The sequence below is a fragment of the Podarcis erhardii genome (genome assembly GCF_964252035.2).
Source record: "Podarcis erhardii genome assembly, chromosome: 7".
NCBI lineage: Eukaryota > Metazoa > Chordata > Lepidosauria > Squamata > Lacertidae > Podarcis > Podarcis erhardii.
In genome coordinates this window covers 21,618,359-21,670,360 of record NC_138511.1, presented here as the reverse complement: position 1 = coordinate 21,670,360, position 52,002 = coordinate 21,618,359, and the positions used below count along the sequence as shown (strand labels likewise).

Genomic DNA, 52,002 nt, shown 5'->3' with positions numbered 1-52,002 from the left:
TTTACCTTACCAAAATGCGCAGACCAAAACGCAGGCATCCTTCAGAATTTGCACTTCTCTGAATTTTGCCATGCAGTTCTCCAACCAAGCAATGTTTACAAAAACACAGACATTACGGGAGAGTATGCATTTTTTTAAAAAAAATGAATAAAATGTTTTAGCGAAGTCAGCATACACAGATGTGTAAGGGGAAATTTAGCAAAACTGTGTTTATTGGGAGAAATTAGCATGAAAATGCTATCGGATTTCCACGAGGATTTTTAAAATAAGTAGCAAAATATGTAACAAATAAGTAGCAAATTGCTGCATGAATGTGGAAGACTGAATTTAAGGTTGGGGAGATGGGAAATGGTGGGTGGAAATGGACAGATTGGTTATATATGAACGATGTTTGATAACTCAGTCAGTACAGCACTGTAGTTTACTCCTCCGTCCATTTTTGAGCTAATTGGATAATGTCGGGTTTCTGGCGAAACAGTGACCCCCGTGGGTTAGGGTGCTGAGGGCTCATTTTATGGCCTACCGTGAAATGTGGGGTTAGCACCACCAAACGGTGCAGAGGCCAAATTGCAGGTGTTTGGCACGTTTTCGAGTGAATCAGAGATTTTGTCACTGTCAGAATTTTGGCGAAAACATGACTGCCACAGGTGCCTATGTCCTTCCGCTTCTAAAAACATAAGCTTTTCATGGAAGGTAAGAAGATGAGTGGCTACTAGCCATGATGGCTACCATAATCTGAGGAAAAATGGGTGTGTAAGTGGCAAAATCCCCAACAAGACACACTTCGGACTACATTACGCCAGACAGTCCTTTCAGTGGAGCTGCTCTGACAAACGCTGGCTTGCAACCCTTGCGGTGCATTCCTATGTCTACTCAGAAGTAAGCCTTGTGAGACTTGCTCCCAGGTAAGTGGGGCTAGGGCTATGCCCCAAATTAATCCTGCCCAGAGTAGACATTAATTGAAATTAATGTCAGGACCATTGATTTAAATGGGTACAGATAATAATTTTATTAGTTTTCTTTTTAGATATTATTATTTTTATTTCAATGGGTCTACTGTTTTCCGAGTGGGACTGGAGCTGCATACAATCTTTGCCTCAATGACCTGGAAGCAGTCCTTAGTCTTTAAGATGCCTCAACAACTTCATTTCATGTATTTAAAGCACATCTTGGGAACTGTAGTTTCTATGGGTGCTGGGAACTATAGCTCTGGGGGGTAAACTACAGTTCCCAGGACTGAGGTAGGGCAACGCATAGCATTACGAGACGCTTGACTCCCTAAATACAGTGGTGCCTCGGGTTAAGTACTTAATTCTTTCCGGAGGTCTGTTCTTAACCTGAAACTGTTCTTAACCTGAAGCACCACTTTAGCTAATGGGGCCTCCTGCTGCCACCGGAGCACGATTTCTGTTCTCATCCTGAAGCAAAGTTCTTAACCCGAGGTAATATTTCTGGGTTAGCGGAGTCTGGGAATCGCAAGTGGGGAGAGCACAGGAGCACTCAGGCCCCACTTTTGGTCTTCTCAGAGGACCATCCAGTTGACCACTATGAGAAAGAGATGCTAGACTAGATGCCTTGCATGGTGAAAGTGGACAGAGGGAATATTTTCCCCCTCTCTCATAACACTAGAATTTGTGAATATACAAAGAAGCTGAATGTTGGTAAATTCAGGATGGGCACTATACACACACAGAGACAGTGGTGCCTCGGGTTAAGTACTTAATTTAGTCTGGAGGTCCGTTCTTAACCTGAAACTGTTCTTAACCTGAAGCACCACTTTAGCTAATGGGGCCTCCTGCTGCCGCCGGAGCACGATTTCTGTTCTCATCCTGAAGCAAAGTTCTTAACCCGAGGTAATATTTCTGGGTTAGCGGAATCTGTAACCTGAAGCATATGTAACCCAAGGCACCACTGTACCATACATTTAGCACACAGTACTTCCCCCACCCGAAGAATCCTAGAAATTGTAGGGTGCTGGGAACCGTAGCTCTGGGAGGGGTAAACTACAGTTCCCAGGACTGAGGTGGGAGAAAGCATAGTATTACAAGACTCTTGGCAGCCTAAAACACAATACATTTAGAACACGTTCCTTTCCCTGACAACAAAACCCGCAGAGAACAGCAGCTTCAGCGAGCTACAGTTCCCAGCACCGTTAACAAAACTACCGTTCCTATATTTGGGGGGCGCTCTTTGGTGCTCCAAAGGTAGGGTGCGCCTTGTTTTTTGTTCTTCTGATTTCGATGGAGACCCGCGCGATACCCCTCATCCCATAATAGGGAGTCCCAAAGAGAAGCGGAAGGCAGAGAATCCGAGACCGGGGAGAAGAATTGGTGGAAGAGGACTGGAAGAAATTTAAAGAATATCTTCAAAAACATTGTAAAATGTTTGAATGTTAAAATGATGTGAGATATAAAAATAATAGGGCACTAGGGGTTTGGTAAAGAGAAATATGCAAAAATGATGTGGAAAAGAAGGGGTAAGACCAGAGCACTATTATGTTGTGTTTAAACAAATGATATAAAGGACTAAGTTAAATTACAAAGAACATGTGATAAAATTTTCTTTTCGTTTTTCTAAAAAAAGAAGGAAAATAAATGCATAATAGGTTGAAATGTACAATATTGAATAAGATTGGAAAGAGGGTAAGAAATTGCTAAAATTGATCTGTGTAAAGGGGAACGCAGAAAAAGGAGATGTGAGGAAGTCAGGAAAGAGGGTTAAAAAATTAGTAAGTAAGCAATAATCTTTTATTTTTTGTTTCTGTTGTTTTGTTCTGTTGTGTTGTTTTTGATTGTTAATTTTGATGTATTGTTTTGATTTGGATTTGTTCTGAAAAACCTTAATAAATATTTCTTTAAAAAAAGAGAGAAGCGGAAGGCAGGGGGCGCGCGCTTGCCTTCAGCCTCTTCGACTCTCCCTTTGCACAGCGTTGCAAATCGCCGCTGTTTGCAAGCCCGGAAGGGAAGCCTTGTAGTTTGCACCGCGTGGCTTCCGCCCTTGCTTCTCCTCCTTTGCAAATCCGAGGAGGAGGAGACGGTGGGGGAAAACGGGCTGGGATGGTTTTCCTAACGGCCAGCCTTTGGGTCCGGGCCCGTTTGACCGATCGCTTTTGGCGGAAGCAGGAGGTGCTGAAGCATGCACGGGTAAGAACTGGGGATCGGTGCCCTGCTCCCCCCTCCCCATAACGCCCACCCTATTGCCCTCCCCAGCTCCTTTGCCCCTTTGCAGCCTGTTTCCTCGCTGCCCACGTGAATCCATTCATTTACTAGCTTGTGCGATGGGTAAGGCCTGCTTCCTGGTCTGTGTTCCGAGTAAGCCCTGCTCCGAGTAGACCCGTCGAAATTAACGGGAGTGTCGGAAGATCCCTGGGGGGTGACCTTGGGCTGGTGACTGTCTCTCAGCTGAGCCGTCCTCGCAGGACTGTTTTAGGGGCTGAAATAATTATTATTATTATTATTATTATTATTATTATTATTATTATTAGCATTGGAGGCAGTCCTCTCTTTTATCTGCTTAGTTCACTTTGCAAGAAGCACCAGATAATATAGGACATTGTACAGTATTTTTTTTTTTTAATTCTTCAGTGTTTTTGCCTATTTATTTCACTCATTGCATAGTGTTGTCATTCTTCTTGAGTCCTCAATATTTCTTCCACCAGTCCCTTCTCTATTGAAAAGATCTGAGATGCTCAAAAAAAAGGATGTAGGAGATTAGCAACACACGCTAAAACTTCCTTTTCCAAGGTGGCTTTTGGGTGGAGGTAATCTATTTTAATCCAGTTTGCGTTGACCTTGAATTTGACCTTGTTTTTTCTTTAAAATAATAGTAACACATGGGCGGGCGGTATCCAATTCTAGTCCTTACTCACAGAAGACCCACTGTAGTTAATATTATTATGCTTTATATTTATTAGTCAACTTGCTCAAAAAAAAGTCACCTAGAGCAACGTAGAAGCACAATGTAAATACAGTGGTACCTCGGGTTAAGTACTTAATTCGTTCTGGAGGTCCGTACTTAACCTGAAGCTGTTCTTAACCTGAAGCACCACTTTAGCTAATGGGGCCTCCTGCTGCCGCTGCACCGCCGGAACACGATTTCTGTTCTCATCCTGAAGCAAAGTTCTTAACACGAGGTACTATTTATGGGTTAGTCTGTAACCTGAAGCGTTTGTAACCCGAGGTACCACTGTACTAAAACCTATCAGTGGGTCTACTCTGAGTACGACTAGCATTGGCTATAACCCTTTGGTTATCTTTCCCCAAAAGGAAGTTGAAAAATGCCCCCCTCCACAATATTCTGCAGGCGAATCCTAAAAGGGCAACCAGAATCGCCTCTCCTATTAGGATACGTCAAAACATTTGGCGTCCTGCAACGGCCATGACACCCAGAGCTCCTTATTTCTCCCAAAGAATCCTGGGGATATAATTTGTTAAGCTGGGAATTGTAGCTCTGGGAACTGCAGAATATTCAGGGTTCTGCGACGAGGAAGTGCAAGGTGAGAGGAGATAATCTTCTTCCCTTAACGGAAGACCATTTGGGTATTTTGTTTTTAGTGTGTTGTGTGTGTTGCCTTTCCAGCATTTCCGTGGGCGGAAGAACCGTTGCTACAGCTTGGCCGTCCGTGCCGTCCAGAGGGCTTTCATGTACGCCACGAAGGCCAGACAGCGGAAAAAGAAAGACATGAGAATGGTAAAGATGGCGGCTTGAAACGCCGCTCCGTTTGTGAGGTTTGCGCGTTCCCGTAACACTGCGAAATTTGCGCAGGCCCGATTAAGGGGTGGTTTGCTTGCTGTGTTCACTCTCTCTCTGTGGGTGAGAAACTATAGCACAGTCCTTCCTTGGAGGCTGGTCCATTAGAGCGGCTTGTGGCGCTGCCCCACCAGTCTCAGTTTGCCTTCCGGCCGCCTCTGCTTACCTGCCTCCTTACTCACGACCCACCTACAGGATAATAATAATAATAATAATAATAATTTATTATTTATACCCCACCCATCTGCCTGCGTTTCCCCAGCCACTCTGGGCGGCTTCCAACAAAACACTAAAATACAATAACCTATTAAGCATTAAAAGCTTCCCTAAACAGGGCTGCCTTTAGATGTCTCCTAAAAGTTTGGTAGTTATTTTTCTCTTTGACATCTGGTGGGAGGGCGTTCCACAGGGCGGGTGCCACTACCGACAAGGCCCTCTGCCTGGTTCCCTGTAACTTGGCTTCTCGCAGCGAGGGAACCACCAGAAGGCCCTTGGCGCTGGACCTCAGTGTCCGGGCAGAACGATGGATAATAATAATAATAATAATAATAATAATAATAATAATTTATTTATACCCCACCCTCCCCCGCCAAAGCTGGGCTCAGAGCGGCTAACAACAATAAAAGTAGCACAGTTTACATAAAATCACAAACAATTAATTAAAATACATTCTAAAATCAATTCAGAATAAAATTAATGGCAACCGCTGGGCTAGATGGGCCTGTGTCTCATCCACCTCCGTCTCAGTGTTCCCTTTGTAGATTTCAGCAGGGCGGCTGGAGATGAAACCAGAAAGAGTTGGCTCCCCATATTCTCATCTCTGTCTGTGCCTGCCCTTGGTTCTTGCGCCACCTGCTGTCGGCCTCCTGGCCTTCTCACCTACCAGTCCAAATCAGTAGCAGCCTCCTTGAGAGGTGTGGAGGGGGGCAACACAAAAACAGGCCTTCTCTGCAGTGGAATGCTCTCCCCAGGGAAGTTTGCCTGGCGCCTTCATTATACACTTTTAGGCGCCAGGCAAAGACGTTCCTTTTTAACCAGACCTTTGGTTGATCTGATTGACATCCTTTTAAAATGTGGCTCCTTTTTTGGGGGGGTGTTATTGGGTTGTTGTTTTTATTTTGATTATGTATTGTGGTTATTATGTTGATCTTTTCTGTGACCTGCCCTGAGACCTCTGGGTATAGGGCGGTGTAGAAATTGAGTGAATAATAATTGCATTTATTGAAAGAAATGCAAAATGTATACTTTGATGGAACAGATTTCTTTTTTACTTAATTAAAGGTGTTTTTAAAAGACTGGACAGCCCTGGGTGCCAAATGTGGCCCTCTGTACCTCTATCTGGCCCTCGGAATGCTTCCCAAGCCACACCCCCTTTCCCCAGGCCACGCCCCTCACTGGTCCTACTTTTTACCCTTCTTCAGTGCTTTGGCCAACTGGGATGTGTCCTTAAACCCTGATAATGTTTCTTGTTTGATTGGATGGATGGAGGGGTATATGTAGCCTGCCACATGGAGGTAAAAATTACATTTGATGCCCCACCCCCTTTTGGCTCTGGCCCCTCCCACCACTGGCATGTGGTCCCTGGATGGTTTTCCAGAAGGGTATGCAGCTCATCAGGCTGGAAAAAGTCCCCCCACATCCGCATTAGATCAGCTCAGAGAAAGATGGCTGCCTTAGTAAACGTATCTCTGAACGCTCCCGTTTCTGCTTTCAGCTTTGGCAAACCAGGATCGAAGCAGCATCACTTGAGCATGGTCTGAAGTACCACGTTTTCCGTGGCGGTCTCTCCCAGGTAAGTGGCTTTCCCTCACCCCTTCCTTAGCATACGGCCTGCTTCTGGAATAGCCCTTTTGGACCACCACCACCTCCCTTGATGAGCCCACCAGACACGAATGACAGTTGAGCAAAGGGCTGGATTTGGCCCAATCGCCTTCTAAATCCGGCCCGCAAACTTTCCAGGAATCAGCGTGTTTTTACATGAGTAGAATGTGTGCTTTTAGTTAAAATTCATCTCTGGGATATTTGTGGGGCATAGGAATTCGTTCATTTTTTCCTCCAAAATATAGTCCGGCCCCCCACAAAGGCCTGAGGGACAGTGAACCGGCCCCTTGCTGAAAAAGTTTGCTGACCCCTGGGCTTGATAAACAGCAAGCCAGAGCTGCAAAAATGAAAATGGTGATGTGCCTAAATGCATGAGTTGCTAGGCATCTATTGGGCCGTAACAGGCTGCGTTTAATTTGCTAGCTGCAAGTTCTGTGTGTTTCCCTCTCCTCTTTCCCCGCAACCTTTTTGTAAAAAATAAAATCTGCTTTTTAGTTTTCCACACTTTGGGAAACAGGAAGCTGCCTTATATTGAGTCAGATCATAGGCCCATCTAAGTCAGTAATGTCTACACAGACTGGCAGCACCTCTCCAGGGTTTCAGACTAGGAGCCTCTTGCTTCCTTACCTGGAGATGCCTGGGATTGAACCCAGGACCTTGTGCCTACAAAGTAGATGTTGTACCATTGCCTCAGTCTCTTTCTGCTGCTCACACCGGGTTCCTGCTAGGCTGAGTGCTGGATAATGGCTGGAGTGTTGGCCTAGGACCCAGGAGAGCAGGGTTCAAACCTCCACATGGCCATACTGCTATCTGAGCAACCTTGAGCCAGTCACCGTTCACAGTCTACCTCCCTGGGGTGTTGTTGAGGGTAAGAGGGAAAGAACCATGTTGTCAGAAAGGAGTGTGGATTCTTGCGAAGATAACAGCCAGGACTCCAGCCTGTTTTTTCAGGTTTTATTGAGTGCAAAACTTATGTACAGTGCAGAAGTTTCAAAACCATGTCTGCCTCAATCGCTAGCAGAATCCGGAAGTGCCTTCTTCCTATTTCCCCTCCAGCATAGAAAACAGGGGAAAACCTCTCTCTGCCTTTTTTCCTTTTGTGGAAGATTTTACGGTTCTGAGAGATCTGCATTGGCTCCCAGTACGTTTCCGAGCACAATTCATTTTATATATATATATATTTTTATTAAATTTTATTTGACAATAAATACATATAAAAACATATCAATTTCAGATATCATCATTTCATAAACATCCTTGGACTTCCTCACGCCTCTTGTTCCTACTCTCTAGACTCATAAGTTTTACCAGCAAATTATTAACTTAATTTAGTTTATCTAATTAAAATTTCCCAATATTCAAATCTCAAATTTAATCTTTTAGATTTCTTTTGTCAAAGGTTAATTATAGGATACCATTTATCCACAATTTATCTTATTTTTCAATTACATATAAAGGTTATTAGTTTGTTAGAGCCTTGATGTTACAGATCTTACATTTTTCTTAACATTCATACAGTTTACAATGCTTTTGCAGATAGTCTTTAAACTTCTTCCAGTTCTCCTCCTCCAATTCTTCTCCCTGGTCTCGGATTCTGCCAGTCATCTCATCTAGTTCCATATAGTCCATCAGTTGCATCTGCCATTCTTCCAGTGTGGGCAAGTCTTGAGTTTTCCAGCCTTTAGCAATAAGTATCCTTGCTGCTGTTGTAGCATACATAAAAAAGGTTCGGTCCTTCTTTTGCACACTCTGGCCGACAATGCCGAGGAGGAAGGCCTCTGGTTTCTTAAGAAAGGTATACTTAAATACCTTTTTCAGCTCGTTATATATCATTTCCCAGAAAGCCTTCACTCTAGGGCACGTCCACCAGAGGTGAAAGAATGTTCCTTCAGCCTCTTTACACTTCCAACATTTATTATCAGGCAAATGATATATCTTTGCAAGCTTGACTGGGGTCATGTACCACCTGTATATCATTTTCATAATGTTTTCTTTCAAAGTATTACATGCCGTAAATTTCATACCGGTGGTCCATAACTTTTCCCAGTCAGCAAACATGATGTTGTACCCTATGTCCTGTGCCCATTTTATCATAGCTGATTTGACCGTTTCATCCTGTGTATTCCATTTTAGCAGCAAGTTATACATTCTTGAAAGTATCTTAGAGCTGGGTTCTAACAGTTCTGTTTCTAACTTTGATTTTTCCACCTGAAATCCTATCTTTTTGTCCAACTTAAAGACTTCTTTAATCTGAGCATAATGTAACCAATCTCGCACTTTATCTTTTATTTTCTCCATACTCTGCAACCTCCAGTTATCTCCATCTTTTTCTATTATTTCCCAATATTTCGGCCCGTTTCCGAGCACAATTCAAAGTGTTGGTGCTGACCTTTAAAGCCCTAAACAGCCTCGGTCCTGTATACCTGAAGGAGCATCTCCACCCCCATCGTTCAGCCCAGACACTGAGATCCAGCGCCGAGGGCCTTCTGGCGGTTCCCTCATTGCGAGAAGTAAGGTTACAGGGAACCAGACAGAGGGCCTTCTCAGTAGTGGCGCCCACCCTGTGGAACACCCTCCATTCAGATGTGAAGGAAATAAGCAGCTATCCTATCTTTAAAAGACATCTGAAGGCAGCCCTGTTCAGGGAAGTTTTTAATATTTAACACTGTACTGTTTTTAACACTTGATTGGGAGCCGCCCAGAGTGTCTGGGGAAACTCAGCCAGATGGGCGGGGTATAAATAATAAATTATTATTATTATTATTATTATTATTATTATTATTATTATTATTATGCGACGGAAGCTGCACATTCCCTTTCCTGGTAGCAAATTTTTGGCTCCCCTTTTTCTCGTCTTCCGTGTCTCCTGCAAACTTCCCCTCCCCAGACCCTGACAAAGTGCAGCTGCTCAACAGAGGAGGAGGCTCTCTGTAGGTTCCTGTCTCTCCCCCCTCCCCTGCAAACAGATCCTTGACACATGTATTGTCAACTTGAGCTCCTTGGAGGAACTGTGGTATAAACCCGTATCAACAGCTTCCTGCCCTACTTTATCCACTTCCAGAAAGGTTGAGTTGCCTCTTAAGTTTTCCTCCTCTTCTTTTTTTCCATATTTCAGTGTCAAGTGGAACTGAACCGGAAAACGCTGGCCGACCTGGCGATCTACGAGCCAAAGACGTTCAAGTCCTTAGCCTCTTTAGCCAAGAGGAGAGGACAAGAAGGCCTTCTTGCCGCCCGGGGAGGTGGAAAGGAACCCGAAGGGATATTTTCACGCATTGTGAGATGTACTTGAAGCAGGGGGCTGCTGCTGGCTTGTGGAGTTGTGCTAGTATTAAAAGAGGAATATTTATACTAAAAAAAAATTCTGTCTCAATCTGTGATCCAAAATTAGTTCTTTCCAAACCCTCATAATCAACCCAGTTGGATTTGTGATTTGTTGAGGCGATACAGAGATTCTCTTTGTTGTGTTTTAAGGTGCATGGATTATAACCCAGTCTGCAGAAGTCATTTGTGTGCTTTTGTATAAAGAACTTGTGCCTGGCAATTAATTTTTTAATTGTTGCCTAGGTTTTCAACTGAGCAAAAGGCTAGTGGAGTGTGAGGCTCTGCCCACTGACAGTTCAGTAAGTAGGAAGCTGCCTTGTACTGAATCAGATGATTGGTCAGTGTAGTTCAGTGTTGTCTGCACTGACTGGCAGCAGCTGTCCAGGGTTTCGGACAGGAGTTTCTCCCCACCTTGTCTGGCAATTCTAGGAATTGAACCTGGAACCTTGTGCCTGGAAGGCAGATGCTCTACCTGCTCCTTGATCTCGGGAGCCATGGTGCAAAATTCATTACCGTATCTTAAGAGGTGTCTAACAACTTTCCAAAATATCTATAGCAGATAGATCACCTCAACTTATTTCTAAGCATATGCAGAATGTATACAGGTGTGAATATGCAACTGTGGTGTTTTTAAACAGATACACTGGGCCTTGGTGATTTATGAGCACAGCACCTTTCCTTTTTAAAAATCTTTTAAATAAAGGGTTTAAAATAAACCCATCTAAAGACATGTTGCTTCTTTGCATTAAAAATAAATAAATCTAGTATTTTATGAGAAACATTAAACAATGAGCAGATTCTGCTATGACCTGACCTGCTTTTTTATTCAGAAGTAGGTCCTTCTGAGTTCAGTGGGACTTATTCCCAACAAAGTTTGTATAACTTTGTCGTCCCCTGGTATTGAAGGGGCTATGAGACTGTGTCGTAAATGTGCATAATGCCTTGCTCTGGAGGGTCACAATCTTCATAAGCAACACATTATACAAACAAAACCTCTAACAATTTCTGTGCAGTGAAAACAAGAAACTTGTGGCCCCTTAAAAACTGGTTTTATGGTGTAAGCTTCCGTGGTCCACGGTCCTCTGATTTCCCTGCCTCACATGAAAAGAATGACATAAATGAATCAAACTTCTTAATTTTCTTTGGTAGCTAGACTGGGGCCTGAGTTTCTACCTGGGGCAGTCAAATTCTTGCCAGTGTGGGGGATGTAAAAATGTTGCAGAAAATTGATTATTGTTTTGAAGTTTACCCAATGAATATTGAATTCACTGCTCTTTAACGCACAAGCTGATGAAGGTGTACTTCGCATAAGCCCCACTGCATTCGTGAAAAGGGCTTTAAAGGTAAATTGCTTCGATCCAGGAGACCTTTATCTCATTGCATACGACCTGTCCTCCCAACTAAGGTCTACTGTCGTGTCTGGGACTGAGACATGATTAAGATAGGCATGGGTCTTACTTTATGTAGGGCATTCCTCTATTTGAAGGTTTGTCCGGCTGAAGAAATAAGGGATATAAGGGTTCAAGGAAGGCGGGCTTCAAAGTTGCCTGTCAGCAATTAATTAACACAGATGAGCAGGGCATGGTCTTCTAACACTATGGTGAGATACTGATCCTTGCGTTATTAAATTCCATCCTGTTTTCTAAATTTGCATCTATACATATAAATTAGCTAGTGCTAATTTTATACAGATCTGCCCTTTTTTTGCGGGAGGGGGGGGAGAGATACATCTCCTCTTTAGAGTGACCTCTCATTCATCACTTTGTTACATGCATGAATCTTTTCCGCCTTACGCATGAAATCCATCTGACATCCTTACAACAGAGTGGTTAAAACTTTTCTGTTACACATAATCCGAACGTTGCTTGTATCTGGCAAGACTGTTTCTAATCTTAAGGTGTTTGATTTCTTTTCTGGGGTTGTTTTAATTGATTTATTTTATGGGATTGTTTTAATTGCTGTTTTAAGCTACTTTAGGGATTGCATATGTATTGGGGAAGGGCATGTGTGTGTGCATCTACATTTTCCAAATAAATAAATGACAGAAATAAACAATCTACTGTTATAAGAATTTTAAGGTCTTATATATAAAAAATAGATGTTCATAAATGTGCCAAGCAAACACATACAAATATGTAAATCACATGTCTGAAAATCACAGTAAAGTCCTGAAACCATTTTCTCTCCCAAAATGACCTCAAATATGTCTCTGCAAGATCAAAGGAAATGAAAAAAAACCATTTTCTCTGTACTCACAAATCCTTCCTTAAGGGCACATTTAAAGTGTGAATAGGGTGAGCCTGTGAACTGTGACCTGGATTCAGGAATTAAATAGTTATAATAACAAAAGAGTGGCCAAAACCCAGATAATACAATCAGATAACCTGCCAGACAGGAGATAAAACACTCAGGATTCTGTTTTAGATCACCCCATGTGGTGTATGTATGATGCATTGGGGGAGGTGGTGAAGTATGTAGGATGTTTCTGGGGGTGGTCTGGAGTTTGAGGGTGGGCAGTTTAAAAAGCCTGTATGAGGGCGGGCACACCTTTGTTTTGGGTTCCTCCTCTTTCCTGCTTGTGAGCGAGGACCCTGTTGCAACAGTTTAATAAAAATCAGGCTTACTAGCTGCTTTGCTTCTCAATATTCTCAGGTTGGTCTGCTATTTTCTCCTACTGATAGAGAACCTACAAAAGGACTCTATATGGGCTCTTGGGTACCCCTTAAGGGAAAAGGAGAAGGTTTTTTCTCACAACACTACCCAGTTGATAAGAATGCAGCAATCTTTACTCCCCTTGTCCTTGGAAGTAATATTTTCCCTACATTGAGTTCAAAGACAGGGCTGGACAGACTTTGGTAATATGGCACCCTGAGCAAGGGCAATATTTGGCATGCCCACTAATTATTTCTTATTTTCACAGTAATTCCTTCTGGTGCAGTTGTTTGTTTGTTTGTTTGTTTGTTTAAAAAATCATTTTTATTTGATTTTACAAATATAAATTTATAACAAAACCAAATACATTTCCATATAGAGATTTCTCTGAATCTCAAGACCTCCCTCCATCTCTGCAGGTCTTAATGTTGGCATTTTCAACTGCATATTATAATCTATATTTTATATCTATCTATATTATTCACAGTATTTGTTACATTACAAGTGAGATTAAAATCCTGCTAATGTTTTCATCTGCTTACAGCAGATTATAAATTATAAATTTTTCTCATTCTTTCTGGAAGTTTTTGTCTTCTTGGTTCCTGAGCTTTCCGGTCAGTTTTGCCATTTTGGCACAATCTGACAGTTTAGTTTGCCATTGCTCTCTGGTAGGAACTAGGTGCATTTTTTTTTTTTAATGAGCCTTCTCAGTAGGTACCAGTATAACTACTGGTTTTATTATTATTAATGATGATGCTGATGCTCCCCATCGGCTCAGCACCTGGGGGGGGGGGAATTGCCCACACCACCATAAATAAATCCAATGCTGAGTAGCGGCTTGCCCTTAAAGTGTGTATAGGATTGCAACCTTACTAATAGGGAGTATTTTAAGAGTGCAGCTTTTAAAGGCATGCCCACCGAGAAGTCCCACTCCTGTCGGTAGGATTTCCTCCGTAGTAAGAGTGTCTGTGTAGGACTGCTGTCTAAAAGCCAAATTGAAAACGAAGGGGAACTTTGGTCCCTCTCCAAATTTCGAAGTTGGAAACAGGTTCAATTTCTGTGTTAAAACAAATTTGAGGACAAGGCAGGAAAACCAGTGTTGTGGCAAACGGTCCTCTTCAGAGCAGAACCATTGAAGATAATGGCCATGATTGATTTAGGCGCACCAATTTCAGTAGGTCTACTCGGAATAACACTTAGTTGGGTACAACCCTAAGCTTCCTTTGTTTTTAGCTCGAGTCGAGAGTGGTCGATTCCGGCATTGACGCAACTGAGGCAAGGGAGCATTTTGGGCCCTGTTCTCTCGCCTGACGTAACCTGGACTGTACCACTTCAAAGTACGAGGTGGTAATTTCACCTGTGTTTTTTAAAAGTAAGTGCCAGGATTTTTTCATGACATGGTGATTTTCTATCGGAGGGTTTTTTAAAAAATTAAAAAGAGGATAAAAACCGTAATTATTTAAAGTCTTTCCCCCCCCTTCACTCTGAAGTGGTACAACCCAACGTGAGCCAGCCGTGCCAGAGAGTGCGCGTAGCGCATGCCGGGAAAACTTTGCCTTTCTTCCATCTCCCTAACGTACCTTCACCCGCCTCGTTCTGAGACGGTTGAATTCCCAACCGTTGCGTCACAACGGAAAAAGCCGGCGCTTTCGCCCAATAGGAGGACGCGCGTCTTTGCGGTTGCCCAATGAGGAGGAGGAGGTGGGAAGACAAAAGGTTTGCGCGTGACGTAGGCGCGGACGGGGGTTTGGAGGCGGCGGCGAAGTGAGTCAGTCTGAGGGGAGCGACGTCGAGACAAGATGGCGGCGATAATGGCGGCCGCGGGAGGAGCAGCGGCGCTGGCGGCGGTAGGGCCCGGCCTCGCCGGCTCAGCGGTGGCCTCGTCGTCGTCCTCGTCGTCGTCCTCCGGCGGCTACTGCCCGCCAGCCCTTCCTCCTCCGGCTCTCCCTCCGCCCCCCGGCGCGGTCCGCATCGGCGACCGGCTATACTCGGGGGTCCTCATCACACTGGAAAACTGCCTTCTGTCGGCCGACGCCCTCCGCTTCACGCCTTCCATGAGCAGCGGCCTGGACGCCGAGACCGAGGCTCAGCTCCGAGTCACCGGCTGTGAGCTCATCCAGGCCGCCGGGATCCTGTTGCGGCTTCCTCAGGTGCGGAAGGAGCGAGCGAGCGCTAGGCCTAAACCTAAGGCCTAGGCCGCACTCGCCTCTGGAAGGGAGGCCCTGAAATGGGATTAAGGAGGGACGGGGAAGAAAAAGGAGAGAAAAGGTCTGAGAGAACCGGGAGGGGGCTTCGTGGGGCGGTTGAGGGCAGTTGGAAGGTTCTGGAAGACGGTTGGAAAAGAACCTGTTACAGATTCTGAGCGTGTATCTGTCGTGGTGTTGTTTTTTGTCCTATCTGAATCTAGACATCGAGGCTTCAGGATCCAGCGCTTTTATTTTTATAACTTAGTTCGTATTTAGTTCATACAAAAAAAAATGTATATTGCCTTTGAGTCATTCAGGTAGCTTCACAAGTCGATCCAGAAGTCAGTGTAAGAGAATTGCAGGTAAAGGTAATGTACTGTGGCTTTTGTACATATGTATGCATTTATATGATAAAAAGTAAGCTATTTTCTTTAGCGTCTTAATAAGTTGGAAAAGTATACAAGAATTGTGGAGGGTGAATTCTTTTTTCCTTCCGTAATGAAACTCTAGGTGCTGTCCCATCCCGGCCCTCCTTTCTTTATTCATTTTCTGCCCCCTCCCCGAAGCTCCTGCTTTTTATACCATCTCACCTGATGGAAAGTGTTCTGGCAAACTGAAAAGCTGCAGTGTTATTTGGTGAGTTTTTAGATAGTGGTATAGATATTGCCTAGCTCTGTGTTCTCAAAGCCTGGGTCGTTGTTAGTAGTATGTTTTTATACAGCTGTGAAAAAGTTCCGTTCTTCCTGGGAAGATACAGACAGCTTTAGATAAAGAATCACTATATTTCTATCCTGCCTCCTTACAGCAGTAAAATGAGGTAGGTTAGAAAGTTTCTGGCCCAAGGTCACTCAGTGATTTCATTGAATGGAAATTAGAGCCTGGGTCTTTCTGGCCTGGTCCAAGTTTACCGTATTTTTCGCACCATAGGACGCACTTTTTCCCCTCCAAAAATGAAGGGGAAATGTGTGTGCGTCCTATGGTGCGAATGCAGGCTTTTGCTGAAGCCTGGAGAGTGAGAGGGGTCGGTGCGCACCGACCCCTCACGCTCTCCAGGCTTCGCACACCTCTCCGCAAGCAGCGGGAGGCCAGCGCTGGGCTCCCGATGCTTGCGGAGAGTTGCCAGCATGCCGAAGCCTGCGCGCGCTGAGATCAGCGCGCCCAGGCTTCGCGGACCTCTCCGCAAGCAGCGGGAGCGCTCCCGATGCTTGCGGAGAGTTGCCAGCATGCCGAAGCCTGCGCGCGCTGAGATCAGCGCGCCCAGGCTTCGCGGACCTCTCCGCAAGCAGCGGGAGCGCTCCCACGGCTTGCAGAGAGCTGCCTGTTTGGGGGCTGGGGTCGGGGGAAGCTCGAGCTTCCCCCGCCCCAGCCCCGCGCCTGAGGGGGAAATAATTTTTTCCCCTTTATTTCCCCCCCAAAAAACTGGGTGCGCCCTATGGTCCGGTGCGCCCTATGGTGCGAAAAATACGGTAATAGTCCAGCCACACTATACCACCACACTGGATCTCTTTTAGCTAATTATTGCAGCTAGTTTATTTTACAATAAAAGTGCTACCATGCTATATATCTATATATATGATTAAAAAGCATGACTCTCCAGTGTGTCTAAATATATTAATACATACCCAGTAAAAAGTGGAGAAGCCTATTATAGAGAGCAATAAAGTTCAAGCTTCTCTGTTTTTATTCCCCACCCCACTTCTCTTTCTGGGCACCTCAGCTTTCCTCTGATCCTCTGGATGTACCTGGCAACAGAATGAGCTTTTTTGAGAGAGGTAGCCTTGTTAATCTGTTGCAGCAAAAGCAACAGAGACCTGTGACACTTCAAAAGACTAGAAAAAGTATTCTCCTAGAACTTCTGGAGTTAAATCCAGAACTTAGTTCCCATTGAAATCAGTTGGAACCTAAGCACAACTAATTTCATCTGGATCCAATATTTATCATTTAAGGTTTTACAATGCAATACTTTGTTGTTAACATTGGTGTTGAATTCATCAAAGAAAATAGTCATATACCAGGTTGTTCTGTCCATTCTGGACTGGAATAGTACACCATCACACACACCCTTTTCTGAGTGTGACTTATTCGAGGAGGAGAGTCGATTTAATAGGACCTCTGGCTTGATTCATCAAGGCAATTTTTGACTTTTGGAGGATAAGTCTGTGGTAATTTAACAAGTTATTTTATAGCATTAAGCAACCTTCATGAATTTGCCTGGTAGTCATGATGTCTGCATCAAAACTCTCAGGTTCGTGGGTGGTATCCAAGTCATGGAAGCAAAAGTGGGGCTTTTGCATCCAGAGCAAAGTGGAGCCCCCAGGGGAGAGGACTCTTGCTCTCCCTTGCTTATGTAGTTTCTGGAAGTATTTGATTGGTCACAGTTGGAAACTGGCTACCAAACTAGGTGGATATTTGGACAGATACAGAAAGACTGTTTACTGTAATGGATTAAATAAAATTATGAAGGCTGGATTCATTCATGAACAGGAGGAATTCATGGGCAGCTGGTTGACTGCTGTGTCAAACAACGTTAGACTAAATGAACCATTGGGCTGGCAAAGCAAGGCACATCTAGATTTTTTTTGCTGGGGGTTAGGGATTTGGATAGATACATGGTGTGCAGGTCTGTCGTTAGTTCTTGGCACTGATAGCTTAGTGGAACCTCTATGCCCAGAGGCAGTATAACTGGATACTAAGAGCTGGATGCCAATTTACAAATAATGGTTTTCACTATAAACTAGACAGATATTGTTGGGAGGATAATGCTGTAATACATGGACTGACTGATGCTTTGGATCTGGGATTTGGGCAGGATGTTCTTAAAGGAAAAGAGTTCTATAGGGAGGAGTGTGTGTTGGTGTAATGAGGTAGGATTTACATTAAAAATTGAACATAGGGCCTTTTTTAAAGCTTGCTGAGAAGTGGTAGAATTGTGTTGTTGGGGCAGGGGTTATAACACACATTTCCCCAAGCAGAAACCATTTTGGAAGAGTAGTTTGATGGCTTTCTGGAGAAAACAAGTTAGCATTATGTGTGTAATATGTTTGTGTACTTTTTTATATAAGCTATATAATACACAGATGCAGTAGAGATAATGTACTGTTATAATTGTGCTTTATGCTGGGGCTTCAGTTGGGAGGGTTCCTAAGAAGCTGCTGTATTTTAAGGGAAAAGAAGAGTTGGTGGTCTTTCCCAAAAGCAAGGAAAGCAACTTGGAGAAGCACTGTTTGAGACTGTCTGACCTGGTCTTGATAAAGGAAAGCCTACTGACTAGACCTCCCATGTTTTGGATGTAAATGTTTGGAGAATAGGACAAAGGTGGTTGATTGGATTTGCTGCTTTGTTCAGTTTCCCTCACTAGCACTGGAGGGGGGGTGTTGTTCTTCCTCCGGGACAGCTGAGCCCTAGAACTGAGGACCCTAGGCTGCCAAGGATGAGTAGATCTTAAAGATTCTGATAAGGACCCCTTCCCACCCTGGCATGGGGATTTCAGTGTCCCAAGAAAAGGAGGAAGGCAGAGAGGGAAAAACCCTGCTTAATGGAGGAGGTTCGCAAGCCAGTAGTTCTATTCCAGGAAATGAGTGATGTAACAGGTCTTGCCCGGAAATGACGCTATCCCCTCCCTTGCTAGTCTTGTATGTTTGCCAAGACATTCCGGCAAGCCTGCTGGTTACCACCCTTTTGAGGAGGATGTGGTGGTGTTTTTTTCTGTTCAAACTAGAAGAGTTTTTGGTAACATTTCTCTGATGCTGAAACTGTGACGAGTTCACTGTGGCTGATTCATCTTGCCTTGTATCTAGCGACTTGTTTTTGTTCTCAGGTTTTTAGGGGAATCTGTTCTTGGTTTCTCCTTCCAGACTGCCTCTGATCAAATGTTTTGTGCTCATTGATTGGCTTTTGAAAGGACTGTGTTGCCTAGTTTTGAGGAGGAACTACGATCTCTTTCATTTAGCTCTTAAATTTAACAGCTGGCTCTTTGGAGGGAAGCTTAGATGAGCAAAGCATTGTGGGCAGGTAAACTTTGTATGGTCTGAAGACCTGTATTAACACCAAGCAAATGTTTCAAACTCACTAGCCAAGTTAGAGTCATTGGATGAGGATGGTTACAATTTGGCTAGTTTTGTACCTAAAAATACTTGTGACTCCCACCTTCCCATCGTACAATTGACAGAGCACTGAGAAGTTCTTTTGAGTTCACTCCACCCCTTTTTAATTATGTTACTGTTTCTGTTTTATTATAATTCACTCTGGTATCATGAAATTGATGAAGAGCAAGATAGAAATGGTGCAAACATTATCTGTGGAGGAGGGTTATCTTTTGAGGGTCTTCAGTGACGGTTTCTTTCCTCTAGCAAGTGTTTGGCTTCACAGTACTAGGGCAGTAACACACATAGAAGCTATACTGTGTGACTAGGATTCTGGATCCATGCAGGAGTATTGGGCTACAATCCTAACCCACTTACCTGGGAGTAAGCCATATTAAATTTAGCTGGACTTATTACGGAGTAGGTATGATTAATATTGCAATGTTGAATAGGAAAGATTCAGACTGCTGCATTAGTGCAGAGCTAAGAAAGTAAGTAAGGTATGGGGATAAAAGGAAATAAATGTGCCTCCCCAACTATATAGTCAACATTTCTTAAATATCCATGGCTTGTAATTGGTCAGGGCTTAAATCATTTATAGTGGTCTTACAGGTGCCGAATCAGTTGTGGTCTGTTAGCATTCCTTCCAACATCTCTACAGTCATACCTCCGGTTAAATATGCTTCAGCTTGAGTGTTTTCAGGTTACGCTCTGCGGCGACCCGAAAGTAACGGAACATGTTACTTCCGGGTTTCATTGCTTGTGCATGGACAGACGCTCAAAATGATGTGTGCATGTGCGGAAGCGGCGAATCGCGACACACGCAGTCACGGGTTGTGTTCTATTCAGGATGCAAACGGGGCTCTGGAACCGATCCTGTTTGCATTCAGAGGTACCACTGTATTTACTGTCATATTAATATGGAGTCTCACTTTTCTTTCTTAGGTTGCCATGGCTACGGGGCAGGTGTTATTCCAGCGTTTCTTTTATACAAAATCATTTGTGAAGCATTCCATGGAGGTATGGGCTTTGTTCTATTCAATTAATAATTGGTATCAATTTGATTTTATTGATTAAGCATGGTAAACTAGTTTGCTGAGCTTCCTGCATGTTAGCCCAGTGTTAGCACACTGATTTGCAAAGAATTCCTATTGATCTCAGCTGTACCTATTCCAAGCAAGTGTGCTGAAGTGTTAGTCACTGAAATGTATTCTGCAAGCTATTCTGCCATCTCTGTAACATAGTGATTCTTAATCCTGAGATTCTAGAAAAAAATTTTTAAAATGGTTTTCTTCCATAGTTTGCATTTGAGGCAAAAAGTTCCAGAAATCTATTTGTGGTCTCTCCTTTAGAGGGGAGTTCCACAGTTGGGACTCAGCCATAGGAAAGAAGCTCTCTGAAGGAGCTTCCCTGATAAGGTCAAATCTGAACTGATGGTCTTTCAAGCACCCTGGTCCCAAGCTGTTCAGGGCTTTCAAAGATAATGCATATCCCTTTCTCAATGTGCCCATAAATGCATGGTGAAGCTCCTTGTACAAGATGCTTACACTAGTCTGGTGGCCATATTCTGCATGTTATTGCTCCTTCAACTGTTGGAGATAGTAAGAGATCAGAATAAAACTTAGCTATGTTCCATATTCTTTTACAGCATGTGTCGATGGCCTGTGTTCACTTGGCATCGAAAATTGAAGAAGCCCCAAGGCGGATAAGAGATGTCATTAATGTGTTCCACAGACTTCGGTATCTGAGAGAGAAAAAGTAAGTCAACTGTTATTCCAACTGTGTACCTTCACACAGTACACACAGTATCTGTTTCCAGGGATCGTGGCAATTACTCAAGGGCCATTTGTGACTTGCATTATCCCCTGCCCAAAACTCCAGAGGATTTCATGCAACCCCAAAGAATGTCCCTGAACCCCGCCTTCCCCCCAAAAACCTAATTGGAAATAAAGTTTCAGTGAGTTCCAACTTTTCCAGCCCTCGTTGCATCCTCAACTAGTGGCAGTGTCTGGGTGAAATTTTCGTTTCATTCAGCGGTGTCTGGGTGAAATTTTACAATTTCATATTGTAACTTCAAAGGGTTGAAAGATTGCCTAGGTGGGTGCTTCTTCTCTGAGATTTTGGTAGTTTCTTCTTGAGAGGGGTCATTTTTGGAGTACGTTTGCACGACTCCTACAAGTCGGCTGTTCCAGAGGGAGGTTTGGGGTTCAAAAAGGCGACCAGTGCCAGTGTTGCCTGGACAGTTACAGACTTGAAAGTCTCCACAGTCAATTCTCCAGTTCCTTGGATAACTTGGTCCAAATTTAATCTTCTCATGCTGTTCCCATGAGACACCAAAGTTGTGTTATTCCACTGAGGTATGTCCATTGTTGCTCTACTTTTGTAGGAGGGATTTAAGCTGATTTTTTTTTCTACCCCCCCCCTTAAAAAAAAAATCCCAGGAAGCCTGTACCTTTGATACTGGATCAAGAGTACGTTAACTTGAAGAACCAAATTATAAAGGCTGAGAGGAGAGTTCTGAAGGAGTTGGGATTTTGCGTACACGTGAAGCATCCCCACAAGGTTTGTATTTCTTTTGTATTTTTAAGTTTTCCCTCTGAGCAGTGGATAAGAAATTAGCCTGTTCTTAATGTAGCCAAATATTGGCAGTCTTTGTTTCTCATTTCAAGAATTGCCTGCTAGTTGATCCTGTCTTATTTGGTGAATGAAGACTGGTTGCTTCAGATATTAGGTGCTGCTTAGACTTAGCTATGCTTGAGTTCTCCATTCAAAGTCCTTGGCATGAAAGCAGCTTATTCTTGTGCAAGCAGGTAACAACACCATTGTGTATCTATTGGGTAGTGTGTGATAAGACTTTGGCGGGTCAGCCCTACAAGTGGCACAGTGCAGAACTACATTTGTGTTTCTAAGATGTTCCTACTTCAGAGAGGGACTGGTGGCTGCTTCTGTTCCTCCCACTTTGTATGTTTTACTGTTTGGCTTACTTTTTGCCCTGAAAATAATTGAGACATGTTCTATCACTTTAAAGAAGCAGGGAGACAGTTTTCGTTGGCCACTTTCAATTTATTTTGTCCCAATTGTGCAGTCATGGCTGGTACGTCACTTACGACATCCCACTTCATAGATGGCACCAGTCTAGCATCTCTTTATGTCTGATTAACTGTGCCAATAAGCAGGCAGCGCTGGATAGGTAATCAGGTGTATGGACCCAATTCTGTGCCCAACTGAAGCTTACAGGCCTCCCTCTTTCCATTCAGGCATGGCACAATCGCCTTCTCTTCCTTAGCTGCCCTTGGTGCTCATGTTCTAGCTATGCCACTTACATCATTACTTCAGCATTAGCCACTCAAGGCTGGCTCCCCCAGGATGCTCAACAGGTTAAAGCCCAGGTGATGTCTTAGGTTTGCTGGATCGTCTTGGACAGTGCATGTTACAAAACCTGACATACCTAATAAGATTGTAAGTCTTGATTGTAAGATTGAATTCTGCCCTGTAAAGGAAGGGCAGGGTTAAAAAAATGGGCAGGATACATTGTAGCATTTTCTAAGGTTAATTCAGTCTGGTTTGACACCTGTCAGCTGTGGAAATGTGAACCCTTCAGTAGTAGGTGGGGTTACCATGAGTGGAAGCTTATGATAACCCAGTAGTGCAGGCTCCCATCTTCTCTCACTTTTTCAGTCCTCAGATCTGCACCATCCTTTATTATCTTTTTGCCTGCATTTGTTGGAACATCCTGGTGGTTCTGGGTCTTTTTTTAAAAAAAACACAATTTTTATTAGTTTTCCATTTAATAATATACAATCACACCATTATTATCCACTTTACGTCTCTGGCTCTTTAGAGCCCTTCGACTTCCTTCCCTCCCGTCTTGTGGGTTTGATAATTAACCTTTATATTATTGCATTTTGTACATTTTCCAATTCTGATAAACTCCTTACTCAAAATTTAAATAAATATAAAAAGGGGGGAAATTCTCATTGCAAGTGTTCAGACAACCCTGCTAGTGATGTTAATTGCTTACAATTAATCTTTTAAATATCCTGTAAACATACTCCAGTCTTTTTGGAATACTTGATCATGCTGGTTTCAGATTTTTCCTTTAGCTTTGCCAGTTCCAGAGTCCATCATTTTCATCTGCCTCTCTTCTTTCGTTGGTACTTCTTGTATTTTCCATTTTTGAAAAAAGGAAAACTTGTGGTTCTGGGTCTTGATTCAGTAGATCATATACTCTTCTCTCTACCTCCCCCCCAAAATCTGACCTGTGTTACTAATTCATTGCAACAAATCTTTGTATAGAAGTGCTTCCACCATTTCCCTCTTTGTTATTCCTATATCTTTGAAGCAAGGACTGAAGAAGGAAAGCTGCCAAATAATATTGGGGTAAAATAAGAGACACTTGTGAGGAGTGCAGAGGAAAGAAGCTTTGCTGCACACATACTCTCAAGAGTACCACTTCTCTGACATCCTAAAACATATTCTTAACATTTTATACACACCGTATATATCAAGCCATTGATCCAGAGTAGAATAACCTGCATTGCATGGGTACCCTCCTCTGTCTAGATGAAAACCTCTTTCCACCACTTGGATCACCTGTATAACTCAATCACCCGTATCTTCCAGATAATCGTTATGTACCTTCAGGTATTAGAATGTGAACGTAACCAACACCTGGTCCAGACCTCATGGTAAGTTGATGTTTCTTGTTTTTATTGAGGCCAGCGGGGCAATGGCAAAAATATGTCATGTGTGGGGTCAGTACTTTTCTCCTCCACTGCCATGTTCGTGGCATGAGTATGGTTCCAGTCTTAGCCTGGAATGCCGCTTCTATCACCCCAAGTTGACGGGCCTCTTTGTTAAAGATTCAGACACTGTCTTAAATGGTAAGAGAGCTTTACACCCTCACAAATGCACCCTTTGCTCTTTCTTCCTTTTACTCCTGCCCATTCAAGTTACTGCTCAGGAGCAGGGCGTGAAGGCACCCGCCCTCCCCTGTTTGCCCAACAGCATGTGTCATTCAGAAGTATGCTGCCTCTGAATAAGGTGTTAACCATAGATCTACCCCCTTCATTCCTAGTGTGGGGAGGTGGTCACTTCTGCCATGCCATGATTTTACTTGAAAATTATTGTAAAAACAACCCTGCTCATACAGTTTTCAGCTTCTTGATATTGTTTATGCAATATATTGTGTCCATATGTAGTCTACCTGCCCCTTTCTTGGTATGGGTTTATATTAAATATCGCAACCCCCCCCCCCCCCCGCCCGCGCGCTCCCAAGAAAGCATACATTGACAAATGGTAACCTGTGAAAACTGACATGATTTAAAAATTGACCTGAAAGCAAAGTTTGTGTTTCTACTAACTAAAATTGTCTGGCTGTTTTGAAAGAGAACCTCTTTTGACTCTTCTTTTCTGTACTCTTTTGATCAAAGGGTAGCCTCTGAGGGTAAGTGACTAAGACTTCTCCTCTGCTGCCCAAGCGCTATGGTGCAGGGATAACTGCCGTCTTCAGTCAAACCCAAGCAGGCTCCACAGAGAGAAGGCTGGCTCTAGACAGGTGGTATGCGTACACAAGTCGAGTTAAAACTGGCCGACTGCTGCTTGTGATTTTTTTTTAACTTGTTAAATTTTATTTGTGCATTTTTCAGATAAGTTTGTGTTACTGTCAGGATGCTTTGTTCCCATTTTATGTCCTTTAAAAAAAAAACACCACAGACTTTTATTAAACTTGGGTTTAAAATCTTTGTGGGGTTGGGTTTTTTAAAAACTTAATTCATACTTGAAAGCATAACCATTGTAATAAGAAGATATGTTACTTCATAGCACCTCAAATTTTTTCTGTTGTACTTTTTAAACTGTGTGTTTTGGGGTCCTGCACATATCTACTTCTGTATATCCATATCTGCAACGGGTTCCTTCCTCCATGCATCATAACAAATGCTTTTGGAACTTGGATTATATTGTGAGATAGTGCAGTTCAGTGTGGGGAAATAAATACAGGACCACCCAGGCAGTCCCTTTGGTTGCACCTAAAATAGGACTTTCAAGGTCCCCGAAACACTTTTAAAGAATGATGTAAGCCTTTAAAGGGCTGGCCTACTCTTCAAAATCCCGGCTCATCTGGGTTAGTGTAAATGGCAATGGAAACATTTTGGATCCAATTAACTATAGTATTTTTTTCAAAACCTGCTAATTGAAGACTAGAAATCATTGCTACCCAAAGCCAGAGTCCCCATATTCTTCAGCTGCTTTGGTTTTGAACAAATTATGTAGGAATTATGTGCATAGCCTGATTTGGTATAGTGACATTGGTCACATATTAATTTGCACCTTTATGACAGGCACAAACCATAGGCCCATTCCATTTTACAACTGTTTAAACTTTGTTCTGGGTTTTGTCCACTGTGCGTTTTGGTGTGTTGTAAGGAATTATCCTTCAGATTTTCATTTTAAGGTCACAGAAATGCGTGAAATGTTCTGGTTGGGCTTTGTGCAATATTTTTACAGTGCAATATTTTTTACAGTTGCCTCATTCTGTGAACATTTGTGTTGAGAAACCTTGTTACAGTGGGGCAGTCTGGAAGCAGCCCAATGACAACCCATTGAAGAACTTTGGTCCTTCAGCAGTGACAATACCAGACACCTGGACTGAATATCTGTGGCGCTCTCTTGCTCTCTCTAAAAGCGATTTGTGTGTCGGATACTTTCCTGAGTGGAGACTGGACACTCCAAAAGAAGATTGCGACAGAAGATTCTGAATGCTTGGGAAAAGCCCCGTTCCTTCGACAAAGAACTTCTAGCCGGACCTGTGACTTCAGACTGTCCGTTTTCAAGTTTGCATGTCGCTCTGCGTGACGGGATAAAACGTAGATTTTGACAGAATTCTTCAAATTATGCTTCAAAAGTTGTGCCTACCGTAAAATAAAATGAATTTTTGATGTTGTTTTGCATGAGAACAGGCCAGTAGCTCATAGCAGGGAGAAAAGTGAAGTTAAAATTGGTTCTCTTTCATAAAATGCCAACATCCAGTTAATAAATACTTGGCAGTTGTCCTTCCCTGTCAAATCTGTGCACTCCAACTTCTTATCAGGTTTCACAGGATTATCTAGGATTCAAACAGCTGTAGAATGCCCTAGACAGCTAGCTACAGTGTGCCTTTAAAACAGCATAGCCAAAGCAGGGGATTTCAGCAGACTTCTGCAACTTTCCCCCCTCCTTTTTGTCTTCTCAGGAACTACATGAATGACAGTCTGCGGACAGATGTCTTTGTAAGGTTCCACCCCGAGAGCATCGCTTGCGCCTGCATCTACCTTGCTGCTAGGACCCTGGAGGTTGGTGTTAACCTGATTCATGCTATATAAGATGCTCTTGTTTTCCTTGTGGAGTTTTTACTGCCGCAATGAGTGTGTTTAATGAACAAATCTGGAGGATTTTATAGTGGCTGCCTTTTTATTTTTGCTCTCATGTGCAGAAGGAAAATGGTGACTTACGTAGACATTTCCCCCTTTCCCAGTTCAGTACCCTCATTCATACACAGAAGGAAAATGGGAGCTCAGACCTAAGGAAAAAGGTTGCCTTGATGTAAATCACACCACTTAAACTCCTTCACAACCACCCATCTCCTTGGTTATAAACAGTAAAAGGCTAAGAGAGTGATTATTGTCTGAAAGGTGAAGTGATCCTTGAGAGTGATTTTGAATGGGTTGGGGTTTTTTGGTGACTAATGGTGAACGGTGTCTTGCTTACAGATTCCACTTCCAAACCGCCCTCACTGGTTCCTGCTGTTTGGAGCTACGGAAGAGGAAATCCAGGAGATATGCACGAAAATTTTGCAATTATACACACGTAAAAAGGTTGGTCCTGCTTATTCTTTTGAGTTTTTCAAACAGGTGGGAAAGCTCACTGGCCTGTTTTTAAGACTTCAGGGCACGTATTTTCCAAGTTCTGGGGACCAGAATCTAAACTTCTTCTTTTTTTCATCTTGAGTACCTGGAGAATTTTGTTCCATCCTCCCTGCCATACAGATTTGGGATTTGTGTTGCAGCCCAAATTGTGCATATAATAATAGTAATATTGCTTAATAAAGAAGGTAGCCTTGCCAGTAGCACATTTCATAAAAGTGACTGGTGTTTTGTTCCTTTGCCTTACCTCGCATTTTCCATTGTAAGCCTTTGGGGAAAAGCCTGTCTATGCAATGCTCTTATGTCGGTGCCAGATCAATATTTTGCTAAAGCACACACCTGTTTCCACAGGTTGATCTAGCTATCCTAGAAAGCCGAGTAGAGAAGAAAAAGCTCGCCATCGAAGAGGCAAAAGCGCAAGCCAAAGGCCTCTTACCAGATGGAACACCCAATTTGGATACCGTGTCGGGGTTTTCTCCTGCTCCCAAAACTGGTTGGTATCCCTGGTCCTGTATGTGTGGTTCCTCACACTATCTCAGTATAGCCAGGAATATGGGTGCAGTATCATTTTTGAATACCCTCCCATCTTCAAAACAAAACTCCTTGCAAATGGAAAAACTACCCTATCACTGGGAAGGTTCTAGTTCTTTATATGCAGTGCTGGTTTCTCCTTGCAAGGAGTTATTAGGGTAGAGCATTAAGAAACAGACCCCCAAACTAAACCTGTGCATGTCATTCATTGTGCTACCTACTTGCTCTGTATTGGCCAGGCCTAATTTCTCTAGATATGGGACGAATCCTCCCATCCTTATTAAGGTTTAGGCCTTAATTGTACCAAATTAGATGTCTGCTCACATGTGCTGCCTTTTATAGGAGGAGGATGACTTTAGGCCTCACTTCAACACAGTGACCCAATTGAAATTGATGGCTGGGGCATGTAGGAAGCCGGTACAGCATTCCATCTGGTTGGTGTCTCATTTAAATCTGGTTCTCTGCAGCTGCACATGCAAAATGAAATGCCTTCCCAGGCCAGAGTAGCAATAAACAAATGGGTGGCGGCAACCTAGTTTTAAAGGAGCTGTCAGCCACATGGAATGTCACACAGGTAAATTACACATGCAAGATCACATTTGAAGTTGTATCCCATTTGGCATGTACGCTGCACCCTAACATGCTAAGTAAAGTAGGACCTGTTGTGGTCTTGATAGTAGTTGTCAGCCTTTCTGATCAAAGCTCTCATTATGGTGAACTTGCAGATTTGTGTCAGCACTCCTGACTTTAATTTTTCCAGGGTTTTTCTGGACATGGAACATTGTAATCTAAAGGTGCTGGCTTGTCTCCAGTGCTGGCCCTACGCTGAATATACCCACTGAATTTCCTGGACATGGTTGAATATGGTCCATTCATTTCAGTGGGTCTACTCTGAGTAGAACTTACTTGGATATGACCCCCTATCTGTAAAAGTGCATTATGGGTGATGGCACATAGAAGCATGTCATCCCTTAAGTTTTGACTGGACTTTCCTCTTACATATCTCTAGAGTCTCCAAAGGAAAATAAAGGCACCAAGCCTTCTCCACTTGCTGTGCAGGTGGTAAAAAATGCCAAGCGGAAAATGGAAGCGACAAAGCGGATGAAATCCAACAGTCCCGTCAATGGGTAAGGGCCTTGCACGATAAACTGGTCTCTTTTCCCCCCTGTATCTATTTCTTTGAATGCTTTTGCAGCAGTGCAGGTCTGTAGCACTGCTCCATAAGGCCATGAGGGACTATAGGTGTGGCTTTGGCATAGTCAAAGCTTCTTTCCAGGGCTACTGCCTCCTGTCTGACTTAAATTACGTTGTGGGCAAAAGGGTCTCTGAGCCTCTTTGGGGCGATATTAGCACAGGCTAAAGTAGCTTTAAGGATTTGGGACATGCTTTCTGGAAACCCAGGTTATCACATCTCTAGGTCATATTGAGTCCAGATAAGTGAGACCTGCTTCTGTTAACTTCATCCTAGCCTTATTGTGACAGTGTTGCCCCAGAAGTGGGTTGTCCTGATTTTTGCCTTGGGCATATGTGTACCTAGGTTGAAGGGCTGACTGGGCCACTTGCTGCTTTGACATTACATTCTCTTGCTTTAACCTTCCAGCGTTCAGAAAGGCCGAGACAGCAGGAGTCGGAGTGGAAGTAGAGACCAGAGTTATTCCAGGTCTCCTTCAAGGTCACCATCTCCAAAGCAGAGGTATGTACTGCAGTGCGCTCTGGAAGGGACTGGAGTTCCAAATCTACCGATACCCAAGCTGGGAAGAGAGCAACCCTGTACCTCTCTAGAGCAGCGTCTCAGGTGAATGTAGTGGTAGTGATTGGCTAGCACTCTGTCTCTGGCATTTCAGATGATTTTGGGGCCTTGTCCTCACAGAGGCTGCAACACTTGGCTCTGTATTCCACCACAGAAAGAGAACCTCTGCATTTAGGGAAAAGCATTCCTGTTAAATGTCACAGGGGAAAGAGATTTCCCCTAGACTTTTCCTTGACCTGCTAGTTTTCCATGTGTTTGATTCGGTCATACAAGACCATAGCATTGCTTGCTTCACCCGTTAATGTGGATATAAAAGGAGAAGTTGAAACAGGCATTTTAATTTCCAGCATGGATTTAAAAGCTGTGAGGGAGGGGAGATCTTAGCTTGGCAAACACCTGGTCCTCATTTGCTGAAATCATGGGGAACATGTCTGGTGATAGGCACAATTGCTTGGTGATCTGCAGGCCAACCACATTAAGCCCAGAGACTCTGCTTCTCTCTTCCCCAAGCCCCACTGTTGCCAGAGCCAAAGCAGTATTTCTGCAGCCATTTCAATGTTTCTGCTGCACCTGATGATGATGACAACATCATTAATGTCAAAACAGCAAAGCTCTGTGATAGGACCTGGAGCACCCATCTATAGGTGCCTAGGAATGCTGTTGTCCCTGTGGGGTGTTCTTGTTCCACGATTGGAGCCACAGGGGTGTCTTTCTCAAATTTCCTAGCAAATTGAAGCCTTTCCCCCCTTGTCCCCTCCACTAGGAAGAGTGAAAGCTATTCCCCATCAAGCGGCTCCAAATCCCACAGCCGCTCAAGGAGCCGAAGTGACTCTCCCCCGCGGCAGTTCAACCATGGCAGCTCGAGCTACAAAGCCTCCAAGATGAGGAGCTACAAGAAGGCCAAGGGGTACAAATACACCTCTCCCAAGCAGCGGAAATCCCGCAGCAGGAGCTCGTCGCGGTCCCGGAGCCGCTCGCGAGAACGCTCAGACCACTCTGGGAAGTACAAGAAGAAGAGCCACTACTACAGGGATCAGAGGCCCGAGAGGCCCCACTCCTACGAGAGGCCGGGCCACCGCTATGAGAGAGAGCACCCAGGCCACAGCCGGCATCGCAGATGAGCAGGACCAGAGAACAGACAACGCGAGCTCTTGCTCTGTCTTCCAGAGGCTCACAAACTTAAAACTCTTGGTGCCTGCTTGGTGCAAGGAAGGATAGTTAGAAGGACTTAATTGTGACATGTCCCATTTACTATGGTTGGGTTTTTTTTGGAGGGGTGGATGTCTTTTGAGTCTCCTCATAATGTGGGAGAGCCTCCCTCTCTTCCTGGATCATCTGTCTGTGTTCGACAGGCGATCTTCCTTTGCTGCTACAGAAGCAGGACTGTTTCCAAATAATATTGGACTCTGTGGAGAGAATTGCCTTATGAGGCTGGTCAGAGTGTTCAGACATTGCCCTTCCCAGCCCCAAAGGATTTTGGACACTCAGACCATACAGCGTTGCTTGGTGCTAACAGCAGTCCTTGTTCGTTTATTTCGCAGTGGACTTGATTGCGTTGTAGAACACAAGGTTTTTTTTTTTTAATTTTATAAGAATCAATGCCTATATTAGGCGGCCTTTTTGTGTGTGTATATATCTGGTGTTGGAACAGTAAGGACAGAGAAAGGCCTTAACCTGTTGAATTTCACCCACAAAGTGCAAATGCATTGAATTAAATTGGGGGGGGGGCTTTGTAACCTGCATACTGAATATTGAGAAATTTAAATTCCTCAACTAAAGACTTCTCCTCACCCCCTTCTTTCTTTTTGCATAAAGAACTCTGTGGAAATGTGAAAGTATTTAGATTCAGTGTGTTGGAAGTTGTCTATTTTTTAAAACGTGGTGAAATGCCTGGTGCTGGCCACCAGCTCAGGACTTCGGATGCTTTCATATAATATAACGTTTTATGTGGTTTAGATAAACTCTACTCAGGATCTTTAAAAACTCTTGAAGAACTGATAGTTTGCCCTCCCGTTGCTTGCTTATAAGAAGGTGTTTATATTAAGAGAGAAATTGTATGCAGCGCAGGAATATCCGTTTTAGTGGTATATCTGAGCTGTCTTCCTGTTCCCAGATTTTCATTAAAGTATTTGATTTTATATTTAAAAACCTTCTGCCTCTGTCCTCTCCTAGGATGGTTGTTTAGTATCAGCATTGGAAACGAGACGGCTTTGTTTTTAGCCTGTGCACAACCCCAGGGGGCTTAACTCTTAACTAAGGAATAGTTAATAAGAGCTTCTCCACTGGTGGACAGGTGAAGAATGCAGCAGCACAGTGGTACCTCTGGTTACAAACGCTTCAGATTACAGACTCTGCTAACCCAGAAGCAGTACCTTGGGTTAAGAACTTTTCCTCAGGATGAGAAGAGAAATCGCGAGGCAGCGGGAGGCCCCATTAGCTAAAGTGGTACCTCAGGTTAAGAACGGTTTCAGGTTAAGAATGGACCTCAGGAACGAATTAAGTACGTAACCAGAGGTACCTCTGTATGGGGTGTTGAACTTGGCTTCCTATACGTCTCTACTCCTTTTAAAGCCTGCTTTTATTTTTTGTAGCAATGTCTGAATGCATAGGTAAAAATTGAGTTTCCTGCTCCACGAAATCAGCAAGGGGGTGTAGAGAAGCAGGGAGCTGTGGGGGGGGGTAGTGGCTTGCCTAAGGTCACCAAGTGAGTTGAATACTGACCTGAGATTCAAAGTTCTGCAGGACAGTTCATGCCATTTGCGTAAGAGCAGGATTGCAGAACCTCTGACCTGTGGGCCATTCTTGGCTGTTAAGGTCATTTCTCCCAAAACCATGCCCACCTGTCCCAAGTGTTGTCAGTGGCTGATGTTGGAGGGATGGGGTTCAATCCTGCTGGGATCTGCTTTGCTAATGGGTTCCCTGAAGGAGTGCTCCGGTGGAGCCATTCCCACATGTCAGCCAGCTTTGGCAGGTGCCTGATGGAACTGCCATCCAGGTTCCATCTTGACATCAGGTCAGGTGATGGGGCGGGACTGTCCACTTGTCAACATTGGCCCATTAGGGGAGATAAAGATCTAGCCTGTGAAGCTTAAGAGGTTCTCCATGCCTGGCTTTAAAACTCTATTGCATTTGTAAATTGAGGATTAAGAGGGATAAACCAAAGGCATTTAAAGGGAGGTGGGAATGGAAGGCAGGAGACACCACATGCACATTTCACAAGTTTCATGCTGGGGAGGGTGGCAGTAAAAGAGAATGGGTGGGGTCATATGGAAGGAATCCCTAGGCATGGAAAGGTGGGCCTCTCAGTGAGTGGTGGGCGAGTAATATGTAGTATTGGGAACTTTCCTTATGGATTACTAGTGGCGGCTTTTCTTGGTACCAAATTTGCACCAGCGGAGTAGAAGTGGATTCTGCTCCTGGTTCCAACTACCATTTTGCTAAAGTTTGTGGAGAGGGTTATTTCTAGTTATAGGTGAGGCTTTGGTTTCTGAAATTTTAAGACAGTCTGCTTTAATATGGGATTCCCCCCACTTTAGCTTCTGGCTCCTAAAGTTCTGCTGAATGATGGAAGCTCAAAGAAATTTCTGAAAACGAAAAGTCTCACCTACTCCAGAAGTCCTCACCATAATACTGCCCTGTTTGACCTATTTTAGAGGGCAAGCTGTGGCTCTGGCCCTGCCTTGAAATGCATGCTGACCCATTTGGCAGCTGAGCTAGTCATTGCTTAGGCTATATATTTAGCAAAGAGTCCTTTATGGATTGTTTGTATATTTAAAATGAGACACCTGGCTAAAAATAACCACAAATGTTTCTAGCTATAGCTGTGGAATATTTGGGTTCTACAATCCAATGCTAGTCGTCTTCAGATTAGACCCGTTCAAATTAACAGGCATGACTAACCTAGGTCCATTCATTTGAACAGGTGTAGTGTTTAAAAAAAAACTTATAGTTGGCTGCAAGCCTCTGTTTGCAACTGGAAGAACTGTTAAGAGCTGCTGGCAGTAACCAGGTTCACCTGCCAGGTGAGGCACTGGTACGTCCTGGCTTCCAGTTTAACAGGTGGAGCAGCATTTCAACTGCTGTACAACCACAGCATTGAGATGAGTGATCGGAATGAGCACTAGTGGCCGCTGTTGAGCTTCTAAACTGCCTACAGTGGATCTTGATGGTGCTGCAAGGAGCAGATTGGAAAGGGAGCCTGGCAAGGAGAAGCTGGGATGTAGTAGTGGCTGTTTCAGTCACCATGCGGAGGAATTATATATTTATATAGGCGTTTTGAACCCTAAAGTCAAAACGGCAGGGTGGAAATTCTAAAATGTTATTCCATGGCTGGCGCAGGTCAGTCAAGGTCAGTACACTCCAAAGTGACTTGCAAGAATTATTTATTGCATTTATACCTCACCCTTTTATTGAAGGCACTGAAGGTGGTAGACATCGTTCACCCTGTCCTCGGTTAATCCCCACAACCATAAATCCTGTGAGCTGCATGATGGAGTGGGGATTTGAACCCTGGTATGTGGCTAGCAGTTCGAAAGCACGTCAAAGTGCAAGTAGTTAAATAGGTACCGCTCTGGTGGGAAGGTAAACAGTGTTTCCGTGTACTGCTCTGGTTCGCCTTGGTCTGAAACTGCCTTGGTCGCACTGGTTGATGATCTCCGGCGGGCTAGGGACAAAGGTGAGAGTTGTTTCCTAGTTCTGCTGGATCTCTCAGCGGCGTTTGATACCATCGACCATGACATCCTTCTGGACCGTCTTGAGGGGCTGGGAGCTGGGGGCACTGTCATACAGTGGTTCCGCTCCTTCCTCCTGGGCCGTGTTCAGAAAGTGGTGGTGGGGGATGAGTGTTCAGACCCCTGGGCTCTCACTTGTGGGGTGCCTCAGGGTTCTGTCCTCTCCCCCATGCTTTTCAACATTTACATGCAGCCGCTGGGAGAGATCATCAGGAGGTTTGGGCTGGGTGTTCATCAGTATGCGGATGATACCCAGCTCTACCTCTCTTTCAAATCAGAACCAGTGAAGGCGGTGAAGGTCCTGTGTGAGTGTCTGGAGGCAGTTGGGGGATAGATGGCGGCTAACAGATTGAGGCTGAATCCTGACAAGACAGAAGTACTGTTTTTGGGGGACAGGAGGTGGGCAGGCGTGGAGGATTCCCTGGTCCTGAATGGGGTAACTGTGCCCCTGAAGGACCAGGTGCGCAGCCTGGGAGTCATTTTGGACTCACAGCTGTCCATGGAGGCACAGGTCAAATCTGTGTCCAGGGCAGCTGTTTACCAGCTCCATCTGGTACGTAGGCTGAGACCCTATCTGCCTGCGGACTGTCTCGCCAGAGTGGTGCATGCTCTGGTTATCTCCCGCTTGGACTACTGCAATGCACTCTACGTGGGGCTACCTTTGAAGGTGACTCGGAAACTACAACTAATCCAGAACACGGCAGCTAGACTGGTGACTGGGGGCGGCTGCCGAGACCACATAACACCGGTCTTGAAAAACCTACATTGGCTCCCAGTACGTTTCCGAGCACAATTCAAAGTGTTGGTGCTGACCTTTAAAGCCCTAAACGGCCTCGGTCCAGTATATCTGAAGGAGCGTCTCCACCCCCATCATTCTGCCCGGACGCTGAGGTTCAGCGCCGAGGGCCTTCTGGCGGTTCCCTCATTGCGAGAAGCAAAGCTACAGGGAACCAGGCAGAGGGCCTTCTCGGTAGTGGCGCCCGCCCTGTGGAACGCCCTTCCAGCAGATGTCAAAGCGATAAACAACTACCTGACATTCAGAAGACATCTTAAGGCAGCCCTGTTCAGGGAAGTTTTTAACGTGTTATATTTCACTGTATTTTTGGTTTTTATGGAAGCCGCCCAGAGTGGCTGGGGAGGCCCAGCCAGATGGGTGGGGTATAAATAATAAATTATTATTATTATTATTATTATTATTATTATTATTATTATTATTATTATTATTATTTATTATTATTATTTGCCAGAAGCGGCTTATTCATGCTGGCCACACCATGCTAGCTCCCTCGGCCAGTAAAGCAAGATGAGCGCTGCAACCCCAGAGTCATCCGCGACTGGACCTAACGGTCAGGGGTCCCTTTACCTTTACCTATGTGGCTATGAGAGAAGGTGAGCCCTCCAGAACTGGACACAATATGGGAGTTGCACCATAAATTTCTTCAACGGCATTGATCCTGGCAGTTTGCCACCACAAGCTGGGCCAAAAACCTGGGCTTGAATGCCAGTGGGATCTGCATTGTAACAACTTGAGAGCGGCCCTCTCCTGTACTTGAAGCTGAGTTCCAGAATAAGGGGAACCAAATCTGAGCAGTACCACCGTGCCCGTAAAAGGTCTCTGTAAACAGCCCTTCAAGAATCCACAATGTTAGCCTTTGCTCTTGAGTTTCTCTTTGCACAGGCTCAAAGTCTCCTGCACAGAACACGGTCACATTTTCATTGGCTGCCAGGACTGCACATCCATCTGCCTTTCTGTTCCAAGTGGAAGAGGGATGCAAAGAGCTTCTCTTTGTGAGCGACTGTGGTAGCTGAGGTCGGTGCCTTTCCCGTGGACGGACATGCCCATACCATCTTATGGTCTTTTCTCTTTCTGTCTCATGTCATTCTCTTCCAGCAGCCGTTTTGCGGCTGGCACCCATGATGCTTTCTCAGCACCCTAAAGGCACCCACCAGCCCGAAAACCTTGACCATCCCTGTGAAGATTAAGCTAATGCTCACGCTGGTGCACTCTTTGCAGGCAGACCTTCCAGGTTTCGGAGGGCCAGGAAATGAGAACAGACTTGTCCTAGTGTGTGCTATTTATTTTATTTCTAACTCGATAATCAACGTTCCCTTTTGATCCCCACACATCCTGGGACAATAGTAGGTTATGGCTCAGTCCCAGCGGATGTTGGCGCCAGCTCACAGAGTGCTTTAAAAAGCAGAAGCTTTCAGGACAAACCAGGGATCCACATAATTGCTGGGTTCTTTGATAGGGCTCACCCTTAATGGTGGCAGCTGTGTGTTGGTTGTGGACAGCCCTGTCTCTGGAGCCTCAGTCAGCTTGCAGATGAAGCTGTTGGATTCAGGAGAACAAAGGGACTTGTGGGATCTCTAGGCCGCTTTAGCCAAAATAAAGCCCCAAGCCCCCGGAGCCTAAAATCTGCCTTTACATGTGTGTCAAGAATTGGTGGTTCCCATAAGAAAAGGATCGGACAAGCTGTGGGGAGGGAGAGAGAACATCTTGTCCCAGGAGGGAATGTCCATCTGCACATGTTTCTAATCCTATAATTTGATCCCTGCCATCTCCACCTGAAAAAGGAATTTAAGTAGCGCACAACATCACTGCAAAGAAAGCCAGATGATGATCCAACGAGCAGATTGAGAGATTGTATTCTAGATCCTGCTTGGGACTACGATTTCCACATCGTACTGGCTGGTTTTAAAATTTCTGTCCTGTCCATTTTCCCAAAGGAGCCCATGACAGTGCACAACAATGTAGCAAAACACTGCAATTAAAAGCATTAAGAATATATAAAAATAGTATTTTTTTAGTATTTTTTGAATAGTCAAACAGCCTTACAGCTAATCACCTAATGCACCTGCCCCATTGCAGGGATTGCTCCTATATAGCTTAGTTTCAATGGTCATTGATACAGAGCGACTCTGACTGGCAGCTTCTGCGTTCCTGTGGGCTACTCTCAGCTGAAAAAACCTACTGAAAAATCTCCTGGAAACCTTGTCACTGAAGAAGCCCAATGGGCGAAACAGGTGTATCCTGAGAACTGCCTTGTTGTTACTAAGTAGTTCTGTTTGTTACACTCTCAAGACATAGGACGATGCAAAAGGAAAATATCAGTATGAAATGGCATCGCCAACAGGAACCGTACGTTGTAATCATTGGACTTGACAATCTTTGAACTTGACAATCCTTGCGCTTTATGACAATAAATACATATAGAAGGTTAATAGTAATATGATATGTTATTGCCATCTGGAACTGTGCTTTGCCATTTTTTGATATGACAATTAAATTACAGTTTTATTACATATAACGTTATGTTACTTTACAGCCAGCTACGTGTGTGCAGTGGTGTTCTAAACATGATTTATCAAGTCAAGTCAAGTTTTATTGCGGCAAAAGCCAGTGACACAGAACACCACAAGATCATACAAAAGGAAATCAACAACAGCATCAAGAAGGAAAAAAAAAAAAAAAGAAAATTATTACGCAAGGGAGCTTCGCAGTGTGCCATTCAACAAAAGAGATTTACGCTTCCTGATTGCTAAAGTGCAAAATTTGGCCACCTCATATGATATTGAGCTTGAGGAATCTTCCAGAAGGTATTTTCGTAGAATTTCGGGGGAGGATTCCAAATAATGTTGAAGGGGTATAAATTTTGATAAAAGCGGCAAAATAAGTTGAGCTCGTTCTTCACTATAGAATTCGCAAAATAGAAGGATGTGAGTGACAGATTCTACCTTATTAGACATACAGGGGCAGAGACGCGCATGCATTGGTACCCGCGTAAATTTGCCGTACAGCACTGCTGAGGGCATTGTCTCAAAGCGGGCTCTGGAGAAAGCCCATCTATAAGCTTCGTTAGTGATGTTAGTTAAGTAAGGGGCAGCTGAAAAATTAGACCAAGCTTTTAAAGATCTATACGTCTCCGGGAGTAGGGCGTCTTTTTGTTGTAATTCGACATCGTAGAGTCTCTGAGTGATAATTACTTTAGCCTTGTTCAGAGTTCCAATAAGATGATTTTCAGGGTTTAGGCCAATTTGTTTGATCTTATTAGTTATTTGCATAAGCCAAGGAGGATAGGGAACTGCAGCCAGGAAGTGAGGTAACAGTCCCTTAGGGTTGTAATGGATTTTCAACCAGAGGGATATTGCTTGCTCCCAGACTTTTAATTCCACTCTGGGCAGTCCTGCCTCTTGCCTTAAGACTGCATTAGGTGTACACTTTGGGGTAGCAAATAATGATCTTAAGAATTTTGATTGTACTGTTTCAAGGGTCTTAAGGTTGGTAGAAGGGCTAATTTGAGAGCCATACAGGAGTTGGGCTAACGATTTTGCCTGGAAAACTTTAAGGGCCATCGGGAGGAAGCCAGCTCCTTTCCTTCTGAATAATCTAAGGATGGCATTTGCACTTCTTCCTGCTGATATAGCTGATGTGGTCAGGTGTGTTGACAATTTGGCATTATAAGAGAAAGTAATGCCTAGGTATTGGAAGATCTTAGTCTGTTCAATGGCGTTTCCCTTTACGCTCCAATTATCTTTCCTGAAGGAGCGGTTAAAATGTACAATTTTGGTTTTGGCAAAGTTAATTGTTAACAGCTCAGTGTTACATTGGTCACTGAACTTTCCTAAGGCACGTTTCAAGCCCACTTTGGTTTGAGAGAGAAGAACAGCGTCATCCGCATACATTAAAACTGGTACTTTTCTGCCGTTAGAGAACACGGGGGGATGGGTTTCGATTTCACGGCAACATGTGACCAGGGAGTTAACATAGATGTTAAATAAAAATGGGGCTAATAGACATCCTTGTCTGACTCCTCTATGGACTGGGATTTCTCTAGAGAGTCTGCCGTCCTGTGCGACTCTTATCTGGAGGGTATTGTTCTCATGAAGCTTGATCATCAGAAGTAATAACCTTCTGTTAATACCCATATTGGCCAATTTGGCCCAGAGCCTACCCCTGGATACAGAATCAAATGCTGCCTTTAGGTCCACAAAGGCCGCATACAATGACTTTTTCCAATGTTTCACATACTTATAAACAAAATAATCTAACACTAAGCAGTGATCAATGGTGGAACGTCCCGATGTAAATCCTGCTTGTTCAATTTCTAGCAAATCATTATGGTCTAACCATTCACACAATTTTAGGCATAGGTGTTTTGTATAAAGTTTGCAGATCACATTCAGAAGACTAATTGGTCTATAATTAGATGGATCAGAGGGGTTGCCCTTTTTAAATATAGGAACAATTATAGCCAGTCCCCAATCTTTAGGGATTTCGGTTGTCTTATCTATATATGAGAATAGATTTGCAAGAACCGGGGAAACATGATTTATGTAATGAGGCAATTGTGGTGTGTGATATCTTGTTCTCTGCTTGACTTAGTGTAGTTATGATGCTTGGCCGACCTTGGGTTTCATTCATCCTTTTTTTGCTGCGCTGGGAACTGTAAGAGCACATAGTCTTGTGCATACTTCCACTTAAAAACAGTTCACTTGCTCTCTTAGGAAACATTTAGTAACTGTACAGCTCTAACTGCGCAAAATGGTTTCAGAGATGAAATAACATGGGGAGAGTCTCCTACAGATATACCTCACCAGAGAACATTCCACAAAATGGGGAGCCACCACTAAGGAGGCCCTGTCAATGATCAGCACTAACCAGGTAGCAACAGCGCCATCAAGAGGGCTGTGCTGGCAGGGGCTAATGGGAGCTGGAGGCCCACAAGTTCTCCATGTCCATGAGTGGGGGAAGACTTTGATTCAGTTCCTACTTAATGCACAATTCCTAAAACGATACGTGAACCAAAACACAGCCAGCCTTTGAGATTTGCCCTGCTCTGAATTTAGCAGTGCTGTTCTCCGGCCAAGTAATGTTTGCCAACATGCCTATGCTAGGGTAAAGCATGCATCTAAATGCATGTAAGCAAATATAACACACAAAAGCACATTACATGAGGCAAACATGCATACAAAAATGTGTCTATCAGTGGAAATCCGCATTAAAATACTGATGAACTGTCAGGAGGATTTTATTTTATTTTTTTAAAGCAAAGCGATGAGGAAATATGGAGAGCTGAACTAAAGATTGGAAAAAATAAGGAACTGAGGGAAGTTGAAAGTGACAGATTTGCCCACCCCTAGCTGTGCCCAATCCAGACCCTATGTTCTTTTGCCTTGGTTATCCTTAGATAGCCTTTTGTTTTGTTCTTTATTGCAGTTGGGCATTTTTCTCCACCTTTATCAGGTGTTGAATCTCGCCACATAATTGTGCTTGGCAGAACACAGTGTCACAAGAAAGGTGACTCATCTCGAAGCAGATGCTCTCAAGCTTTGTCACATACCTGTGGCAAGCGGTAGTTCTGGCAACGTGGACTTCGGGGTTGGATTACCGCGATTCGCTAGGCATGGAGCTTCCCTTGTGCTCAGTCTGGAAGCTGTGGCTAGCCCAGAGTGCTGTGTCACGGTTGCTGACAGGCATGAGACCCTCTCAGCATACAACAGCTCTGCTCAAGAGATCTGCAGTGGCGGCCCTAGTTCAACGTGTTATCAACGGTTTATAAAGCCCTAAACAGCTTGGGACCAGTTTACTTGAAGGATCACCTTCCCCCCGTACATGCCCACTCAAACGCTTCGATCTGCAGAAGTGGCACCACATTGGCTCCCAGTACGTTTCTGAGCACAATTCAAAGTGTTGGTGCTGACTTTTAAAGCCCTAAACGGCTTCGGCCCAGTATACCTGAAGGAGCGTCTCCACCCCCATTGTTCAGCCCGAACACTGAGGTCCAGATCCAAGGGCCTTCTGGTGGTTCCCTCCTTGCGAGAAGTGAGGTTACAGGGAACCAGGCAGAGGGCCTTCTCACTGGTGGCACCCGCCCTGTTACATACACTTCAGGTTACATATGCTTCAGGTTACAGACTCCACTAACCCAGAAATAGTACCTCGGGTTAAGAACTTTGCTTCAGGATGAGAACAGAAATCGTGCTCCGGCAGCATGGCGGCAGCAGGATGCCCCATTAGATAAAGTGGTACCACAGGTTAAGAACAGTTTCAGGTTAAGAATGGACCTCCAGAACAAATTAAGTTCTTAACCCGAGGTACCACTGTAGTACTTTTGATGGAACTACTCTGAATTTGACTTAGCTGGATGCAACACCCAGATTCAAATCCCTACTCAGCCATAAAGTCTGTCATAGGGGTGCATAGCTGTCAACTGTTCCCTTTTTTTAAGGGAAATTCCCTTATTCCGAATAGGATTCCTCACAAGAAAAGGGAAAAGTTGACAGCTATGTAGGGGTGGGAGAATGGCAGGCCTCAGGCCTGAATGTAGCCTTCCAGTCCTTGCTACCTGACCCTTGTTGGTCCTGTTTCAACCCCCCCCCCCAAAAAGGTTTTTTTGCTTTGCTTGAACTCAGACCGTGCCTCTTGCTCGCTTGAATGTACAGGGGGAGATATGTGCAGAAACTAGCTTACTCTATAAAGGTAAAATTCATCTCAGTTGCTCCACCCACTTTTGACTCTGACCCCACCCACCACTGGCATGTGGCCCCCAAAAGCTTGCTCGGGGAGGTATGTGGCCCTCTGGCTGAGAAAGGTCTGCCACCTCTGCTCTATGGGGAGATTTGAGGCTGGTCACTATTTCTCCTCCCAGCCTACTTCACAATGCTGTTGTGATGATAGAAGGGAGCTGTTGTGTGTTGCTTCTGCCACCACCAGGCCAAAGTAGACCTCTCTGTAGTGATGGTAGTCAGGGCTTGTTCTTGCTCTTTCTGTCTTCAGTGCTTAATAAAGGCACAGTTTATCCAGGAGATTACCCAGCTGTGACTCAGGGAAATCCAGCCGGTATTATTTGTCTTTGAACCGGAGGATTTGGGGTGCGTTATGTGAATGCTTTGATTTGAACCAGGCTGCTGGCATGCCAAATACCTGATTTTTTTGCTTAATGCCACCGCGTATTTGTTTTTTTAAGTCATGTTCAACAAAGATAAACTCCTCTGGCGGTTTCGGTTTTGCTAAGAACAACTCAAAAGATGCTTCCTTGAAATGGGTTTTGTCATCTAGCAAACCCAGAGGGAAATTGAAGGCTAGGAGCTACTAGCCAGGGCAAACACCCACCAGCCAGTTTGATGGCTAGGGCCAGTGATCCAGGAACATAAAGTAAAGGTAAAGGGACCCCTGACCATTAGGTCCAGTCGTGACCAACTTTGGGGTTGCGGTGCTCATCTCACTTTTTTGGCCGAGGGAGCCGGCGTACAGCTTCCGGGTCATGTGACCAGCATGACTAAGCTGCTTCTGGAGAACCAGAGCAGCGCACGGAAACGCCGTTTACCTTCCCACCGGAGTGGTACCTATTTATCTACTTGTACTTTGACATGCTTTCGAACAGCTAGGTTGGCAGGAGCAGGGACCGAGCAACGGGAGCTCACCCCGTCACGGGGATTCGAACCGCCAACCTTCTGATCAGCAAGTCCTAGGCTCTGTGATTTAACCCACAGCATACTGAGATGCAATAAAACTGCTAGGATATTTGCAAAGCTATGCAAACCGGTGTGGTTTCAAATTGGATCCGTTAAGGTCATATTGAATCCCGATTCTGTCTTCCACAGCACTGGACACCCCTCCCAGTTTCGTGTCATATGCAAAATGCATGAGCATCCTTTCAATTCCTTCATCTAAGTCACTGATAAATATGTTGAACAGCAACAGGCCCAGGACAGAACCCCACCAGACCTTCTGGACCACAAGCCATTACTGGGAGATAAGCCTTTAGGTTGGAACAAAGATTGATGAGACCCAGTCATCAACTCTTAGAGGAAGTCCTCATGGACAGGGACGGGTGTGGCTCCTCCTTCAGCTATGTGTGTTCATGGGCAGGGAAAGACAGGTTTAGGTTTTCAGCTAGGATGATGTAAAGGTAAAGGGACCCCTGACCATTAGGTCCAGTCGTGACCGACTCTGGGGTTGCGGCGCTCATCTCGCTTTATTGGCCGAGGGAGCCAGTGTACAGCTTCCGGGTCATGTGGCCAGCATGACTAAGCCGCTTCTGGCGAGAGCAGCACACGGAAAAGCCGGTTACCTTCCCGCCGGAGCAGTACCTATTTATCTGCTTGCACTTTGATGTGCTAATGAACTGCAAGGTTGGCAGGAGCAGGGACCGAGCAACGGGAGCTCACCCTGTCGCGGGGATTCGAACCGCTGACCTTCTGATCAGCAAGCCCTAGGCTGAGTGGTTTAACCCACAGCACCACCCAGGTGTAGGCTGAAGGAAAATTGTGGCATTTTCCATGTAACAAAGAGAGCCAGAATGGCTGGCTCCTCTGTAGACCTATGCCTGCCTGCTCCTATGAAAGGAGCAAAGAACCATCTTGAGATGTGAATGCTAAGAGCCTTCTCTCCACTGTCGGAGTAAGATTGTCTTCTGTTATGTACTGAGCTCATGAACAATAGGATCCAGAATGCAGCTGTCTGATTGGTCCGCAGGAGCCATCCAATCCAGTTCCAGGCGGAAGTGAATCAGCGACATGAGTGGCCTGCAGGAGCAGCTAATCAGGCTTCTGGAGGAGGTGAATCCGCAACCTGATTGGCCTACAGGAGCAGCCTGGAATTAGCCAATCACACGGGGCCCATTGTGTAAATAATGTATATATAGCTAGACGTTTTGGGGAAAGGTTCATTCATTGCTGCTACGAGCTGAATAAAGAGCATGAAATTCACACTCAACTCCGAGTATATTTCATCTTCCATAAACACAATCTTAACAGTGAGTCCGTAAGTGACTGTGGAGGCCAATTCTGGATCCACACGTCTTTCCACAGTGGGGACAAAGGTTTCCGGGTGGGAGTTGATCACAGTGAGGGTTTGCCAAGTGTGCCTTCCTCTTAGCACGTTTCTCCCTTGCGACCTGAGTTCGAGTGTCTTCAAAGCCCATGACACTTTTGGTAAAGGCTGTTTTCCAATTGGAACGCTCGCAGCCCAGTTTTCCAGTTGTCAGTGTTCATATTACATTTTTTTTAGATTTGCATTCCTTCTAGTTATCTATTTGGGCGCATGCAAAAGCCAGGGAAAGGGCTTCAGGAGTCTTCACAAATCCTTCCTTATTCATGTGAAATTCCTCCCCACTTCCTTTTCTTCTCCCAACAGTCTCCGGTAGAGAATCGGTACCTGTCACAGATGGGGATGGGTGCCGAGTGCCAGTTCTCAGCGCATGTGTGTGTGCAAATATTTCAAGGCACATCAAGCACCATAACCATCAAGGGTAATATTTTGATGGGAAGCCGCTGGAAGGCGTTTGGAGAGCAGAGATGTGTGTGAAATTGTCAAAGCATCTGGGCTGAGGAAGGATTGCAGAAGCTGGTGGCAGTTGTTTCAAGGATCAGTCAGGAGTCTTATAAAACAATAAACGTTATCTATACGAGCTTTCTTTAACTGCTAACTCTCACGAACCCTCCTGCTCTCTCCCTGTACTTTAAGTCCTGAATCGCTTCCTGGCAGCTGTTCCCTTAACCTGTGCTCTCTCTCATTGGGACTAAGGGCTCACATGTACTTGCCTTTGCTCTACATTTCTAGGAAGAGGTCTAGGATTTTCAGGTCTGTGTCCAAGCGCTTATTCCCCACCCCCACCCCCTGCTGTTTCCCCTGCCAAAATCCGCTCTTTAATGCTGGACCGGAACAAACAGCAGTCCGTGGAAAACCCACAATGCTGCTTGCTCTGATTCAGCAGTAGAGATTGGGTTTTACTGGGGAAAGTGGACGGTTGAAAGAAAAACACTCAGACACAGACCAAGACAAAGCGCATGGCAAAATGTAAGTGTGCAGAGCCCTGAGGTTCCTCAGGTTAAGGACTTAATTCATTCCGGAGGTCCGTTCTTAACCTGAAACCGTTCTTAATATGAGGTACCACTTTAGCTAATGGGGCCTCCCGCTGCCGCCACGACACCACCGCACAATTTCTGATCTCATCCTGAAGCAAAGTTATTAACCTGAGATACTATTTCTGGGTCTGTAATCTGAAGCATCTATAACCTGAGGTACCACTGTACTACTGTCCTAACTCCTAATCCTCCTACGTAGTTCTATATAACATGGACACACCTTTCCATGTTCTATATAACATGGACACACCTTTCCTTTATAACTTTAACAAATAAACCAATTATTACAGCTAACTATATAGTTTAAAAAGTCCATATAGCCCCTTGGATGTAGACATCATCTTTTAAGTGATGGGCTTCCTGCACTAGCTAACCTTTATCAGTTTTGCCACGGGAGACGTAATTCTTTCCTGGTGGTGCTTGAAATCTGTGGTATCCAAACAGGATGGAGATAAGTGTGAACACTCATTCTACTTGTGAACGATAAGTCTCCAGGCCGCGGGCCAACTCTGCCCACCAGGTGTCTGGTCAAAACTGATTTATTTTGGGAGGACTAAATTGCTTCTTGGGTGTTTTATTCTGGCCACCTTTTTTCTTCTTTTCTTTTTTGAGATTTTAAATTTCAGGGGTTTATGCAGATGACACAACATTGATGGCAGAAAGTGAGGAGGAATTAAAGAAACTTTTAATGAGGGTGAAAGAGGGGAGCGCAAAATATGGTCTGAAACTCAACATCAAAAAAACGAAAATCACGGCCACTGGGCCCATCACCTCCTGGCAAATAGAAGGGGAAGAAATGGAGGCAGTGACAGATTTTACTTTCTTGGGCTCCATGATCACTGCAGATGGTGACAGCAGTCACGAAATTAAAAGACGCCTGCTCCTTCGGAGAAAAGCAATGACAAACCTAGACAGCATCTTAAAAAGCAGAGACATCACCTTGCCGACCAAGGTCCGTATAGTAAAAACTATGGTTTTCCCAGTAGTGATGTATGGAAGTGAGAGCTGGACCATCAAGAAGGCTGATCGCCGAAGAATTGATGCTTTTGAAATATGGTGCTGGAGAAGACTCTTGAGAGTCCCATGGACTGGAAGAAGATCAAACCGATCCATTCTGAAGGAAATCAGCCCTGAGTGCTCACTGGAAGGACAGATCCTGAAGCTGAGACTCCAATGCTTTGGCCACCTCATGATAAGAGAAGACTCCCTGGAAAAGATCCTGATGTTGGGAAAGATGGAGGGCACAAGGAGAAGGGGACGACAGAGGACGAGATGGTTGGACAGGGTTCTCGAAGCTACCAGCATGAGTTTGACCAAACTGCGGGAGGCAGTGGAAGACAGGAGTGCCTGGCGTGCTCTGGTCCATGGGGTCACGATGAGTCGGACACGACTAAACAACAACAAAATTGTGAAGGGTTGATTTGTTTTACATTTGGTGTGTTGTGTCATTATAGGACTGAGGGTTGGTTTGGATGATGCCTGTGGGTCCCAATCAAGCCAGTGATTTAGTATTTGGTTAGAGTGTAGTTTGTAGTAGGGGGAACTGCAGAACTGGCGTAACCAGTTTCTTTGTTAAGTTACTCCCCGCCCCCCCCGCCCCCCCGTCCTTTTCTATAGGCACCTTGCCCTTATAGCTGGGTCACCTTCCTTTTTCTTCCTTTGTGCCTGCAAGGAGGTGACGCCATTTCCCTTGCTTTGTTTTTATAGAGCATGAAGTGAGAGAATGAGGGATTAAAAAGTACAAAACCAGTCCTGTAAAGTTGCCATCGTTTGGTGCTTAATTTATTGTGGCTTCTTTAGGAGCGCGGGCAGGGTTGTGATTGCTTTTAAATTAACACAGTTTTAATAGTACAGAACAATCTCCTCCACATTTCATAGAGGAGAGTCTAAAGTAAAAAAAAAAGGGCAAGCCCGAAATATTAATCCGTCAGTGCGAGCCATCAGGAAGTATCAAAATTCAAGTCCACAATGTTCATAGCAGCCAGAAAGTTTTGTGTCACCTGAGAGTTGGCTTTGTATATCATCTTAGCTCATGTAAACAATAACACCAGGCCACAAAAGAATCTTTATACTGCATTCTTTTAGTCAGAGGTCGATTATTCGTGAATTTTTCTGACTTGCTAAACCATCTTATACCAGTTAACAAACATGGCGCCCTTTAGGTCTTTTCAACATCAAACAACTAGCAAGGCAGCTAGGAAAAGATAGCCAATTTGAGGTTTGAAATGACAACGGTAAGTCCAGTCAAAGGCAATTATGGGGTTATGGTACTCATCTCCCTTTCAGGCCGAGGGAGCCGGCGTTTGTCCGCAGACAGCTTTCCGGATCATGTGGCTGGCATGACTGAACCGTTTCTGGCACAACGGGAACACCATGACGGAAACAAGAGCACACGGAAACACCGCTTACCTTCCCGCCGCAGTGGTACCTAGTTATCTACTTGCACTGGCGTGCTTTCAAACTGCTAGGTTGGCAGGAGCTGGGACAGAGCAATAGGAGCTCACACCATTGTGGGGATTCGAACTGCCAACCTTCTGATCGGCAAGCCCAAGAGGCTCAGTGGTTTAGACCACAGTGCCACCCGCATACTGGGTTGTATCCAGTCCTGGTCTTCCTCAGAGGGGTCTCACTGGGTGTTCTATCCCTGCAGCGAGATGTCTAGCGCTTGCCCAAGCAGGAGAAATGCCCTCTGGATACCCTTGCGGTCCTTGTTTCTTTGGGAGAGGATCCCTTGCGCAGGAAAGGCATCTCCCTCAAATCACAGGTCCACCGTGTTCCCCGTTGTTGGTTTTGCTGTCCGGATTGAGCTCAAGCACACACAACATGTGCGAGCACGCAGCACCCTCCAACAACTGGCATCCCTGAACAGCTCCTGTTGTGTCAACAGACTTTTGGAGAATGCCAGAGCGTCTGGCACCAGAGAGCTTGACTGATGTGCTGACAGCCAGGATTAAGCAAAGAGCAGATTCAAAGGCGTCTTAAGCCATTAATTAATGCTCCGATTGGCAAGGCGGCAAAAGCTGTCACCAAAACAGCCCGACGACGTGGGGAAGGCCGGGGTTTCCGTTGTTATGTAGGATCTAGCTTTGGTGTGAGGAAATGGTGGACCTTCAGATGTGGCTGAACTATGACTCCCATCATCCCCGGCCATTGGGCCTGCTTGCAAGGGCTGATGGGAGTTGCACTTCAGCAACATCTGGAGGGTAAAGGTTCCCCCACCCTCAGCCTTGGCCAACCTGCTGCCCAACAGGTATTTTGGACTTCAGCTCCCCACAGTCCCAGCCACCGGACAGGGATAGCTGAACAAACGTTATCTTTGCTCTGGTAACCTCAAGGTTAGATTCCTGCAATGCGTTATACATAGGGCTGTCTCTGAAGATTGTTCGGAAATTTCACCTGGTACAGAATTCAGTGGACAGGTTGCTCACTGGAGAAAACATTCCTCTTTAACCAGGCCTTTGGCTGATTGACATCCAGTGCCCTTTTAAAATGTGTTTGGGGGGTGTTATTGGGCTGCTTTGTTTTTACAGTGGTGCCTCGAAAGACGAAATTAATCCGTTCCGCGAGTCTCTTCGTCTAGCGGTTTGTTCGTCTTGCGAAGCAAGCCCATTGACAGCTTAGCGGATTAGCGCTATTAGCGGCTTAGCAGCTTAGCGGATCAGCTCATAAGCGGCTTAGCGGCTTAGAAAAAGGGGGGGAGGGGAAAAAACCGCAGGAACTCGCAATACATTTTCGTCTTGCGAAGCAAGCCCATAGGAAAATTCATTTTGCGAAGCGCCTCCAAAACGGAAAACCCTTTCGTCTAGCGGGTTTTCCGTCTTGCGAGGCATTCGTCTTGCGGGGCACCACTGTATTTTGATTATGTATTTTGTGTTTCTGTATTGTGATTTCATGTTGCAACCATCCTGAGACCTGCGGGGGTCTACAAATTCAATAAATAACAATAACAAATAATAGGAACGTAGGAAGCTGCCTTATACTGAGTCAGAGTTAGCCCATCAAGCTCAGTAATGCCTACACTGACTGGTAGTGGCTCTCTGGGGTTTTAGTCGTCTCTTCCAGAGCTGGGTGGCAGGTGGCGCTGTGGCTGACGCAGGTGGCACTGTGGGTTAAACCACAGAGCCTAGGACTTGCCGATCAGAAGGTCGGCGGTTTGAATCCCCGCGACGGGGTGAGCTCCCATTGCTCGGTCCCTGCTCCTGCCAACCTAGCAGTTCAAAAGCATGTCAAAGTGCAAGTAGATAAATAGGTACCGCTCTGGTGGGAGGCCTGTCAAACAGTTACTAGCTACGATGGACGGAGGTGGATTTCGGACCACATTCAATACAGCTATTGCTACGTGTATGTTAAAAACACAGTGAGGCGGAACACCAGTGAGCAAATCAAAGTCCATTCCTGTTAAAATGTGTATATCCAGATTCAAGCTGTTGCTTCAGGTTCTTGGAATCCAGGAGCTACTGCTACCAGGGCAAAGTTTTCCCTTCCCAATCCAGGAAAGCACCATTGTCTTTTTCACTGAGCTGAGCTAAAAGAGAGATGATCGATGGAACGGCATCTTGCACCTTCAACGGAGCCTAGGAGAACAGAGGAGAAGGGTGGAGAGAGAGAGAGAGAGGGCAAGCTTATTACAGCAGCAGTGTCTTTCAAAATAAAATAAAGGAGACCCACACATAAAACACATAAGACTGGTTCTGGAAGACCCACATTGGCTCCCAGCATGTTTCCGGGCACAATTCAAAGTGTTGGTGCTGACCTTTAAAGCCCTAAATGGCCTCAGTTAGTAGTCCATTGGTAGCCAGTGTTAGAAACTCAGATATATACCGTAAGCTAGGCACCAAACGGCTCCTTAAACCAGGGTTACAGTCACCAAAACGGAATGCCTAGTTGCCATTTTGGGGCCAGGACAGTACTGGAAGGCAGTGGCAACTGGCAGGGCGGAAGGCAGGGAGACCAACAGTAGGGGTGCTAGAGCCAGCAATAGGCAGAGCCAACTCATTCTAGTTTTGCTCCCGTCCTCCTCCATGCTGAATTCTACAAGGGGCAACAGCTGGCAGGCAGGGCCACCACCTAGACTGGTTGTAAGTTAGTAGGCAGGTGGGACCTGGCAGAGGGCAGACTGAAGCACTGGGGCCCCCTGCACCCCAATGTATCAGCCTCCATTGATAAATGGAAGGATAAATGGGCTGGATCAGTGCAAGGCAATGTTACGTGTTCATAAGACACTGATTAGTCTGCCCTTTCCTTTTAAAAAATAAAATATTATTAATGCACAGTGAAAAAAGCCATACATCAAAATTGAACAAAAAACAAGTAGAAATAATAATAAACCAAGTAAAACAAAAAACACAAAGCTTTATAACAAAAAGGAAAGAGGTCCTTTGTCTGTAGACCTGACCTCCCGTCTACTCCTTAATTCAATTACATATAACTTATTGCCGGTAAAAACTATTATCATGGTTTAACCGATTCTTAGTTTTTCTTCGATCTCACACCATTCTTGATACTACTACTGAAATTAGCCAAATGCTGCAACAGAGTTTCAACTTCTGCAATTGTTTTTCAAATATATTTTAAAGACTTCCCATTTTGAAACAAACACCTGTTCTGGTTTATTCTTTATTTTTTTTCAAACAAGTTTTATCTAACTCCGCAAATTCAGTGGATTTTTGGATCCAATCTTGCGTAGATGGAAGTTTGTCAGATTTCCAGTATTTTAAGGGAAAGGGAATTTGTGTCTTTGGGACACACCACCCTGCAAACGAGCTCAAGGAACGGCGACGTAAAGCATCCACAGTCACCCCACCCCACCCCAAACTTCAAAAATGGAGGGAACTTTCTGTACACCCATGTACAGCCCACGTCTTCAACGCCTGCATGGGCTGGGTGTCGGGAGCACCTTCTCTGACCTTTCGATTACAGGAATGCAGGAACAGAACACAGCATTCCCGAGGAATAGGTTCTGGTGACGTGGACTCACATTTGCTCACGCGAGCACTTCAAATGCAGCAGAGTAGCGGAAGCAAAGCTGTGGAGGTTTTGTTGCATACCTAATTTATTTCTTCTAATAAAACAAATAAAAGAACATAACAAACGTGGGATGCGGGTGGTGCTGTGGGTTAAACCACAGAGCCTAGGACTTGCTGATCAGAAGGTCGGTGGTTCGAATCCCTGCGATGGGGTGAGCGCCCGTTGCTCAGTCCCTGCTCCTGCCAACCTAGGAGTTCGAAAGCATGTCAAAGTGCAAGTAGATAAATAGGTACCGCTCTGGTGGGAAGGTAAACGGCGTTTCCGTGTGCTGCTCTGGTTCGCCAGAAGCGGCTTAGTCATGCTGGCCACATGACCCGGAAGCTGTACGCCGGCTCCCTTGGCCAATAAAGCGAGATGAGCGCCGCAACCCCCAAGTCAGCCACGACTGGACCTAATGGTCAGGGGTCCCTTTACCTTTACCCAGAGCATGCCAGGGATCGAACCTAGAACTTGCTGCATGCAAATCTGCCCCAGGCTGAGGCTGCTGAACAGACTCTGGGGCTAGGGGAAATTCTGGGTATCTGCCACGGTTGCCATGGCAAGAAGGACGATGCTCCGGCAGGTTTCCTGTTTCGTTGACCCTGGGTTTGCTCTCAGGTGGATAAGCACAGATCTGCAGCTATAAAGAGCCATGGTGACTCCTGCCAAGTGCTGTCTTTATGGGCCAAGACCTTTCGGAGTTGGCAAGGTGTTTGGTATTGCATGCCAGACGCCCTTTCCCATGGGTGCGTCACTGTTTGCGAACCGTGCAGAGTGAGGACAGTTATTTTTTTCCGGCAATGCTGAGTTGGATTTTTACAAAAAGGGGGGGGGGAGAGTATAAAGCAAAGTACAGTCATACCTTGGGTTACAGACACTTCATGTTGAGTATTTTCGGGTTGCGGACCACCGAAACCCAGAAGTACTGGAACGGGTTACTTACGGGTTTCGGAAGTCGCGCATGCGCAGAAGAGCTAAATCGTGCTTTGCGCATGCGCAGAAGCGATGAATCATAACGCTGCAGGTTGCGAATGTGCATTCCGCACGGATCACGCTTGCAACCCTAGCGTCCACTGTATCAACTTTTTAAATATCTTTAATATCTTTATACTGTATGTCTATCTCTGAATTTATGTATCAATATTAATATGGGTATGGGTATCGATAGATATCTCAAGGATGAGTTGGGTTCTCAGTGTGTGTGGGGGGGAGCTTAACTTTAGCAGTGGCTCAATGAAAGCCGCTAACCGCTGTCAGAGGAAGGATGTGCTTCGCCTGCCGCACGTGCCCCCCAGCTTGAGAGCACCCTGCTGGTTTCAATTTCAAATACTTTAAAACTTCTTTCCCCCAACAATTTTTCACTGTTCTTTTTGTAAACCGTTTTGAGCTTTCCTTGTCTGA

At 44.9% G+C, this 52,002-nt stretch overlaps 2 protein-coding genes across 5 annotated transcripts; both read left to right on the top strand.

Moving 5' to 3' along the window:
• The first annotated feature begins 2,987 nt into the window (after nucleotides 1–2,987).
• Nucleotides 2,988–9,929, top strand: MRPL20 (mitochondrial ribosomal protein L20). The gene is made up of 4 exons (XM_081871432.1): nucleotides 2,988–3,143; nucleotides 4,579–4,689; nucleotides 6,464–6,541; nucleotides 9,686–9,929. Exons 1-4 carry the CDS (start codon nucleotides 3,057–3,059, stop codon nucleotides 9,857–9,859), a joined length of 450 nt encoding a protein of 149 aa, XP_081727558.1. The 5' UTR covers nucleotides 2,988–3,056; the 3' UTR covers nucleotides 9,860–9,929.
• A 4,337-nt stretch (nucleotides 9,930–14,266) lies between these two features.
• CCNL2 (cyclin L2) lies at nucleotides 14,267–31,141 on the top strand. Of its 4 annotated transcripts, XM_081871067.1 has the most exons (11): nucleotides 14,267–14,693; nucleotides 19,757–19,831; nucleotides 20,460–20,569; nucleotides 21,253–21,373; nucleotides 23,435–23,499; nucleotides 26,043–26,142; nucleotides 26,560–26,664; nucleotides 27,064–27,205; nucleotides 28,253–28,370; nucleotides 28,844–28,936; nucleotides 29,757–31,141. In XM_081871067.1, the coding sequence occupies exons 1-11, from the start codon at nucleotides 14,343–14,345 to the stop codon at nucleotides 30,112–30,114; spliced, it is 1,638 nt and encodes a 545-aa protein (XP_081727193.1). In that variant the 5' UTR covers nucleotides 14,267–14,342; the 3' UTR covers nucleotides 30,115–31,141. The 4 variants fall into 4 exon arrangements, with proteins under 4 accessions (XP_081727193.1, XP_081727194.1, XP_081727196.1 ...); XM_081871068.1 differs by lacking the exon at nucleotides 14,267–14,693 and having other exon boundaries at nucleotides 19,806–19,831; nucleotides 20,460–20,573; nucleotides 21,257–21,373; XM_081871070.1 differs by lacking the exons at nucleotides 14,267–14,693; nucleotides 19,757–19,831; nucleotides 20,460–20,569; nucleotides 21,253–21,373; nucleotides 23,435–23,499 and adding an exon at nucleotides 24,243–24,368.
• Nucleotides 31,142–52,002: the final 20,861 nt, after the last annotated feature.

Excerpts from the sequence above, each read along its gene's own strand:
- MRPL20 (XM_081871432.1), top strand. The coding sequence starts at position 3,057 with ATGGTTTTCCTAACGGCCAGCCTTTGGGTCCGGGCCCGTTTGACCGAT. Across the intron at positions 3,144-4,578 it reads AGGTGCTGAAGCATGCACGG|CATTTCCGTGGGCGGAAGAA; the intron begins GTAAGAACTGGG and ends TTGCCTTTCCAG. Across the intron at positions 4,690-6,463 it reads AAAAGAAAGACATGAGAATG|CTTTGGCAAACCAGGATCGA; the intron begins GTAAAGATGGCG and ends TTCTGCTTTCAG.
- CCNL2 (XM_081871067.1), top strand. The coding sequence starts at position 14,343 with ATGGCGGCGATAATGGCGGCCGCGGGAGGAGCAGCGGCGCTGGCGGCG. Across the intron at positions 14,694-19,756 it reads TCCTGTTGCGGCTTCCTCAG|GTTGCCATGGCTACGGGGCA; the intron begins GTGCGGAAGGAG and ends TTTCTTTCTTAG. Across the intron at positions 21,374-23,434 it reads ACGTGAAGCATCCCCACAAG|ATAATCGTTATGTACCTTCA; the intron begins GTTTGTATTTCT and ends CGTATCTTCCAG.